This window comes from Nerophis lumbriciformis, linkage group LG07 (assembly GCF_033978685.3).
Source record: "Nerophis lumbriciformis linkage group LG07, RoL_Nlum_v2.1, whole genome shotgun sequence".
Lineage (NCBI taxonomy): Eukaryota > Metazoa > Chordata > Actinopteri > Syngnathiformes > Syngnathidae > Nerophis > Nerophis lumbriciformis.
This window is the reverse complement of record NC_084554.2, coordinates 37074322-37146410: the sequence shown is the minus strand read 5'-3', so window position 1 is coordinate 37146410 and position 72089 is coordinate 37074322. Positions and strand designations below refer to the sequence as shown.

The window sequence follows — 72089 nt, the reverse complement described above, 5'->3', positions numbered from 1 at the left end:
AGGTTAGCAACAGTTAGCAGGCGCATTTTTAAACATCGAAATCTTTTTACAAAATATTCACGTTTAAACTTGTTCTTGTTGAAATATGCCTTATAGCGCTTACAAATTTTGCTGTGTTTTTTTGTTTTAACTGTATTTTTGACATAAGGTGTGGGCTGTACTTTGGACACCCCTGCTGTTGGGTAACTTTTGATCAGTCTATAACTTTGTAGCAGTCACAAAAAATACACAAAATAGATGTAAAAATTTGCATTAATGCGTACGAAACAGATTTTTCTGTGAATTATAATTGATTTAATGATGTTTAAGAATTAACAAGTAACTGTTGCAATTGTTCATAGCGTATTGCGGTTAAATCATAAAAAAATAAAAAAAATAAAAACTGTCGTAAAAATTGCTCCTCGTGTTTTTAATGTTTGCAAGTAGAAAAAATAAAACAATCTATTCCCTCTGCCTATTTTCCCTGATGAACCAAACTTGATTTAATGAAGTTATCTTGCATGTTTACATGCGCTCTCTGCGCTCTGTATAAGTGTATTTGACAAGACCTCACTAATAAAATTCAATTTCCATTTATTATTCCCATTCCGTCTTGAATCAATTATGAATGACAGCTAATTAGCGGCACGGCGGCCATCGCTCGCCGCTGTGTCAAAGTCGACTACGTCTACCGGATGTCACCGAATGTGGACACGGACAGAAGGAAAAAATGACTTTTTCTGTTCTGCAGATTGGAGTAACAGAACTTCACTAATCATCTGTGAAAGTGTGTGTGTGTGTGTGTGTGTGTGTGTGTGTGTGTGTGTGTGTGTGCAGTAATAAAGCAAGAGAAAATGAAGAGGGGCTAAACTGTGCAAGTCATTTCTCATTTTGGCGGCGCAGCGCCTGTCGCAGCAGGAGGAAGTTGTCGAGTTTTTGAAGGATGGAGAACACAACAAAGAATGAGCGACAAAGACTCATTGCTGAGGACGAAAAAAAACAGGAAAAATTCCACTATTGTTAGAACAAGAAAGTCAAAACACAAAGATTAATACTAATGCTAGTTATACACCTAAGTCCCAAACTTAACTTTATTCCCAACACTTAGTGGCCGCATATTTATTGATTCATTATGTTAGGTAAAACAGTGTTTCCTAAAGGTCGGCAATCTACTCGCACTGGTCGTGTGAAGGTGATGTCATGTCATGTGTAATAAAACTAATAAAAAGGCTAGACAAACATTATACATTATATTTAAAGACAATTTCATTTCAGCCATTTCTCATTACTTTTTTGCCTTTAGCCATACTTGCCAACCCTCCCGGATTTTCCGGGAGACTCCCGAAATTCAGCGCCTCTCCCGAAAACCTCCCGGGACAAATTTTCACCCGAAAATCTCCCGAAATTCATGCGGAGCTGAGTGACGTGTCGACAGCCTGTTTTCACGTCCGCTTTCCCACAATATAAACAGCGTGCCTGCCCAATCACGTTATAACTGTAGAATGATCGAGGGCGATTTATTGGTTTCTTATGTGGGTTTATTGTTAGGCAGTTTCATTAACGTCCTCCCAGCGCGGCAACAACAGCAGTCACGTTTTCGTCTACCGTAAAGCAGTTCGTCTGCCGTAAACAGCAATGTTGTGACACTCTTAAACAGGACAATACTGCCATCTACTGTACATGCATATGTGGCAATAACATCTACGGCTTTTAGAGAGTGCAGTGCACAACTGCGCACACAACAAGGAGACGAAGCAGAATGCAACATCAGAGAGGGTGTTCAGCATGGTTAGAAAAATAGTGACAGAGAATAGAACAAGGATGGACAATTCCACCCTTAACTCAACAATGAGTAGATGAGTGTTATGTGATATGTGTAAATAAATGAACACTGAAATTATTATTTCTCTTATATATATATATATATATATATATATATATATATATATATTGTTGTGCTCGTGGCGTGAAAGCAAGACAACTTTAAGTATAGTTGACACACAAAAACGTGTGCGTCGTTTATTCTTCCAAGCACAAGCAAGAATGAATGATATCACAACAAAAAACTCAAATCTCGCGGGAACAACAAACCCCCACCTTTGCGAGAATCTACTGACGGCCACTTAAAGGGGCTGCGCCGAATTACTCGCTCTTAACTGCACACAAAGAACAACATTGTCATATGCACAATAGAACAGTACAGTGAATGATGACAAACTCAAATAACAGGTGTGGTGAATTATGTCCTTAAATCAACCGCTACACACGTCCCCCCAGAATTCGCCACCACAAAGAAAACAAACCGTCAATGGACAGGGGCACGGACGGGCCGACCAGACCGGGTGCGCCGGACCGGTACCAACGCCGGGGAGTCAGCAGGGGGGACCGGAAGGGCACCTGCACGGTCCAAGGTCCCGGGGGCCTGCGTAGAAGGATGCATAACATTATCATGGGGCCTAGGTAGAACGGGCGGACGACCCCGGCGCGGGGGTACGGCCGTGGTAACCGGCTGACTAAGATCCAAGTGGGCCGCTTTCAGCCGGTCCACCGTGATCTTTTCAGACCGACCCCCGATGTCCAACAGAAAATGCTTGTCACCGCTCTCTAGGACGCGAAATGGCCCATCGTATGGAGGCTGAAGGGGGCCGCGGTGGGCGTCGTGTCGGACAAAAACAAACGCTGCTCCCTTTAAGGAAGCGGGAACATGAGGCGGCGTAAGGCCGTGTTGAGAAGTGGGGATGGGGGCAAAACTCTTGGCGGCATCGAGGAGAGCAGCTCGCTGCTTACCGGCGGACCAAGGTGTCGTCGTGCTAGGAATAAAGTCGCCTGGCACTCGCAGGGGCTGGCCATACACCAACTCTGCCGAGGAAGATTGCAAGTCTTCCTTGGGGGCAGTCCGAAGCCCCAGCATCACCCAAGGGAGCTTGTCTACCCAAGCGCTGTCCTTCAGGGACGCCCTAAGTGCTGCCTTCATGGACCTGTGAAATCGCTCACACATACCATTGGCCTGCGGGTGATACGCCGTCGTGTGGTGGAGTTTCACACCCAAGCTCTCGGCCACAGCGGCCCAGAGCTCAGAAGTGAACTGAGAGCCCCGGTCGGATGATAGGTCCGATGGGGTACCGAAACGGGCAACCCACGTACCAATGAACGCGCGCGCCACCTCCGCGGAGGTGGCGGACGTCAGAGGTACTGCCTCCGGCCAGCGGGTGGTCCTGTCGACCATCGTGAGGAGGTATGTGCAGCCGCGTGAGGATGGGAGAGGTCCGACCAGGTCCACATTGACATGGTCAAAACGGCGCTCCGGAACCGTAAACGGTGCCAGTGGGGCCCGCGTGTGGCAGTGCACTTTTGAGCGCTGGCATGCCACACATGTGGAAGCCCAGTCCCTAACGTCTTTTTTCAGTCCACGCCAGACAAATTTTGCAGCAACCAGCCGCTGGGAAGGTTTCCTCCCAGGGTGGGAAAGGCCGTGGATGGAGTCGAACACGCGCCGCCTCCAAATGGCGGGCACGAGGGGCCGTGGCCGACCGGTAGCGACGTCACAAAGGAGTGTAACCCCGGTGTCCTCAAATGGGACCTCAGACAACCGAAGCCCTGTGGCTGCAGCCTTCAGAGCTTGGATGTCTGGGTCGTCGGCCTGGTCAACTGCCATTTGGGCAAAATCGAGTCCCACATGGACAGCGCTCGCGACGGCTCGGGAAAGGCAATCAGCCACGACATTGCTCTTACCAGCAAGGTGCTGGATGTCCGTCGTGAACTCTGAGACGTAGGAGAGGTGCCTCTGTTGCCGAGCTGACCACGGTTCAGCCATCTTGGCCATCGCGAAAGTGAGGGGTTTGTGGTCCACAAAAGCCGTGAAAGGCCGGCCTTCAAGCAACGAACGGAAATGGCGTATGGCCAGATAGAGGCCAAGGAGCTCACGGTCAAATGTGCTATATTTCCGCTCGCAGGGACGCAACTGCCTGCTAAAGAAAGCCAAAGGCTGCCAAGTGCCACCCGCCCACTGCTCATGCACTGCACCTACAGCATAGTCTGACGCGTCCGTGGTGATTGCAATAGGAGCATCAGGTAATGGGTGTGCCAGCAGGGTAGCGTTAGCGAGAGCAGACTTGACCCCCAAAAAAGCAGTGTGCCGTGCGTCAGACCAGTCCACCATGTGCGTGGGAGCAGCTCCTTTAAGAGCATCATACAGCGGCCGCATGAGGTCAGCTGCTCGGGGAATGAAACGATGGTAAAAATTTACCATGCCAAGGAACTCCTGAAGAGCCTTAACCGTGAGTGGGCGGGGGAAGTTTGCGATGGCAGCAACCTTCGCTGGGAGGGGAACTGCCCCGCACTCAGTGACACGATGTCCGAGGAAGTCGATTACAGACAACCCGCACTGGCACTTAGCTGGGTTAACAATGAGCCCGTGTTGGCTAAGGCGCTGAAAAAGGGACCTGAGGTGGGTCACATGCTCGGCCTGAGAGGTGCTTGCGACCAGGATATCATCCAAATAGACAAATAGAAACGGCAAGTCACGTAAAACAGAGTCCATTAACCGCTGGAAAGTCTGTGCGGCACTCCTAAGGCCAAAAGGCATACGTAAAAATTCAAACAGTCCAAATGGGGTGATGACCGCTGTCTTCGGGATATCAGAGGGGTGGACCGGCACCTGATGATAGCCCCGGACGAGATCTACCTTAGAAAACAGATTTTCCAGCGAGGTTGGCGGAAAAATCTTGTATGTGGGGGACCGGATAACGGTCCGGGGTAGTTGCCTCGTTGAGTCTGCGGTAATCACCGCATGGCCGCCAACCACCCCCGGGCTTCTCCACCATGTGGAGGGGCGACGACCACGGGCTGTCTGAGCGGCGAATGATCCCGAGGCGTTCCATGGTCTCGAATTCAGCTCTAACGATGGAGAGCTTAGCAGGGTCCAAGCGCCGGGCTCGTGCATGCACAGGGGGGCCCGCGGTGGCAATGTGGTGTTCCACACCATGCTTGGCGGTAGATGATGAGAACGTGGGCTGCGCCAGGGTGGGGAACTCGGCGAGGAGGCGCAGAAAAACGTCTGCGATGGGTAGCATGCTGGAAAGCCTGATGGAGTCTGTCGCGCTGAGACTGCACTTGTACGAGCAGAACGTAATCGCATCCACCAAACGCCTGTTTTTAACATCCACAAGGAGGCCGAAAGCACAGAGAAAATCTGCACCGATGAGCGGCACCGTCACTTTAGCAGTCACAAAGTCCCAACTGAAACGCTGTCCACCAAAACACAGTTCCACATACCGTATTCCGTAAGTGCGGATAGGGCTGCCATTGGCCGCTTCCATGGGGGGGCCATGCGACTCAGACAGCATGTCCAACCTTGATGCTGGTAGGACGCTCCTCTGCGCGCCGGTGTCACACAGGAACCGTCGCCCAGAGAGGGAGTCCTGGATAAAGAGCAGCCTGCCCGCACTGCAGACGCTCATGGCCACTGCTGAACGCCGGCCCCGGCGTTTCCCGGCGGCGGTCCAGGAAAACTGCACGGGGGACGGCACCGCCTAGCTTTGGTCCCAAACTTTGCGTGGAAAAAACATAGTCCAGAATCCGGTTGCCGCCTGGGGGGCGCAGCAGCAGCAGCGAGAGTGGGAGAATCTGCCATGGGTCTTTCTGTCTCAGCCGGAAGGAAAGCAGCCACAAAGCTAGGTTGGGAAGCTAAAAAGAACTTATCAGCTTTAGCAGCTAGTTCGCGGCAGTCCAAAATGGCGGTGTTGGCTAAAGAAGCCCGCACCTGAGAAGGCAGGAGCCTCAGGAAAAACTGCACGAAGAGGAATCCTGGTCTGTGCTCACCTAAGAGACCCAGCATTTTGTCCATTAGTTCAGAGGGCTTGTAATCGCCAAGCCCCTGCAACGAAAAAAGGCGGCTAGCTCGCTCCGCGTCAGAAAGTTGAAATGTCTGTAAGAGGTGAGCCTTCAACGTGAGGTACTTGTTCCTCTCCGGTGGGTGCGTGAGGATGCCAACCACTCTGTCCGCCGTCGCGCTCCCAAGGGAGGACACGACATAATAAAACTTAGTGTCGTCCTCGGTGATACCACGCAGGGCGAACTGTGCCTCGGCCTGGGCAAACCATGTGGTCGCGGAAGTTTCCCAGAACTCGGGCAGCTTAAGAGAAACCGCATTCGCCGTCATGGTCGCTAATATTCACCGAATCCGTTCAGTGAAGCGTCGGGGTCACCAGTGTTGTGCTCGTGGCGTGAAAGCAAGACAACTTTAAGTATAGTTGACACACAAAAACGTGTGCGTCGTTTATTCTTCCAAGCACAAGCAAGAATGAATGATATCACAACAAAAAACTCAAATCTCCCGGGAACAACAAACCCCCACCTTTGCGAGAATCTACTGACGGCCACTTAAAGGGGCCGCGCCGAATTACTCGCTCTTAACTGCACACAAAGAACAACATTGTCATATGCACAATAGAACAGTACAGTGAATGATGACAAACTCAAATAACAGGTGTGGTGAATTATGTCCTTAAATCAACCGCTACAATATATATATATATATATATATATATATATATATATATATATACACACACATATACATATATATATATATATATATATATATATATATATATATATATATATATATATATAATAAAATAAATATATGTCTTAATAAGATTATCCAAAAAATAGTGCTCGATACCGTGGTAGAGCGCAATATATGTATGTGTGGGAAAAAAATCACAAGACTACTTCATCTCTACAGGCCTGTTTCATGAGGGGTTCCCTCAATCTCCTGATGATTGAGGGAACCCCTCATGAAACAGGCCTGTAGAGATGAAGTAGTCTTGTGATTTTTTCCCACACATACATATAATAAAATAAAAATATATATATAGCTAGAATTCACTGAAAGTCAAGTATTTCTTATTATATATATATATATATATATATAAAATACTTGACTTGGTGAATTCTAGCTGTAAATATACTCCTCCCCTCTTAACCACGCCCCCCCCACACCCCCGACCACGCCCCCCCACCTCGGAGGTCTCAAGGTTGGCAAGTATGCCTTTAGCTCTATTTAACCATTTTTGCAGGTGTTTTTTTAAGACCATAAATACATTTTAAAAATGCCACATTCGTCAATTAAGACACCCTCGCTTGGATTTGTTCACCGGACCACACGGCCCAAAAGAGTCTCCAGCACATATGGCAACCGGAAGTAATATAGCTTTGTGCGACATACTGTCATTTACTTGAAGCAGCTAGAGATCCACTCTGTCCCGCCTCTGGTTTTAGCTGTGTCTTTGCGTCTATCAGAGCCGATATGTTGGAAAAGATCATTACACCCACCGCGTTTACAGCGATTGAAACATCAACGCTGAAAATTGAGAAGAATACGAGATATTCTGCTTGTATAGCTTTCAGCCGAGGAAGCCTGGGAAAAATAATTTAATGCCAGCGAGGTGGTTGGCATGGTCATGCAGCTGTGCCCAGACACGATGGCAAATTTAAGACCATAATGAAACGACTTTAAAGAGGAACTGCACTTTATTGGAACTTTGCTTATCATTCATAATCCCTATGTGAGACAGGAATACATATGTTTTCATTTTTTTAGGCATTCTAAGTCGTAAAATACAGCAAGTAAGAGGTGGCTAACAATGCAGCTAATGGGAATACACTATATAGCCCTCAAAAAAAAAAAAAATCAAAAAACTGATATACTCTATTGACATCTTGTGGCCTAAGTATTAACCAAGTATTAGCAATATTGTTATTATAAGCGCTATATAAGACTATATTTTAGTGGGGCCTTGATCACAGAGCGCTGCTATATTGACATATTGAGCCGATGAGCTCCAGCACCCCCGCAACCCCAAGAGGGACAAGCGGTAGAAAATGTATGGATGCAATGGCTCTGAGTAGGTGGAACCTAATTCTAGATTATAAATCATGCCTATCACCTGGATAATAGAAAGTTGTGGACATAAACTGAGAAGTTGGTCAACTTTGACATTCAACTTAATGGCGAGAAAGATATGAAAAGACGCTTGTTTGTGGCACTTTGTTTTTTAACCCTTTATGTGGAATATAATTAGTTCATCTAAACGGGAATATATGAACATCCCATCAGTTAGCATTCCAGTGAGAGCAGACATTGTACAGTAAGGGATTATTCTATACAATTTAAAGTTCAAATATCTTGTTTAGCACTTAGCAATACTGCTACTTGATGCTTAAGCCTGGGCTAGTCTCGCATCACGTAGCTTGCATCCCCTCTGACGGCGTCTTGTTTGATTTATAGTTCTTCTGTTGGGGGGCGGGGGGGGGGGGGGGGGGGGGGGTGACGCCAGACTTGTAATTCTCTTCCAAAACACTAAGGGGCAGTGTCTCCGGAAAGAACAACTGCAGCTGCCGCTGACTAGAAACTGTATTCTTGTGAGGAGTGACGATAGACAACAGCCACAACATCAACATATTTGTCTACACTGGAACTAATCATTCAGAACCATCAGTTTACCTTTAATGGACATTTTACTTATAAACAGGAGCAAAATACTTGTGCAACTTCTCAAGGAGTCACGGCATAGGATGCCATTATTATTTCCAACGCATTGTGGCCGTTTGGGATATGAAACATGTGAGAGCCATAAATTTGTTAAATAACTACTGTAAATTAAAACATGCTGGTATTAATCCGTATGGTCATGTTCAGAGTTCACACGTTTGTAAATATACCGTGCCTGAAAGATTATTAATGGAGAATAAAAAGTGTTGTGCGTGAGAGAAAAAGACGTATGTGCACGAGAGAGAATATGTGATGGAATTGAACCTTTTAGCAAAAGATTGGCAATAAAAGTTAAAATAAGTGTCATACTTTGTGACTTCTTCTGGACGCAACAACACAATAAGCTGAAAAACACATTTAGTATATATTTTTAGAGCGCACTGAGATATTAAGTACACAATATCAGTTTTCATGCAAATGTTTAATTACGGTTTTATTCATACAATCATTGTGCCTGAGTTCAGGGACCCTTTTTGGCAAAAACTGACCAATCACAGCTCTGCGCTGCCAGGACCTAGGCTTTTTGTGAGTATAATCCAGACTTTAGGGTTTGTTGTTGAAGGGAAAGCAAAATTAATTTGCTGCCGTATGCTTAAAATAAGCAAAATACATAAATGTTACAGGTTATTATAATTATGCCTGTTACTACATTACATATATACTTAAAAGTGTGTACAGTATATAAAACAATGGAGGCTTTTGGATGATTTTTAAAGCGCTTTACAGGCGGAATAGAGCAACTGCCATTGGCACCATTTTTTGCCGACTTTTGCCAGCATTTATTTACAAATTATAATGCATAAAAAAAGAAAAACGTGTTCTTGTCTTACATAGAGATAGTGAATTATTGACAAAATTCCCCAAAAAGTGCAGTTTCTATAAAGACCAATTTTTACATCCATACTGACCAAAAAAGTAGAATTCAATGTCTGAACATCTGTGCAGGTTTTGGTGACATTTTGGCATCTTTTGATTTTAGACTTTTTCCATTATTGTTCCATTCATTTTTACCACTTCACGACGAGGCTCTTTTGCTATCACGCCACCATGGGTGCTTAACTTGATATGTAGCAGAGCCTGCTTTCAAAATGTTAATATCACAGACGATTATCTTAATTAAATTGTGGAAGCCATAATTGTAATCGTGATAAAAAATGTTTTATTGTGCAACCCTAACTTTAAACCAAACCCCTAAATCAAACCCCAGCTCTAAACCAAAGCTCAACCCTAACTTACCTCTAACCCAAAACTCAACCTCAATTCCATAAACCTAACACTAATAGTAACCCTAATTTGAAGCCATGCTCTTCTTTGTGGAGGGAATACACATTCCAGTGTGTCTCCATGGATGTCATTAGTACAAAATCCAGTAAACTCAAAATAGAACTTTATCATTGATTATTGTGCAGGCGTCCCGCTTCTGGTCAAAACTTAAAGGATCAATACGTGATAAAAGTCCACCAAGCACCCCCACTCAAGCTGACACTGAAACTGATTTTTCTCCTCAAATAACACTGTAGTGGTAATATAGAAGGATATTTTTATCAGCTGTAAATTATGTGTTAGCTACACGCTGCTCCTTTTTAGCCATCTAAAAGTCAACCTTTAGCGCCATATTGGATGTCATTCTGTAACACAGCTGCAAAAAATATTGTTTATTGATACAATAAGGTTCAATGTTATTATACCGAACAAAAATATAAATGCAACACTTTTGTTTTTCCTCCCATTTTTCACGAGTTGAACTCAAAGATCTAAAACGTTTACTATACACACAAAAGACCTATTCCTCTCAAATATTGTTCACAAATCTGTCTAAATCTGTGTTAGTTAGCACTTCTTCGCCAAGATAGTGCAACCCACCTCACAGGTGTGCCATATCAAGATGCTGATTAAACAGCATGATTACTGCACAGGTGTGCCTTAGGCTGCCAATCTGATATGTGCACAAATTTGCTTTATTGGGGATCTGTGGGGGGTGGGGGAGTCAGCAGTCAGTATCTGGTCAGGTTGTTAATTGTGGCCTGTGGAATGTTGGCCGACTCCTCTTCAATGGCTGTGCAAAGTTGCTGGATATTGGTTAGAACTGTAACACGCTGTCGTATACGCCGATCCACAGCATCCCAAACACGCGCAATGGGTGACATGTCGGTGAGTATGCTGGCCATGCAAGAACTGGGACGTTTTCAGCTTCCAGGAATTGCGTACAGATCCTTGCAACGTGGGGCCATGCATTGTCATGCTGCAACATGAAGTGATGGTCTCGGGTGAATGGCACCGCGATGGTCCTCAGGATCTCGTCACGGTATCTCTGTGCATTCAAAATCTCATTAATAAAATGCACTTGCGTTCGTTGTCCATAAAATACGCCTGCCCATACCATAACCCCACCCCCACCATGGGCCACTCCATTCACAATGTTGATATCAGCAAACCACTCTCACAAACGGTATCTGCCATCTGCCCTGAACAGTAAAAACCGAGATTCATCTGTGAAGAGAACACCTCTCCAACGTCCCAGACGCCATTGAATGTGAGCATTTGCTTACTCCAGTTGGTTACGAAGACGAACTGCAGTCAGGTCAAGAACCCAATGAGGAGATCGAGCAAGCAGATGAGCTTCCCTGAGACGGTTTCTCACAATTTGTGCATAAATTAGTTGGTTATGCAAACCAATTGTTGCAGCAGCTGTCTGGGTGGCTGGTCTCAGACGATCATGGAGGTGCACCTGCTGAATGTGGACGTCATGGGCTGGTGTGGTTACACGTGGTCTGTGGTTGTAAGGCCGGTTAGATGTACTGCTAAATTCTCTGAAACGACTTTGGAGACGGCTTATGGTAGAGAATTGAACATTCAATTCACAGGCAACAGCTCTGGTGGACATTCCTGCAGTCATCATGCCAAAGGCACGCTCTCTTAAAACTTGCGACATCTGTGGCATTGTGCTGTGATAAAACTGCACATTTCAGGGTGGCCTTTTATTGTGGCCAGCCAAAGGCAAACCTCAGTAATCATGCGGTTTAATCAGCATCTTGATATGCCACACCTGTGAGGTGGGATTGATTATATTGGCGGAGAGGAAATGCTCACTAACACAGATTTAGACAGATTTGTTAACAATATATGAGAAGAGTACCGTATTTTTCGGACTATAAGTCGCAGTTTTTTTCATAGTTTGGCCGGGGGTGCGACTTATACTCAGGAGCGACTTATGTGTGAAATTATTAACACATTACCGTAAAATATCAAATAATATTATTTAGCTCATTCACGTAAGAGACTAGACGTATAAGATTTCATGGGATTTAGCGATTAGGAGTGACAGATTGTTTGGTAAACGTATAGCATGTTCTATATGTTATAGTTATTTGAATGACTCTTACCATAATATGTTACGTTAACATACCAGGCACGTTCTCAGTTGGTTATTTATGCCTCATATAACGTACACTTATTCAACCTGTTGTTCACTATTCTTTATTTATTTTAAATTGCCTTTCAAATGTCTATTTTTGGTGTTGGGTTTTATCAAATAAATGTCCCCCAAAAATGCAACTTATACTCCAGTGCGACTTATATATGTTTTTTTCCTTCTTTATTATGCATTTTCGGCAGGTGCGACTTATACTCCGGTGCGACTTATACTCCGAAAAATACGGTAGGTATTTTGTGTGTATACTAAAACATTTAAATCTTTTGAGTTCAACTCATGAAAAATGGGAGCAAAAACAAAAGTGTTGCATTTATATTTTTGTTTAGTGTATAATAATCCATCATTGTAACGGCTGTAATTTAGCCCACTAATTAATATATATTTTGTGTGCAATTAGCCTGAGGAATAAGATGACATTCACTGTTTGGTAGTTTTACGACAGTCGAAGGTGGTTTATGATAATCCAGGCTCAGAGCGTGAGGCCTGTCCATGCTTTGTACAAAATAGAAAACAAATACAAAAAATATCACCAATGAGTATTGCAAATGCTGGTCAGTAGAGGTGTGGGAAAAAAATCGATTCGAATTGAAATCGCGATTCTCACATTGTACGATTCAGCATCGATTCTCATTTTTCAAAAATCGATTTTTTTTTTTTAATTTATTTAATTTATTTATTTTTATTAATCAATCCAACAAAACAATACACAGCAATACCATAACAATGCAATCCAATTCCAAAACCAAACCCGACCCAGCAACACTCCGAACAGCAATAAACAGAGCAATTGAGAGGAGACACAAACATGACACAGAACAATCCAAAAGTAGTGAAACAAAAATTAGTATTATCAACAACAGTATCAATATTAGTAACAATTTCAACATAGCAGTGATTAAAAATCCCTCATTGACATTATCATTAGACATTCATTTAAAAAAATTTAAAAAAAAAAAAAAAAAAAAAAAGAACAATAGTGTCACAGTGGCTTACACTTGCATCGCATCTCATAAGCTTGACAACACATTGTGTCTAATATTTTCACAAAGATAAAATAAGTCATATTTTTGGTTCACTTAATAGTTAAAACAAATTTACATTATTGCAATCAGTTGATAAAACATTGTCCTTTACAATTATAAAAGCTTTTTACAAAAATCTACTACTCTGCTAGCATGTCAGCAGACTGGGGTAGATCCTGCTGAAATCCTATGTATTGAATGAATAGAGAATCGCGTTGAATCGAAAAAAAATCGATGTATAATCGAATCGTGACCCCAAGAATCGATATTGAATCGAATCGTGGGACACCCAAAGATTCGCAGCCCTACTGGTCAGCCAAAGAAAAATCAAGATTATCTGTAGGGCGCTACATAGGGCTGTATGATTAGTCGACATCGACATCGAGGTTTCAATTAGTGCGATAAATTACCTCAAGAGACCATAGTCACCGGCATTTGAGTGACAGACATGTTCGCCAATCAAAATTATTGAGCCACCCATTTATTGGTCTCTTGCTTCAAACAGAGAGAAGGGCATTTTACTCTATGCATCACTCTCAGCACCTGAGTGCATTTGACAGTTTAATTAACTGAAGAGAGTGAGCTCTCTTTTCAGTCATTCACAATCTTTGTCTAGGTGGGCAGAGAGACTCAGCAAGACCGCACACACAGGAAACACACAGACAGCCTCGCGACTCGCCAGTGAAGTGCCGCAAAGTAACAAAAGTTAGGAGGAAAAAAATATCATTACAGAGCCAAATTCCCGCTGTGGGAATATTTCATCTTCAAATTGGATGGGCAATAAGAGCTCATAAAAACGGACGAACAAGAGAGAATGCCGTGATAATGTGACAGCAACAAACAAAAAGACAACCCAACCTTGTTTTTCCAACTGGGAATAAAATGCACTTGAAAATGTTCAATATTTATTTAAGTTAAACTTTTGCTTACAGAAATAAGTCAATTTTTTTGTTTGCTTATTTAGTTAGGATAAAGTTATTTGCCTTCTAATTACAGTACAATGGTAAACAATTACACAGTAATGAGGAATAAAAGTTTATATTCTTTTAAACAGTTACTTGCATTTTAATTATATATTATTATTACATTACAATATAAACCATGTATAGTTTTTATCGATTATTTCTTCAGTTTAGGATTATGATGTAGACAAAATCTCTAAATCTGCATAAAGCCACTTTTTTTTTTTGAAGTAAATTATTGTATTTTGTTCCAATGTGTGGCACGTTAAGACAAAAATATATTTATTGACTGTCTAAAAGTAACAGGTCTTCCTTCACTCAATATTTTTGCAGTGTATGCATTTCTATGTATAAAATGAAAAATTGCGAATCGAAATTTGAGAGAAAAATCGCAATCAGGTTATTTTTCAAATTCGTGCAGCCCTATGTAAACTTACTAGACTACCGTATTTCCTTGAATTGCCACCGGGTATATAGTATGCGCCTGCCTAGAATTACTGCCGGGTCAAACTCGTTTCGCAAAATAATTAGCGCATGCTTAGCATTAACGCCGGTTCAGGATTAACGCCGGGTCAAACTCGTTTCGCAAAATATTATTTTTATTAGCGCATGTCTAGAATTTCCGCCGAGTCAAACTCGTTTCGCAAAATAATTAGCATATGCCTAGAATTTCCGCCGGGTCAAACTTGTCACGTCACGAGTGACACTTCACCTGTCATCATTTTCAAAATGGAGGAGGCTGATTTCAATCATTTGAAATCGCATAAAGGGAAGAAGATTAAGAGCTATTAAGTAGGATTTAAGGTCCAAGCTATTGAATATGCTAAAAAGAACAGTAAGCAGCTATGTTTTATTAATACACCGTAGCTGCGTGTGTCAAATATGAGTCATTAAATGACTCCCGCCTCCTGGTGGTAGAGAGCGCTAGTGATCCTTCTTGCGACTACTCGGCTGCAGAAGAAGTGACAACAAGCAGCAACAGTTAGCAGCGATCGTTTATTTTTTCCTCTCGCTTGCACTTTTAACATGGAGGATTACATATCTAAAATAAAACAGTTTTCTAAACTGGACTTTCAATCGAAGCAGGAGGTACTAATTAAAGGAATATCTTCATCGAGACAGAGAGACTTTTCAAACTGAAGAAAGATAAGGAAGACTTCTATAAACAAGTTATCGATGCTTTTGGTCAGAAGGAGCTGCGCATGGACTTCATTTATAAGTAAAGGTAAGACCATAATAACGTTTTTTTAATTAAATGTGCTTTTCATACCATACCATACCAACTTTATTTATAAAGCCCTTTAAAAACAAGCACAGTTGAAAAACAAAGGGCTGTACACCACAAAGAAATAGAGGCAAAGGACAGACTAAAAAATAACATTTAAAATAGAAATAAAAATACACAATTAAAAAGCAAATATAAATTACCCTAAGAACAGTTTGTTAGATAAAAACAGTTTAAAAGTTAAAAACAGTTCAAAAAGTTAAAAGCTAAAAACAGTTCAAAGTCTCATGCTGGGTTAAAAGCCAGTGAATAAAAATGGGTTTTAAGAAGGGTCTTGAAAATAGCCAAAGAAGGGGCCTGTCTCACATGGAGAGGGAGATCGTTCCAGAGTTTGGGACCCGCAACAGAGAAAGCTCTGTCCCCTCTGAGCTTGCGCTTTGTTTTGGGTACCTCCAGGATCAGCTGATCAGCTGACCTGAGGGACCGGGTGGGGGCATAGAGATGGAGCAGCTCAGAGAGGTAAGGTGGGGCAAGACCACGTAAGGATTTAAAAACGAGTAAGATAATTTTAAAATGGACTCTAAAAGACACAGGCAGCCAGTGGAGGGAGGCTAAAACAGGAGTAATGTGCTCTCTTTTTCTTGTGTTAGTTAAAAGTCGGGCAGCTGCATTTTGGACCAGCTGCAGACGTGAGAGGGAGGACTGACTAATTCCAAAATATAAAGAGTTACAGTAATCCAGCAGAGATGTAGTAAAGGCATGGATTACTGTCTCTAACTGTTACCTAGAAAGAAGGTTTTTAACCTTGGCCAGCTGACGTAAATAAAAAAAGCTGGCTTTCACCACTGTGCCAATCTGACGGTCCAATTTAAAATCACAGTCAATACGAAAGCCCATGATGGTATCCTTACATCACACTCAAATTTATAAGCGCAGGCCTAAATTTACCGCATGCCTTTGGTAAGTGCCGGAGTGAGAAGAGGTTTTAAAATAATTAGCGCATGCTTGCCTTTACCGCATGCCTTTGGTAAGCGCCGGAGTGAGAAGAGGTTTTAAATTCATTACCGCCTGGGCGCCAATTTAAGGAAATACGGTGGAAGAGGGGTTAGTGCGTCTGCCTCACAATACGAAGGTCCTGAGTAGTCGTGAGTTCAATCCCGGCCTCGGGATCTTTCTGTGTGGAGTTTGCATGTTCTCCCCGTGACTGCGTGGGTTCCCTCCGGGTACTCCGGCTTCCTCCCACCTCCAAAAACATGCACCTGGGGATAGGTTGATTGGCAACACTAAATGGTCCCTAGTGTGTGAATGTGAGTGTGAATGTTGTCTGTCTATCTGTGTTGGCCCTGCGATGAGCTGGCGACTTGTCCAGAGTGTACGCCGCCTTCCGCCCGATTGTAGCTGAGATAGGCTCCAGCGCCCCCCGCGACCCCGAAGGGAATAAGCGGTAGAAAATGGATGGATGAAAATGGACGGTATATGAAGGTGTGTGTGTGTGTGTGTGTGTGTGTGTGTGTGTGTGTGTGTGTGTGTGGGGTTGCCTGCAATGATCCAGAAAAGGCTGATGGTCAGGTTTCCTCCATCGTGGTCCTGGAAAATGGTAGGTCCAAAGCGCTAGCAAGGAAACATCAAGTAGTCATGCAAGCGACGTACAAAGTAGACACTGTGGACACTCCTAGCAGCTTTGACAATAAACTTGTACCTCGGCTGAGGAGTACCCCAGCTCACCAGTTTCTCACCTAACAAAGTGTCTCGAGCCTCTCCACCGCTAATTGGTGCAGCGATAATCACAGTGAACCCCCGTAAGATCCGACCAAAACATTCAGTGTCTCACTCGCTAGTATAAGCTAATAGCTAAAAATAAGTAACTTGTTTTTCTCAACCATAGGAATGAAGACATGATGTGATGGACAGTGCTGAGAAACAATAAAGAAAAAATTAATCATGGAAAACACGACCGAGGTCTGCGTCTAGCCGACTTATCTAAGCATTACGAGCACTGATATTCTGTACTACTGATATAAATCGTAATATAAAAATGTCTATCGGACAATATTATTATCTATTTAGACTAGAATTTTATATCTGAACTGCAGCAACAACGCTACTTTGTGGTAACATTTTTTACGTCAGCTGATGTAAACGATGAATTGATTAAATCAATTAATTTGATTAGAAAAATGCTTCAACGTATATCATGGTGCTTCGATTAATCGTTTTAATTTTAAAATCCAAGCTGCACGGAGTGCCCGGAACTTTAAATAAACGGAGATAGCAATGTTGAAAAAGTGCTATTTCTAAGTCGATGACAAAATAAGAACCACGGCGATGGCAAGCAGAAAAAATATTTAAACTATTTTCCCTAAAATACGCATTGAGGCTATAAGGTGTGTTTTATCTGATTACTTGATACTAGGGCTGGGCGATATATCGATATACTCGATATATCGCGGGTTTGTCTCTGTGCGATATAGAAAATGACTATATCGTGATATTCGAGTATACGTTCTCACGCAGTTGCTTTTAGCTGCAGGCATTAAACTACAGGCTCTTCTCACTCTTTCTTGTCTCTCCTTCTCACAGAGACATAAACAAGCGCACCTTCTTACATACGTCACATACGTATACGCCCTCACGGAGCAGAGAGGTAGCAGCATGGGTAACGTTAGCTGTGGTGCGAGTGGTAATACGAGAGAAAAAAGGTGTGAATCTGGTAACAAATGAAGGAAGAATTAATTCCCAAGAAAAACAGCACGGGGTCCATCGTCTGGCGGTGGTTTGGCGTCAAGTGGGAATATGTCGAACAGACAACCGTCATTTGTCAAGTGTGGAGCAAAAGCGTTGCTACAAAAAGTAGCATTACTGCTAATTTGTAGCATCATTTGAAAAGTCACATGCTAGAGAATGAAGAGTGCTTACTCCACATGTCAACATCTCCGTTCGGTGCCACACCAACAAAATGCCGAGGCACCCATTTCCACAACAACACCGTATGAAAAAAAAAAACGACATAAGGAGATAACGTCCGCCGGAAGCTACCACATAGCGAAGGACGTACACTATTTGATTTGCTATTATGCAGCTCATTTTTATTTAACAGTTATTGAAATATCTTGTGTGACATCATGCACAAAAGTGCACTTTATTTGTTTTAAACTATTGTAGTGGCGTTCTGTACAAAAAGTGCACTTTAATTTAGTGTTGTTTTGATATGTCATCTTAGTGACATCATGCACAAAAGTGCACTAATAGCTTGTTTTAAAATTTCTGTGACAATCTTGCACTTTCTGTTTTGAAATTACATGCATGAATGTTTGTGCCACTGCTTAATAACTGTTTAATTAATAAATACAGTTTTGGTCAATTGACTTAGTTGTGATTTCCCTCTCTGCATGAAAGTTTAAAATGAGCATATATTAATGCAGTATGAAGAAGAATGTTTTAATGTAGACACATAGAACTATCATACTGCTATGATTATATGCATCAAGTATTCATTCAAGACTAAGGCAAAATATCGAGATATATATCGTGTATCGCGATATGGCCTAAAAATATCGAGATATTAAAAAAAGGCCATATCGCCCAGCCCTACTTGATACTCAAACGGATTATGAGTCCTTCTTCATCCAAACAGGAATATAACAAGATTCTATGAGTCAGCATCCTAATGGCGGCAGACCTTGTACAGTAAGTGATGTTATATTATGTTTGTTGTCTCTCATGAAGTCTCCAGTGAGCAGTAATCAGTGATGTTGGGGGGGAAAAAGCAAACATAATGCGTTCTTGAAAACTAATGCGCCGCATATGCCTAAAATGATCAAAATATGTAAATATGACATCTTATTATACATGTGCCTGTTACTACATTACTTATATAACTTACATCATGTATATAAAACCTTAATGGAGGTGTTTAGATGTTTTTGAAGGGTTTTATAGGCAGAATAGTGTGGCTCCCTTAGGCTCTATTGTAAGCATACTTTTGATTGCATTTATTTAATATTTTGAATACATTGAAAAAATTAATCCATCGTCATGTCTTTCATAATGATTGTGAATAATGGGCAAAAAAAAAACTGCACTTCCCTTTTAACAAACTCCATCTTTACATGAACGGAAATCATTAAAACTGAACATGTTTAAAGTAAACATATTTTCCTGACTGTGGAAAACAGTCAAACAAAATGAAATTCCTCTCCAATGTCTACATTTTAAGTTCTTATATAGGTAATAATGTTAATGTAACTGAGAGTGTACTAGAGATGCGCGGTTTGCGGGCACAACCCGCGGATCGGGCGGATGAAATTTAAAAAAATTAGATTTTATCCGCGGGTCGGGTCGGGTCGGGTCGGGCGATTGAAATAAAAAAAAATTAGATTTTAAATAGATTCAGGCGGGTGGCAGTTAAACCAATTCGGAAATATATATACATAGTTAAATGTTGTTACCCACATACGAAAAACGAGCAGGCACCTGCTGCATATGCCACAACAGAAGAAAAGAAAAGAAAAGAGATGGACACTTTTACGGAGCGGAGAAGGGACGCCTCGAGAGGGCCCCACCGGGAGCCGTAGCTGAGGCGATCCGCGAGAAGGGCCCGACGCACGTTCAGGGTCACTACCGCGCCCACCGCACCGACGCCCCGCCTCGTCCGCCTTCGCCGCGGCCGGCGTCACGCGTAGCAGGTAAGCAGCTTACCTGCTCGCCACCCCCGTGGCCGGGGGCTCGTAACATGGGTCACTCCGCGCGCTCCGCCCGCGCAGCTTACCTGCCCGCCACCCCTGTTGCCGGGGGCGCGTAACAGGGGTCACTCCGCGCGCAGTGCGCTCATGAAAGGGGTGGGGCTCACCCTGGTTGATATAGAGAGCAGGACGGTGGCCATGGAAGTCGGAACCCGCTAAGGAGTGTGTAACAACCCACCTGCCGAATCAACTAGCCCTGAAAATGGATGGCGCTGGAGCGTCGGGCCCATACCTGGCCGTCGCCGGCAGCGAGACGCGCTTGGAGGTGCGCTCAGCGCGGCTCCCATATGATTGCGCACTGGTGTGCGTCTGGGTCGTGACAGCGTGGCACGCGAAAGTCTGTGCTGCATTGGATCAGTCTCCTTTCTTTAACAGGCAAAAGCTTTATAACCTCACCATACCTGCCAACTTTTGAAATCAGAAAAACCTAGTAGCCAGGGTCCAAGGGCCGCAGGCCCCGGTAGGTCCAGGACAAAGTCCTGGTGGAGGGTTCAGGGCTTCGCCCCCCGACGCAAAATGATTATTAGCATTCAGACAGGTTAAAATGTTACTAAAACCATCACTTTTCTATCAGTCACAGTGACTTTTCAAAACAAAAATATTACAGCAAAAATCATATGGGTTGATTGGCATGTTTATTCTGTAAGCTAACTTCAATAGTTTGAAATTATTTTGACAGTTAATGCCAGTTATCCTGTCAACCTTTCACAAGACTTCAATTTGTTAATTGAAAGTATAAACAGTATAAACACTTTTTACAGTAAACAAATGGTAAAACAGTACTAAACAATTCCATTAAAAAAAAAATTGGTGTCATTATTAACTTTCTGTCCAAGCTTGTATAATCTACTGCCTTGTTCAATTGTAAAAAATATTCTGTGCCTAAAATTCACATTTCTATCACAATTATCATACTGTAAACATGGTAAGCTAACTTCATTCAAATTAATAGTCCTGTCAATAGCATGGAATTACAATTCAAATGTAGTTTTTTTGTAAGCCTTTCAAAAGAATTCAAAATATGAAAAATGAATGAAAATTAATTTAAGCCATCAGACACTTGAAAAGTGGCACATCACATCTCTAATGTAATCATTTGAACTTTTCAACAGAAATAGCACTGCAAAAATATTAAGGACATACTTCTGTATTTTGGTAGTTATGCTGTCAACATTTAACAAGATTTCTTCAACTTGGACTTGAAAGCATAAATAGTATAAACACTTTTAACAGTATGTCGTGCTGTGAAATACAGCCGACAGGATTGCGCACCAAACACGAAGCAAGGCCAAAGCGCATGCGGTGCAGGAGAACAAAGGACTTCTTTCATTTAAGGTTTGTGATAAACCATCAAACTCATTCGTTAAAAGGACTCTATAGTAATATAAAGCGAATTTTTCTGGACATTATCATGCAAGAAAAGTTTATTTTTGGGACCGCGATCACCGCGTAATGATTTTTAAAGGTTGCATTACAAACATTTAACTGTCCCATGTGATCAGCCAGTGCGATTGGAAATCCATGCTCAATTATTGCCTCCGTAAATAAAACTTCGGCATTTATCACATCCAAAGAATCTGTTTGGGCGACGAAAAACGTTGAAAGTTTTCCACTTGTATCGCTAGCAACGGCATTAGACTTGTGTTTTTTTGTCCCAACGTGGTCTTTTACATCGCTAATTCCTCCGTATCGAAAAATCTTGTCTGCACAAGGTGCAATTCGCGTAGTTTTCACCCTTTTTTTTTTTTTTAATTAATGAAAAAACGTATTTTTTATCACTGCAACCATAACCCGGAATAGGTTGATGAAAACCGTACGAATTACGGGAAAACCGGAGTAGTTGGCAGGTATGCCTCACTAATGCCTTGCATCGTCTATATTAGATATATAACAACGGGCGGGTGCGGGCGGATGGCGGGCGGGTGCAGTTCTGATCAAACGTTACATCGGGTGGATGGCGGATGGTTGACGACTTTCTGACGCGGTTGCGGATAAAATAAATTGCCTATCCGCGCATCTCTAGAGTGTACACATGGAACCAAAGGGCCCCAATAGGGGTCCATTACTACACTGCAAAAAGTCAGTGTTCAAAAACAAGAAAAAAAAAGTTTTATTTGAACTGAGCAAAATTATCTGCCAATATAACAAGAACATTTGGCTTGTCAAGACTCTCCAAAACAAGTAAAATTAGCTAACCTCAATGAACCCACAAATACCTTAAAATAAGTATATTTTCACTAATAACAAGTGCACTTTTCTTGGTAGAAAAGAAAAATTTACCTTTTTGCTCAATATGTTGAAAAATATTCTTAAATTAAGCAAATGCTTGTGCTCTTATCTTGACATAATGATATGCGCTCGGCATCATGATTTAACAAATTATTACTTTAAAAAAGTAGTTTTATACTTCTGAGTGTTAATGACACAGCTTTGCATCAGTTGATATTCTAGTTTCAAGCATGTTAATATAGGTCATAACATCTCAGCAACAAGCTGTAATATCTTACTGAGATCATTTAGGATCAAAACCCTTAAAACAAGTAAAACACTAACATAAAATCTGCTTAGTTAGAAGAATTATCTTATCAGACAGAAAATAAGCAAATATCACCCTTATTTGAGATATTTAATCTTACTTAGATTTCAGTTTTCGCAGTGTATTAACTGTTATTTAGCAGGGGACACCATACAACTCCCTCTGGGGTCCCCACACATCACTGTGTGTATTTATTTTAGTGTGCCTTTTCTTTGGCCCAACCCTATAATGCTATACATTTTCTTTGCCTACAGTAATAAAAACAGCATCTATCTACAATCTTGACATAAAAACACTGACTTGGGAACAGTTGATAAGTTATGTGCAGTAAAACTAGGAACTCAACTTACCTTAATGTGTGTTCTTAAATGTGTGTTCCACGTCTTCCACGTCGAGAGCAGGTTTGATTGGGCTACAAGATAAACAACTGAAATGAATGTTTTGGGCATTGTTTTATCCAAACGCATACAATTTGTCCACATGTGGCCAAGTAGATGCATTGTGAGTTTCCTGGACGTGGTCTACATCGCTAAAAGAAAAATCTAAGGAAGAGAATCCCTCTGCCACTATTTTTTTTTTTTTTAATATTACCTTTTTTTTTTTTTTTTTTTTTTTTTTTTTTTTTTTTAATATTACCTCTTTTCTTCTCAGACTCCCTCGTCGTCATTTGGGATGAGCCTGTCTGTTGGGATTTCCCTTCCTGGTTCGATGACCCGTCCTATATTGCCTCTGATTGGCCTGTCCGTAATGTTTTGCCCTAATCTTAACCAATCGTGACTCATCATAGTAAACCAACCAATTATCATGGATTGTTCCCGTATATCTTTGACCCTGCCTATGGAGTTGCACTAATCCATGTCTCTTTGTTTTCTCTTCTCCCTCGCTCTTCTTCTTCTACCCTCTACATAGGTCTAAAAATAGCTAATCTACGGAAATCGCTACTCCTTTAAAAAGTAGCGAAGCTACTGGGAAATGTAGTTAAGCTACGTAACTTTGCTACATGTAACAAACTACTGCCAAACACTGTATTTGTGTTGTATCATACAGCACTAATGCATACAGTACTGAAGCGGAGTGAGCCGGTAATGCGAGCAGAGAATGTTAATTATTTCTAAAACATGGAGAAGCTGATGATGGAGTGTTTGATGGAGGAGGTACAGTAGAGGTCCACTCTACAAGGTAAATGCTGTAAATTACCATTTTATTGTTTTTGATACAATTTTTATCTGGAAGTTAGTTTTTGTTTTGAAAAACATTTTAAATAATACAATTATGGTGTTTATCTTTTTTCCTTCCTTTTTTGGGGGGTGGGGGGGTTGCCCAGACTCACCCTCGAAGATTGACTTTTTTTAATCTTACAGTGTTTTGGCCATCACCTTTGTTGTGTTACTTCATTCTGTGAATGCTCCAAAACATTCACACATACGGTTTTCTACACCAAAATTCATCTATTTATTGTTAGTCCTCTACTTCTTCTTCTTCAGATTTTGGCGCGTTCTACCTTCCACATTTTTCACCAGATTCAAACCGTTCCAACTTCAAACGGTTCCGCCTATTCGGGAATCGCAGGCTTTGCCTTGACAAATTCCAAACTTTTTTTAAACTTCCACCATTTCCACATTTTTCAACCGATTCAAACAATTCCATCTTCAAAACATTCCACCATTCTGGAAATTTAAACCACCTTTTTTTCCTAGTTCAAAAAAATTCCAGGAGTTTCCAGAATTCCTGGTTTTCCAAAGCCCTATTCCCACCCTTTTTTCTGGCGACTACTCCTTCTACATTGTTCAACTCATTTCAACCGTTCCACCGTCAAAACATTCCTCTTAATCAGGACAAAAAAACAAGTTGTTTCTTGAACTGGAAAAATTCCCGGTTTTCCCGAAATTCCAGGAATTCCGTATTACCATTTCTCAGTTCAACATGTTACTACTTCAACATTTCTCGACCGATTTTAAAATTGTCAACACCCACCATTTCAAATCATTCAGACCATTCAAGCTTTTTACCATTTTCAATAAAATTCCCTCTTTTCCAGAAAGTCCCACATTTTTAGAAAATTCCCATTGAAATCAATGGCACATTCATCAAAGATCCACAATTCCCACATTTTTCATCTGATTCAAACCGTTCCAACTTCAAAATATTCAGCCTGTTCAGGAATTCTAAAAAATATTCCCGGATTTCCCATAATTCCTTTTTTTTTTTCATTTTATCCATTCAAAATGAATTGGCCATTTTTCAAACTTCCACAATTCCCGCATTTTCAACCCATTCAAACCATTCTACCTTCAACACATTCCACCATTCTGGAAATTCAAACTACCATTTGTCCACATTCAACAATTTTTCAGGAATTCCTGTTTTTTGGTAACCTATTTCCACCCTTCTTAAGTTCGACTAACTCAATCCACTTTTGTCAACCTATTTCAACCGTTCCACCGTCAAAACACTCATAATCAGAACAAAAACCAAGTCGGTTAAGGAACTAGAAACATTCCCGGTTTTCCTGAAAATCCAGGAATTTCTCAATTAAAAACTGTTACTACTTCAACATTTCTTGACCAATTTAAACAATCCCAACACCAACCAATTCAGCTCATTCAGGACATTCATGCTCCTTATCATTTTCAAAAAAATCCCGCTTTTCTTGAAATTCCCAAATGTCCAGGAAGTTCCAATTGAAATGAATGGGACATTTGTACAAGTTGCACAATTCCCACAATTTTCAACCTATTCAAACCATTACAACATCAACACATTCCACTCATCCTGGACATTCAAACTAACACTTTCCCAAGTTCCAAACCAAATTCCGGTTTCCCTGAAAATTCTAACTCTTCAACATTCAAACCATTCCAACATTCAGACTATTCTTACATTCATACTACATTCTGTCAGAATTTCAGTTCAACTTCAGCATTGGAGCATTCACACACAATTCCTTCAGGAATTCCCTCTTCTAGTTATACATGGTTTTTCAAAAAGGGTTTTTTCCATGTTATTTTTAATTTTTATTTTAATGTCCAATTCTTTCACAGCTGTACTTTATTTTTAAAAGGGCATGAAACATTTTGGATTATTTTTTTTTTTTTGCTAAAATTTCTCAATCAACTTCAGTCCTCAACAAAAATATCAAACACCCTTTGAAGGCTTTTTAATCAAATGTCACAGTAATTTAGTATAAATTTGCATAATGAGTTATTTTACTCATTAAAACGTGTGACATTAACTAATCCAAATGTCTCCAAAAGGGTCAAAAAAACAAAAAAACAAAAAAAACATGTTAGATAATTTATTTACGACTTCGGTTTATTGAGAAAGTTGAGGAAAAAAAAGTTAAAAGGTATAACTGATTTCATTTCCATGAAGAAAACTGATTTGATATACGAGTGTTTCTAAGTTACTAGCTACGTCACGGAACAAAACGACGCTTAGCATGGTGGCTAACTAGCAGTGTTGGGACTAACGCGTTACAAAGTAACGTGTTACTGTAACGCCGTTACTATCGGCGGTAACTAGTAATCTAACGCGTTATTTTTTTATATTCAGTAACTCCGTTACCGTTACTACATGATGCGTTACTGCGTTATTTTGCGTTATTTTTTATGTAGTATCGGCTAGAAACTGAGAAGATCTGAGTGTTGCAGCGCTGCTGAAGAGGCGACAAAAAAGAGGCGCGCTGTCTGTGTGTACGTGTGTGTGTGTGTGTGTGAGTGTGTGTGTGTGTGGGAGGGGGCGTGTCTGTGTCTACTATCAAGACGTCATGGCGAACCCCGAAGCCGAGTTTCTTAAAATGGAGATATTTTCAGTACGTTTCTTTTATCGACCACAAAGAAAAGAACATTTTAGTTGAATGTAAGTTTCAAATATGCTGAAACAGCGACAAAAACAACATGCTTCGACGAAGCTAGTAAAGAGACACACACTTCACCTCCACGTCCAACAGCGGCTGGATTTTAATGAGGCACTGCACACTGAAGGTACACACACTCTGTCAATTCTCTTATATACTCTTTCATTTTAAACTTTTAGAGTGTTTGATTATCACATCACTCTAAATGTTTAGACTATAAAGTTCACAAACCTAAAGAGGGATACTAGTGGGCCAGGCTAATATTTCCTTTTCTCTAAACTAAGTGGGGAAATGTGTAGAGTGTTCTGGGCTTCAGACATGATTTTATTTCAGAATTCCTTGAGAAAACGCCTGGTTAGGCTTTATGTATGTAGTGTGTGCCTTTCTTGTTTTACAGCTATGTTGTTATAATGCTGTTTGTTACTTATGTATGTTAAGTTGCAGCTATTTAAAATAGTTTTGTCAATTTGTTCTGGTCTGAAACAAATTGGCCCTTTAAAACATATCTTTGTCTTTGTGTGTTGTATGTAGAGCACATTGCTTAGCAGAGTTCAGTGATGCAAATGCATGTCAACTTGATCAACGGATTGTATTATTCTCCAGTGCAATAACAGTACTAAAATGAAGGCTAAAAGGGCATTAAATGGGGCCTTAAAAAAATAAAAAATAAATATATAAGTAACTAAATAGTTACTTTTCACAGTAACGCATTACTTTTTGGTTTAAGTAACTGAGTTAGTAACTGAGTTACTTTTGAAATAAAGTAACTAGTAACTGTAACTAGTTACTGGTTTTCAGTAACTAACCCAACACTGCTAACTAGCGGTTTACATGCTAACACAATACATTGTACAATATACATACAATCTTTACACCTTTAAAATGAATTCTCACCTTTCAAATAGTCATGAAAGCGATTGAACAAAGCATGGATTAAACTCACAAACACGGTGGCCGCTATGAGTTTAGTACCGTAGCTTCCTGGTCAGTGCGAGCCTGCACACTCTCACATAATCAGCACCAGTCTGTGATTTATGTGACGTTCAGAAAGAAGTGACATTTTTGAAACGGCTCTTTTTTAAGCGAACGTGACAACCGGCTCGTAGTTGCCCAGGTACGTGCGCGCCACCCGACCGGACTTGAAAGTAAGTCGGGAGTAAAAATAAACAGTTCAATTTTCTGGATAATTGTTGTATCCAATATTAGCGTGATATATTACCATACAGCGATTATGGAGTGTTTTGGGTGGTTAAAAAATGACATCATATGACTATATCTAAGCAAAGAGTAGAATATGTCGCAGTAAAAGTTGGTGAAAAAGAATCCTTCCCCATGAGAAAACCTACACATTAAAATGAAAATAAATAGGTACATACACCTTTGTAGTTTGATGAGAAGCCGATTTGTCCTATTGGTGTTTTTATGACATTAAAACATATAATTTGTATGTTTTTGTGTATTTTTTAAAATAATTAAAACATCTATTAATAAATGTCAAAATAGATATTGTTAAAATGGGAAATAAACACGTACTAATGTATATATGGATATTTAATCAATACAAGTTTTAAAATGTATGCTATTATAGTGTTTTTAGGGCAAGAAATATATGAAATTTTTATTTTTTGCGAATATTTTTAGAAACATTCAAAAATGTACAAATAGTTATATTCATTAATATTTAAACAAATATTTTTAAAATAAGAAATTAATACATAGTACTATTTATATATTGATATTTAATATATATATATGTTGGCCCTGCGATGAGGTGGCGACTTGTCCAGGGTGTACGCCGCCTTCCGCCCGAATGCATCAGAGATAGGCTCCAGCACCCCCGCGACCCCTATAAGGATAAGCGGTAGAAAATGGATGGATATATATATATATATATATATATATATATATACATACATACATACATACATACATACATACATATATATACATACATACATACATACATACATACATATATATATATATATGTATATATATATAAATATATATATACATCCATCCATTTTCTACCACTTGTCCCTATAGGGGTCGCGGGGGAACTGGAGCCTATCCCAGAGCTGCACTCGGGCGGAAGGCTGGATACATCCTGGAAAAGTCGTCACCTCATCGCAGGGCCAACCATAGAAAGACAACATTCACACCGTATATGCATATATACATAAATATACATACACATACAGTATAAAACTGCTCAATTACGTTCAATTACAAACAAGTATTTAAGAAAAACATCAATAGTGCAAAATAACAAAAATGCAACAAAATGTAAATAGAACAAATGTGAACAAAACAACAAAACAAGCAATTTTAGTGACGTCCTTGCCAGTTCCAGGTCCTATATAACTGTCAAAGTGTCCCAACTTGTTGGAATACCTACTCAGACTTTTGTCTGTCCAGGTGAGATGCATGATTTATGATCTAGAATAAACTTACAGGGAGCAAGGAAGTGAGGAAGCTGCTGCTCAGTCGATGATGTAAACATAGGGACACCCGGAAGTGATCACGGCGCTGCTATAAATAGCTCGTCTGTGTTAGCGTTTATAATTATAATATCACTAAATACTTGGTTAATATTCAAAGTCAAAAGTTGTAAATGGAGTATTGTTGGCGCTTTTTGAATGGGTTTTTTTAATCAAATTTTATGGGCAGAATAGTGAAGCTCCCTTTTATTTACGTTTATTTAATATTTAGAATTTAGAATCCATCTATCGTCATGTCTTTCATAAAGATTGTGAACGATCGGCAAAAAAAAAAAAAAAAAGTGCCGTTCCCCTTTTGGAATTGCATCTAAAATTTACAATTCTCATGTAAACAAGTGCAATGTTGTTTTTTTTTATGCATTCTCAGAGGCAACGCAGCAGCTCAGTGCGTCAAAATAGCAGAATAAGCTAGTTAGCTATCTGTGATCACGGCGTCGCTAAAATAGTTCGTCTGTGTTAGCGCTTTTAATAAGAATATCACTAATACTTGGTTAATATTCGGCTCACGATATGTAAATGGAGTATTTTTGGCGCTTTTTGGATGTTTTCGTCACAGCGCGGGCTCGAACCCGCTTTTCATCGGCAACAAGTTCTATCAGCACCGCAGTTGGCAGCACGCCAGAACACGCCCCTGCTCGTACTGAGCGCTTCACGCCCACGCAACGGCAAAGCTGCAGGCAATCAGCAATCTTCGCACCTGGGACTAATCAAGACAAGCAGCATAAAGACCAGCGTACCCATGAAGCATCTGGCTTCCCTCCCGCGTACTTGCTCTCTCTTCTAGTCTTCCGTGTTTCCCGCGTCTCATGTCCTTTGTGCTTCCCGCAGTGTTCTTCCTGTTCCCCGTGATCGAGTTGTGGATCTCAACTCGCCTCTGGATTTTGGACTGCCTCCCTCGGTCCTCGAACCCTGCTTGGACACGGACCTAGTGGCTTCTCTCCAGTCCCTGACCGCTTGCCTGCCCACGGACTACCTCTTTGCCTCGCCCCTCTGGACTGACGAATGATTCATCCAACACGCACTTACAACAAACCCTGGTAACATTTACATTATTAATTCTACACACCATCTTGTACCAAACACTTAGAGTAGCATACCCCTCCCACACACTCATCAAAGATGCAATAAATCTGTTAACCTGATCCTCCTCGTGGTGTTGTTTCCTTCCCCTGCTGTACGTAACAGTTTTTTTGGAGGGCTTTATGGGCACAATAGTGTGCTTAACTGCATTGTTAGCCACCTGGTACTTGCCATATTTTACGACTTAGAATGCATAAAAAAAGAAAAACATATGTTGCAAAGGGATTGTGAATGATAGGCAAAATTCCAAAAAAGTGCAGTTCCTTTAACATTTGGGTTATAAGTCCACATACATGTAAGGTCTTCAAGCTGTGCTATTTGCTAAAATCACCAAAACGACAACAGCAGCATGAAGGACGTTTGACGTGATCGAAAGACGGCTAGAAGCGGACCAAATCAATAACAGCCTTTGAGGTGGACACTCGCCGTCTTGAATGGTGCTCTTCAGGTGTGTGTCTTTAATAAGGGGCCATGTGAGAGCATTTCTGTGGCCTAAAAGGCTGCATAGATTGTACTGTAGAAAAAACCCTGGAAAAAAATTACCTGGAACATTCCATGCTGAGTGGAGCACTTAGTACACAAAGATCTTTGTCGGTGCGTCACCTGCAGCCTTTCACTCCACCTCTGCACTTGTTTCTCCACCGAGTACCAGATCGCTTTTGACCTTCGGCCCAATTAGTGCAGGAGAAGGGGGCGGGGCACCATGGCCGCCCAATTACCCCCGCCAGCTGACACCCACGCTTGCTCGCATTATGCATTTTAAATGAGGAACTTTTGCCCCGGCAAAATGTGCTGCTGATTAGATGTCACCGCCCAGCGCTGTATAATATAATCGCCTCCTCTCTGTGTAGACATGCGGAAAATAATATTTTTATTGTAGAAAAATACACGAGTAATACCATCTTTCGGAGTAAATTGCATTAAATAATGACTTACAGGTCAGTAATACTGTGTGGAAAGTCTTATAAGAATTATAATATCCAACATATTAAAGCATATAGATCAAAAACCACAGCAGTGAAGCAATACATGACTGTTCATTTAAAAAAAAAAGACTATCTTCAGTGCAATATTATTATTTGTCTTGCCTTTTATGCTAGGATGCAAGAATCCTACTGGTTTTGAATGCACAAGGGAGCCGGAGTCAAAGGCTGTGTGCAAAGTACATTTGGTTTTCCTACCTTGAGCTGCAGTTTCCATGGTAACAAGGTGTATTGATTTTAAAAAAAGGTGTCCTCGTCCCCCCCGCCATACCAGGGGGACAGTCTCGCCCGGTAAGGTCTCGGACTGGAGGCAGGCTCCTCCTGGGTCCAAGACTCCAGTGAGCTGAGGGAACCAGCAGAAGACCCTGAGCCCTCGTACATGTAAGTCCTCAGGCAGTCAAAGGGGGGCGCGTAAGGGTCCTCGTCGGCCTCTTCCAGGCGGTCCAGGATGAACTGCCTGAAGACCTCGTCCTCGGGCCCGATGAGGTGAGACTGCCTGAGGGACATCCGGATGCTGGCCCGCATCTCTTCCATGACCAGCCTCCTGTCCCTCTTCCTGGGGTGTGGACGCAGCGGGACGGCGGCGCGCTGCTGGCACGGGGGCACGGGCACGCGGCCCCTGGCCTCCCCGTAGTAGAGCACCTTCTGGGACACGGTGTCGGGCAGCTCCAGCTCGCTCGCGTCCTTGTGGCCGGCCTTGTGTTTGCGCCTGTGCCGTCTCAGAAGCAGCATCAGGAGCGTCAGGGCTGCAGACGGTGGGACAGCAGGACAGTGAGACACCGACTGCAGACTGGAGGAACATGCCGGAAAAAATGAAGTACCGCCAGCAGCAATAATTTGGGCTGTTGGACACACTCAAGTAAAAGTAGTAAGCCGGTGTATTATACTAACTTCATATTTTGTATGATACAGCCATCATGGGATATTTACTTTGGGTGAAGAAAATGACGATACATGATGATATCAATGCAAGTAGTTAAAATTGTCGCTATAAAAGTTATTTCAAAAGAATCCTGCCCGGTTAAAACCTGCCCATTAAATTTAAAATATATAAATACAGTACACATGTGTACTTCAATGAGAAGCCGATTTGTCCTGTTAGTGTTTTTTAGGATACAAAAATACAGCATCATTTGTATTTTTGGGGGGATTTTTTTCAAAATCTTTAAAATGTACCAAATTAATATGTATTAATATATAAGTTATTACATAGTAATAGTGATATAGGTATACAGTAAATATATCAATATTTGTCCTTTGTGTTTTTATTGGACAAAAAAAAATTGTGTATTTAAATTAATTTCTTACCGATAATTATATTTATAAATATATACAGTCATGGTCAAAAGTTTACATACACTTGTGAAGAACATAATGTCATGGCTGTCTTGAGTTTCCAATAATTTATCCAACTCTTATCTTTTTGTGATAGAGTGATTGGAGCACATACTTGTTGGTCACAAAAAAACATTCATGAAGTTTGGTTCTTTTATGAATTTATTATGGGTCTACTGAAAATGTGACCAAATCTGCTAGGTCAAAAGTATACATACAGCAAACATATTGCTGGGTATTGTGGCCAAACATTTTTGTTTCATCTGATATCACATGGACAAAGATAACACCTTCTGGAGGAAAGTTCTGTGGTCAGATGAAACAAAAATTTAGCTTTTTGGCCACAATGCCCAGCAATATGTTTGGAGGAGAAAAGGTGAGGCCTTTAATCCCATGAACACCATTCCTACCATCAAGCGTGGTGGTGGTAGTAATATGATCTGGGCCTGTTTTACTGCCAATGGAACTGATGCTTTACAGAGAGTAAATGGGACAATGAAAAAGGAGGATTACCTCCAAATTATTCAGGACAACCTAAAATCATCAGCCCGTAGGTTGGGTCTTGGGCGCAGTTGGGTGTTCCAACAGGACAATTACCCCAAACACACGTCAAAAGTGGTAAAGGAATGGCTAAATCAGGCTAGAATTCAGGATTTAGAATGGCCTTCCCAAAGTCCTAACTTAAACGTATGGACAATGCTGAAGAAACAAGTTCATGTCAGAAAACCAACACATTTAGCTGAACTGCACCAATTTTGTCAAGAGGAGTGGTCCAAAAATTCAACCAGAAGCTTGTGGATGGCTACCAAAAGCGCCTTATTGCAGTGAAACTTGCCAAGGGACCCAGCAGATTTGCTCACATTTTCAGTAGACCCATAATACATTCAAAAAAGAACCAAACTTCATGAATGTTTTTTGTGACCAACAAGTATGTGCTCCAATCACTCTATCACAAAAAAATAAGAATTGTAGAAATTATTGGAAACTCAAGACAGCCATGACATTATGTTCTATACAAGTGTATGTAAACTTTTGACCACGACTGTAAATAGATATTAGTAAAAAAAAAAAAGAAGTTGATACATAGCAGTATTTATATTGATATGTAATACGGTAAATATATCAAGATTTGTCTTATTAGTGGTTGGATAAATTTATAATTTGTATTTTTTGTGTCATTTTTAAGAAATACATTATTTCAAACTCTACCAATAGTTATATGTACAAATATATCGATACTGTTAAAAAATAAAATTAATACATAGTTTTATTTAATACAGTAGAATATATCAAGTTTGTCCTATTAGTGTTTTTGGACAAAACATTGAATTTAAATTTTTTTGGCATATATTTTAAGAAATATTTAGAATGTACTATATCTATAAATATATAGATTGTGTTAAATAAGGAGTTATTGTAATATGTATATATTTGTATACACATATACATATATTTACATGTACATGTATGAATATGTATATAATATCTGTCATGTCTGTGTGATCATGTTTTTGTTTTGGTCATGTTCGGTTTTGTTTTTGGACTGTTTGTGCACTTTTGTTTTGTCACCATAGCAACCATTAGTTTTCACCTGTCACGTCACGCACCTGTTTCACGTTTTGAGTCACGCACCTGTTTTCGTTAATCATGTCTATAGTATTTAAGTTCATTGTTTTCAGTTTGTCATTCTGACGACATCCCGCATTTATGCTTCTGCACACTCTCCACACCCTTATGACCCTTGCTGCTCGTTTTTCATGCCGGTTCCATGCCAAGTAAGTTTTTGTTTATTAAGCCACAGTTAGTGTTTTTTGTTGTTCATAGTTTCTGCCTTTGTGCAAGTATTTGTTTTCATAGCCAAGTCGTTTCTCCACCACTGTGCCCGCTTTTCGTTCGTACTTTTTTGTAGTTATAGTGTTTAAATAAATCATGTATTCACCTTCACGCCACATCTGGTCCAATTCACTTGCACCTCGGGAGAACAAACCAAGCCATGGTCCCAGTCGTGACAAATCTGTCACGACTGAAAACAATGAACTTAAATACTATAGACATGATTAACGAAAACAGGTGCGTGACTCAAAACGAGAAACAGGTGCGTGACGTGACAGGTGAAAACTAATGGTTGCTATGGTGACAAAACAAAAGTGCACAAAAAGTCCAAAAACAAAACCGAACATGACCAAAACAAAAACATGATCACACAGACATGACAATATCATATATGTTTTATAAAATGCATATTTCATTTAATCTATGTCCCTCATGGAACCAATTAATGGACCCCAAGGTGTTTGAACCCAAATAAAAAGGTACATATGGACAAAAGTATTGGGACACATGACAGTGGAAGCAGGCCTTAATGGATTTGCTTTGTGCTTTTTCCACATACTTGAAAGAAGTACACTTGTCCAAATGTTTTGCTGAACTGAAAAATATAGAAGAGGCCTTGGTCCTAATGCTAAATGAAGAATTGATTGATAAACAGGTGAATACTTTTGTCCATATATGGTGTGTCTTAGTGGTGTAAAAAGCAGCAGGATCAAACTTCAAGAGCTTCAGTGTTCTACCTGTTTCTTTCCCTGGGATGTTAAAATGTGTTGCGGTTTGTTTGCTGCCACCTTCTCATCTGTCAGGGTGTTAGCATAGCAGGTACGGTCATTAATCTTTCATAGCGTGGGCGAGGGGACACCACCGAGCAGCCGAGGTCATAATGAAGCTCTTCACTATGCCGCAGACGTCGGCGTCCCGGGACGGCGGCGTGACGCCCGTCACACGGCTGCCAGCTCTCAGCATTGTGCGAGAGCATGTTAAAGTCTGTAAGGGGGGGACTTTCAGTAAAGGGGGTGTTTGTTAGTGAAAATCCCCGCTGTTAGCACATATGTTTGCGTACTTGCCACATTGTCGGGGAGGCGGGGCCGCTCTAGCTCAGCGGATCTGCTGGGAGAAAATACTTCCTTTACCAAACATCCTGCCAAGTTTGATCCTGGAGATATAGCTCAGTGGGTAAAATTAGTAATCAAGACACCGTGGTCCTCTTGCCGCCTCCGCCGTTGTTGTTTCTCTGAACATTCTCACTTCTCATTAGCGGAATCCTTTTCGGCTGCAAAAACAATCAATTCCGGGTTCACCTAGCTGGCTCTGCCGGCGTAAACAAAACATCGGCGACGACATTGTTCAGAAGAGATGAGGATGCAAGTCATGAAACATCACCTGGGGATGCTTTTCTATCAGCGCTTTGTCAAAGGCAGCTCACATCACAGATGGAGGGGAGTCGCGCCGGTGAGGTGGATGCAGAATCCTATTGTTTTCAGATCCATCTTTTACTTTTTGTCTGCAGCCTTGAATGTTTGCATTTTCTGTGTTTGTAGCAATATTGAAACTCATAATTGTATCCCTTCTGTAGTTTTTGAAAAATTTTCTTGTGTAAACACTGGTATAATGTATCAGTAGAGCCACTATTGGTTGTCGTTTTGACCGATTTTCGGACTATAAGGCGCACCTAAATAAAAGCTGCACCCACCTTTTGTACATTTATTGGCTGCACAAGTCTGTAAGCCTCAGGTGTACCCATTGAAACATGAAATATTTACACAGTCCTCATTCACAAATTTAACGAAGCCTGCCGGGCTCTTCATCCTTTGGCCTTTCGGAGGCCCGTTAGTTGTGTTGGATTTCCGTTTGGTGTGGCGGCTTTTTTCTATTTTGAAAAACCGTGTCGACCTTGTCCGGCATAGTGTGCATTTTGTCGTTTCTTCTCCTCGGCGAGGGTGAGTCCATAACTCGCTAAATGCAACTCCAAAAAGCGCAGAGTATAAAGCATGGGGGAAAAGTCGTAGCTTGTAATCCGTTTTTTTCACTACGGTAATAAATCACGGCAATCATTTGTTTTGTTAGCAGGATCACGCGATAAAACGGCACAATCGATATTTACAAAACTTTGTGGACAGTTAGCGTACATACCGAGATAACGCCTACTACATTTTGGTCAAAATTTAACCTTAAGTTTAACACAGGAATTTATTTGCACTATTTTGAGTGACTATACGAGATCAAAAGCGATGACGACTTGAAGATATACATCTAAACAGTTTTTCAGAAGATAAATTATGATTCTTTTGGAGAGATTGGGGCGTGGTTTCATTTGCAATTTTGTAAAAGTGACTGTACAGCAAAATTTACACCAAAGCATATCCAATACCTATTCCCTTGACCGCAGGGAAAACGACACAATCAATATGGTAAATGGGTTATACTTGTACAGCGCTTTTTTACCTTCAAGGTACTCAAAGCGCTTTGACACTATTTCCAAAGTCACACATTCACAGCAGGAGCTAACCAGCAAGAATGAAGTGTCTTGCCCAAGGACACAACGGACATGACTAGGATGGATGAAGCAGGGGATCGAACCAGGAACCCTCAGGTTGCTGGCACAGCCGCTCTACTAACCGAGCCAAGCCGTCTGATATTAATGAGACTCTGTGGAGAGTTAGCGAACATACTGAGACAATGCTACTACAGTTTGGGCAAAATCGGCCTTAAAATGGAGATACAGGATTGTATTCTCACTTTTTTTGAGGTCACTATAGGACAGGGGTCCCCAAACTACGGCCCGCGGGCCGGATCCGGCCCCCCAGCATCCAAAATCCTGCCCACAGGAAGTCCCAAGTAAATTTTTATTTATTTTTTTTTTTTTGTATTTATTTATTTTTTTTAATCTTTCCTTTCTAATCCATTTTTTACCGCTTGTTACTCTTGGTGTCTCCTAGCCGCTCAGGCAAATCATATTGTCTAAAAATGAATTTTCCCATCGATAACGTGACAATGTTAAATGTTGATGAACATCAATGTTAATTGACGTTAAATGACTAAACGGATTATAAAGACAATGTATATATATATATATATATATATATATATATATATATATATATATATATATACATACATATATACACATACATATATATATATATATATATATATATATATATATATATATATATATATATATATATTTAACCCATATATATATATATTTAACCCAATGCGGCCCCCGAGTCAAAAAGTTTGGGGACCCCTGCTATAGGAGATCACACTGCTACTCAAAAAATGCAAATAAACAAGAGTTGTCCTTCTTTTAAAAGAATAATCAGAAAAGTAAAAAAAAAAAAGGTTACTATATTGTTTTTTTGATGGAACCTATGAGGAATTTTGCCTTTTCTGACTTTTTATTGTTGGATGCAATGTTGGATACTTGTGTTACAACAATGCTAAAGCGTCAAATCAAGTACACAATGTTGTGACCGGGTGAATCTAATCTAATGTTTAAGAAGTTAATTTTTGGCTATAGTAAAAACAGAGCGGTGAAAACTTCAAGATATATATCTAAACAATGTGCTATTTCAAACGATAAATTATACTTTTGTCATTTGCAATCTGGGAACGCCTCCAAAAAAGGAATACCTTGCATACAGACTCAAAAAGTGGATTGTAAAAGTGACTTTGGAGCAAAATTTGCACCAAATAATAACCAATACATATAATCTAGACCACAAGAACTGTTTTAAATGTCGATGTTGACTGTTTTCAAACTACTTTTTAACTTCCATCATTTCCCAATCTTTGAACCCAGAGCTTTATGCAATGCTTCGGCTAATTTATGGATTTTTTTCTGGTTCACGAGCTTCACATGCTGCAAATAAATTTAGCTTTGTCACATCAGACCAGAGAAATTGCAGGAGGGGTCACAGTGGACCAATGAAATGCATCCATACATCCATTTTCTACTGCTTGTCCCTTTCGGGGTGGCGGGGGGTGCCGGAGCCTATCTCAGCTGCATTCTGGCGGAAGGCGGGTTACACCCTGGACAAGTCGCCACCTCGTCGCAGGGCCAACACAGATAGACAGACAACATTCACACTCACATTCACACACTAGGGCCAATTTAGTGTTGCCAATCAACCTATCCCCAGGTGCATGTTTTTGGAGGTGGGAGGAAGCCGGAGGGAACCCAAGCAGTCACGGGGAGAACATGCAAACTCCACACAGAAAGAATCGTTCACATTAAATCCAACTCACTCACATACCATGAATTGATTTACGTGGACCCCGACTTAAACAAGTTGAAAAACTTATTCGGGTGTTACCATTTAGTGGTCAATTGTACGGAATATGTACTGTACTGTGCAATCTACTAATAAAAGTTTGTTTCAATCAATCAATCAATCAATCAATCACACAATCATTCAGTTAGCCATTAAGCGCATGAGGGACTTACACTCCTCATTGGAGAAGAAACGACAAAATGCACAAGACGCAGCTCCAAAGCCGAAGCCCAGCCATCGAAAAAAGAAAAACCAACTCAGAGGGACTAAGCCTGACGTTTGTTAACACTGTGTAAATATTTAATGTTTCTATGTGAACACCAGTGTTGGGACTAACGCGTTACAAAGTAATGCGTTACTGTAACGCCGTTAGTTTCGGCGGTAACTAGTAATCTAACGCGTTATCTTTTATATTCAGTAACTCAGTTACCGTTACTACATGATGCGTTACTGCGTTATTTTACGTTATTTTTTATGTAGTATCGGCTAGAAACAGAAGATCGGAGTGTGTTTTATTGGAGCGCTGCGGTGGAAAAGAAGAGGCGTGCTTTGTGTGGGTGGGGGCGGGGGAGCTCCCAGACCGTAGTCGAGGAGCGCAGGGGAGACGTTCCTACAGGGCCTATGTACTTCGGGGCTAATAACCTTCACTTGTGGGTCTTTACAGCTGAGGGTGAATGACGATCCCGGCGGTTTGTTGCAACTTTGTGACTTTATTGGACGCAGCCATCCACCAAGCTAGAGCACCTGCACGCAGTCCCTCACCTCTCTCGCCCACTCACTCACTGACGTCACTCACCTCACATGCTGTCATATCTTAAAGGGCCACACACAAACACACACACATACGCTACTCTCATAACAACTAACATGACATCATGGTGAAGTCAGAAGTCGACTGTCTTAACATTCTCACTACTTTTCTTTTGTCGAGCACAAAGAAAATAACATTTTAGTTCAATGTAAGTTGTGTTCTGGATTAAAGATCCTATCGACTTAAAGTTAAAGTTAAAGTGTCATTATGTTGCAGCTATTTAAAATAGTTTTGTCAATTTGTTCTGGCCTGAAATAAATTGGCCCTTGGAAGCATATCTTTGTCTTTGTGTGTTGTATGTAGAGCACATTGCTTAGCAGAGTTCAGTGATGCAAATGAATGTCAAGTTGATAAACACATTGTATTATTCTCCAGTGCAATAAGAGTACTGAAATGAAGGCTAAAAGGGCATTAATGGGAGCCTTAAAAAAAAAGGGAAAAAAACCAAGTAACTAAATAGTTACTTTTCACAGTAACGCATTACTTTTTTGTGTAAGTAACTGAGTTACTTTTGAAATAACGTAACTAGTAACTGTAACTAATTACTGGTTTTCAGTAACTAACCCAACATTTGTGAACACCTGCAGCTTATAGGCTTGTGCGACCAATTTATGTACAAAATGAACTTTAGATGGGTGTGGCTTATATATTTAGGTATATTTAGCCCAAAATTTAGATAATCAAGGGTTGTCCTTCCAGCAGAAAATTATTCAACAAATGTAGAGAAAATATAATTTTTTTTTATCTTTAGCTGTATTCAAACAACTTTTTAACAATGTTATTTCAAGTTTTTTTAAATGAATTGTCTGTCTTTGCTCCATCCTTGTCTCTCACCCTCAAACTATTTTTAAAAAATGGTACGATCCAGTTGTTCTGTTATGCTAAGATAAACACAAATTGCACATTTTGACGCACTCACATAATTGAGAAACGTGGGACAAAAAATCCCCAGATGCCCTGTGGGCTACCTAGTGGTAATTTACCACTTTGCCAAATCATCAGAAACACCTGTACACTGTTACAGGCGCAGTAATAATGGACACATTGTTAAATGGTCATCTTTTGAGAGGCAGAATTGTATTGGAACCCCATTAGTGTGTGTACCTAATGAAGGGGCCAGTAAGTGCTCACCTGTGATAAGGACCAAGCACACCAGAAGCCCCACAAAGGTCTGCAGGCTGACTCCCATAGACAGGGCGAGGGCCTCCACACCCCCGGAGGGGCAGTGCCCGCCGGGCTGGCAGCTGCACACGCTGATTGTCAGCGTGGCGGTGCTGGACAGCGAAGGCGAGCCGCCGTCCGACACCACCACGGGGAGGAGGTAGCGGCTGCGGTCCTTGCGGGTGAACGTGCTCCTGCGTGCCACGATGCCGGCCGTGTTGTCTGGTGGCGAGAAGGGGGTAAGGGGGTCGAGCACTTCTCAGTCAGAGCGCTTAATAAAACATGTGCATGAGTGCTGATATTTTTAGTGGGGGTAAAAAATAAGCTTGAAGAAGTGAATAAACAGAACGTATTTGGAAAAAGCTCGGTGAAAGAAATGAAATATTCAGCGTGTGGAATATCGGTTTCGATACTTGGAATGAAAGCACACGGATGAAAGATTAGAGCTCCGACATTCCTTTCATGCACAACTTTGACTTCACAGCAAAATTGACTTTTTTTGTATGTGTGCAGCGTTTGTTGCGCTCGACGTTCATCTGATGACTTCGAGTGAAGCTTTCACACTCATTAGCACCAGTAAAGATGTGCACCAGTACTTGCAGCCCAGCTAAATTAATGGTTGTTTCATGCTTATGTGCAACAAAATGCTTCTATAACTCCAAAACCAAGAAAACTTTATACTGTAACTTATTTAATAAATGTCTCTATTAAATTAACCGCAGATTAGTCAACAACAAAATGATCTCCACAAGATGCCAGATGGACCCAATTTATTTTTAAATGCATTATATCCCGCCTTCTTACAGCCATTAGTACGTAATGATGTAAACTCTGCGCATACTGTACGCGCATCAGAGTGGGTGTCAGGTCTGAACGGCAGACTCATTTTATTTGGGCCAAAGAGCAATTTTTATTGATTTTTATTTAATATAATTAGAGGTTGTGCAAACATTTTAAACAGCTAATGGTAACATAAGCTAGTCGCTGTCAAACAGCCCTTTTAAAGGAGAGCGATACATTTTTTTTAAATTTTGCCAATCAAACACAATCCCTATGTAAGCAACAAAGCATATGTTTTTCTTATTTTTATGCATCATAATTCGTAAAAACAGCAAGTACAAGGTGGCCAACAATGCAGCTTAAAATGAGAAAAAATAGGTAAATATCACATGTTATTATTATAGTTCCTGTTACTACATTACATATATACTAGTGTTGTCCCGATACCAATATTTTGGTACTGGTACCAAAATGTATTTCGGTACTTTTCGATACTTTTCTAAATAAAGGGGACCACAAAAAATTGCAGTATTGGCTTTATTTTTTTTTTTAAATCTTACGGTACATTAAATATATGTTTCTTTTTACAAGTTTGTCCTTAAATAAAATAGTGAACATAGGCTCCTACTTTAGCTGCCTACATATGCAGTAACATATTGTGTCATTTATCAATCTATTATTTTGTCAAAATGATTAAGGACAAGTGGTAGAAAATGTATTATTAATCTACTTGTTTATTTACTGTTAATATCTGCTTACTTTCTCTTTTAACATTTTCTATCTACACTTCTGTTAAAATGTGATAATCATGTATTCTTCTGTTGTTTGATACTTTACATTAGTTTTGGGTCATACCACAAATTTAGGTATCAATCCGATACCAAGTCGTTACAGGATCATACATTGGTCATATTCAAAGTCCTCATGTGTCCAGGGACGTATTTCCTGAGTTTATAAACATAATATAAATTTAAAAAATGGAAAAAAGATTTTGTGACGATAAAAAAATTAGATGTAATTATAGTAGTATCAACTAGATACGCTCCTGTACTTGGTATCATTACAGTGGATGTCAGGTGTAGATCCACCAATGGTGTTTGTTTACATTTTGACGCCGATGAGCTACGGTGTGTAGTGAAGCATGTTTAGCTTTTCCTCGTCCTGCAGGGATGATACTTGTAAAAAACGTACTTTGTCGCCATGGAGGCGAGGATTAGTGATTTAGAAATCGCTAAAACACTGCAGACTGCGGATGGACTTTAGCTAGGCATGTCTTAAAGCACCTCTTCCTGAGGGCATTTCAGTGTTATAGTTTCACCTTTATCGTTAATTTTTAAGTCAAAATGCATCCGTTCTTCCTTTTCTGTCTACACACTGTGTCTGCTTGTAAGTACTCTGTGATTGTGTGCTGTCGAACATGCTCGTCTGCTCGTAAAACCAACAATGACACGACGTGACGACGACAGGGGGGCGGGGGGTGGTGTACCGGTACTTTTTAGAGGCGGTATAGTACCGAATATGATTAATTAGTATCGCGGTACTATACTAATACCGGTATACCGTACAACCCTAATATATACTTACTTATATACTTACTAATTTATTAAAAGTATACTTACAGTGTGTATAAAAAATTACGATGGAGGTTTTCGGATGTTTTCTAGAGCACTTTACAGGCGGAATAGAGCGACTTCAGTTGGCTCCATTGTTAGCTGACTTTTGCTGGCGTTTATCTGGGAGTTAGAATGCATAAAAAAAGGGAAAAAAAGTACTTGTGTCACATAAGGATTGTGAATGATAGGCAAAATTCCACAACATTGTTACAACATTGTTGCTGCATGTGGTCAAAGAGAGCTATGTTTTACTTTCCGCTTTCTCATGCATGTACATTTATTACATTGTCCTCTTTTCTATCTTATAAATGTCGTTACAATGTTGGATACTCAGGTTAAACAATGCCACAGCGTCAAATCATAAGATTCATGCATTTGAGTATTTAGCCGTGGATGCTTCTGAACGCTGTATGTTGGAGTCTGTTTTCTAACAGTGGGCAATTTGTGACATCACAGATTGACAGATGCACTAGAGAGGGCATTTCCAGGCCACCTCTCTCTGCTCTGCTCTCAAATGCCAATGCCTGGGGCCCCCAGTGTTATTCCTTCTTGTTCCATGCTGTCCCACCTGCTATGATATATATAAAATAAATATTTAAATTAAATATTTTATTCGTCTACAACATTTTACACGGGTCTGTTTTGTCAATATTAACCAGTAAGTACAAAATTGTTTTTTGGAGTATAAATATTTGGGATTTTGACACCAACCGCTAGGACTAGATCTGACCAATCTAAGTCTATGAGCACGAACTGATGAAGCCTACTCAAGACAAACCAAGCAGTCCAGTTGCGAATGATTGAACGCCCTGAGATGACAACGACCTGAATGAATGACAACCTTCATACACTATATTGCGAAAAGTATTTGGCCACCTGCCTTGACTCACATATAAACTTGAAGTGCCATCCCATTCCTAACCCATAGGGTTCAATATGATGTCGGTCCACATTTTGCAGCTATTACAGCTTCAATTTATCTGGGAAAGCTGTCCACAAGGTTGCGGAGTGTGTTTATAGGAATTTTCCACCATTCTTCCAAAAGCACATTGGTGAGGTCACACAGTGATGTTGGTCGCGAAGGCCTGGCTCTCAGTCTCCGTTCTAATTCATCCCAAAGTTGTTCTATCGCGTTCAGGTCAGGACTATGTGCAGGCCAGTCAAGTTCATCCACACCAGACTCTGTCATCCATGTCTTTATGGACCTTGCTTTGTGCACTGGTGCAGCTGCTCGGCCATGGAAACCCATTCCATGAAGCTCTCTGCGTACTGTACGTGGGCTAATTGGAAGGTCACATGAAGTTTGGAGCTCTGTAGAAACTGACTGTGCAGAAAGTCTGCGACTTCTTTGCACTATGCGCTTCAGCATCCGCTGACCCCTCTCTGTCAGTTTACGTGGCCTACCACTTCGCGGCTGAGTTGCTGTTGTTCCTAAACTCTTCCATTTTCTTATAATAAAGCCGACAGTTGACTTTGGAATATTTAGGAGTGAGGAAATTTCACGACTGGATTTGTTGCACAGGTGGCATCCTATGACAGTTCCACGCTGGAAATCACTGAGCTCCTGAGAGCGGCCCATTCTTTCACAAATGTTTGTAGAAACAGTCCCCATGCCTAAGTGCTTGATTTTATACACCTGTGGCCGGGCCAAGTGATTAGGACACCAGATTCTCATCATTTGGATGGGAGGCCAAATACTTTTGGCAATATAGTGTAGGTAAGACGAGAAAAGACAAAAAATTACAATTTGGTTTGAGGAAACACAAGATAAGGTAGGGTAAAGTATTGGTAGTGATCCAAAAATGGGCAGGTGCACCTAATGTTGTGACCAGTGAATCTATATTTTATTTACAAGGTTATTTAAAAAACATATATATAACAGTGATGTTCATCATCAAGATAAATATTTAACAGTGTACATTTTCAAAAGATACATTCTGATACTTTTGGAGAAAGTGGAGTGTGGTTTAATTTGCAATCTGGGAACGCGACCACACACGAACCGACTCAAAAAACGGGTTATAAATGTGAATGCTGAGCAAAATGTATGTGAAATTTTCACCAAAGCATATGCGATACATGTTATGTAGACCAGTGTTTTTCAACCAGTGCCGCGGCACACTAGTGTGCAGTGAGATATTGTCTGGTGTGCCGTGGGAAATTATGCAACTTCACCTAATTGGTGCAAAAAATATTATTTGCAAATCGATAATTATAATCTGCCGTTGTCTAGTGTCTGTGCTGTATAGAGATTGACAGGGTAACCATGTAATACTCCATGTCAGTAGGTGGCAGCAGGTAGTTTGTTGCTTTGTAGAAGTCGGAACGCGTCGAGGACGGTTTGTCGTGATCCCAATATGTAGAGCACAGCGGGAGACAGTGTGCAGGTAAAAAGTGCAGGTAAAAAGCGATGTTATGCTTAAACCTAAAATTAACAAACGGCAAGTCCCGCTAGGAAAAGGCACTGAAGCATACGGATGGCTAGGCAAAACGAAAGTAAAACTGAACTGGCTACAAAGTAAACAAAAACAGAATGCTGGACGACAGCAAAGACTTACAGTGTGTGTCCGTACATGACATGACAATCAACAATGTTCCCACAAAGAATGATAGCGCCCGCACAACTGAAATAGTCTTGTTTGCCAATACAAAGCAGGCAATAGCACTCAAAAGGAAGGCGTAAAGCTGCTGCAGGAAAACACCAACAAAACAGGAAGAGCCACCAAAATAACAGCGTAAGACAGGAACTAAAGCACTTAACACAGGAAAACAACAGCAAACTAAAAAAAAAAGACAACCTGGTTGAGTTTCATTTTTTAACGTTTCTGCGAGTGGTGTACCTCCGTATTTTTTCAATGAAAAAAATGTGCCTTGGCTCAAAAAGATGGTTGAAAAACACTGATGTAGACCACCAGGAAGTGTTTTAAATGTCGATTAAAATCATCATACGTTCCCTTTAAAATAAACTGTTTGTCATAAATCCTGCTATTGTTATGTGTACTGTACTGTTTGCAGTGACGTGCAGTCACTAGAGGCAGGTGAGGCAGGGCCTCACCTGCCATCATGGAATGAAAAAAAAAGTAAAAAGAAAAAAAAAAATTAAATTGTTATATGTATCCAGTGATTATACTATAAAGTTATTTTCCATTTAACTTCACCAGTTTTAGATTATTTTTATTCAAAATCGCTGAATTTTCACATTTGCCGTTCAAATACTGAGAAGAGACGGTGCGGTGAACAGCAGCCAGTTGAGGCACGTCACTCAGTGTATCTAATTCACAACTCCTCCAACACGAACATTATTGTTTTTGCACTTTTTGGCTTCTTATTAAATAACTTTTGTAACCTATTTTCATGGGCTTTCCTCTTTGTGATGTTAAGTTCCTGTTATGCGCTGTTATACAGTATATGCCTTGAGCTCTTATTTTGAAGGCGCTAAGAGCGGAAGTGATGTCACGTTGCGGAGGTTTTTGAAAGAAAGTAAATAAAGTGGTCCTCGTGTAAACTGGAGCCTCCGTGTTTGTTATTTTGTAGTTTCATACAGTATAGGCGACATTTATAAACCCTCGGTTACACTTTTTTAAATAGATTCAATCTTGCACGTGGAAAGTTTAAGTGAGGGCTTTAGTTGCGGCGCATGGACTTAATTTCTAAGTAAATGTAAGACCATAATAACGTCTTTTTTATTAAATGTGCTTTTTTGTGTGCTACAGTTTGTATGTGTAAAGTTAAAGTTAAGTTAAAGTACCAATGATTGTCACACACACACTAAGTGTAATGAAATTTGTCGTCTGCATTTGACCCATCCCCTTGATCACCCTCTGGGAGGTGAGGGGAGCAGTGGGCAGCAGCGGCGCCGCGCCTGGGAATCATTTTTGGTGATTTAACCCCCAATTCCAACCCTTGATGCTGAGTGCCAAGCAGGGAAGAATGCTGGTATGAGCTTTTAAACATAACCCGTTAACTGCTGCCAATCAAATGGTGAATAAGATACTCTTTAGGGTTCATATGTTTGTAAATCTGACTGTGATGAAATCAGTGCCTCACCAGCCATGAACCTCACCGCACGTCACTGACTGTTTGTAATGTAACGTGTAGATATGGGTCAAAGGTACCTTGGTTATCACGAATGGTAAAGTTGGGATTGATGTGTATGTCTGGAACCATGGAGAAGTAGAAGTGGTGACCCTCAGGGGGCTCGTCCGGGTCCACGGCGCTGAGCAGCTGGATGAGCTGGGAGGCACAAAGACATGTGGATCCTTACGATTCCCCTCCAATGTAGCGAGGGAAGCCACGGCGCAGTAAATCCCGGGCGTATCACCACATCATACGCATAGAGTACACACCTCCCCCGCCTGCGTCCCCTCACAGATATAGGGCTGGTAGAGGCCGGCCAGCCGCGGCGGATTGTCGTTGACGTCCAGCACCTTGATGGACGCCACAACCGTGGAGGACAAACGATGGTGCTCTGTGAGAGGAGTGAGTTATCGTAAAGTAAGACTTGACTAAGAGTAAAAAAGACTTACTGGCTTCCTTGGCGATGACGGTCAGATTGTGCCAGGTTGCCGTCTCGCGGTCCAAAGTCTTGGCGATGGTGATGGTTCCATTGAGAGGGTCCATTCGGAATGTCTTTGTGACGTCGCTACTTTTGTCTATGGAATATCTAGCAGGGAAATGACAATAATATTGAAATTATGACCCTGGAGAGGTGCAGTATTATCTCAAGGGACGATACTGCAGAAAGTACAGCTTGTAATGCAATACAGATTTACTATCCACTAGGGATGATGTTTGATAAGAAATTATCGAGTTCGAGCCTATTATCGAATCCTCTAATCGAACCGATTCCTTATCGATTCTCTTATCGAGTCCAGATAGGTTGTTGTATATGGAAAAAAAACACACATTATTTGGTTGAACAAAAGCTCACTTTTATTATATAAGAAAATATTTAATCTAATAAATGAATAATTATTGACTGTTACCCCCCTAAAAAAAATAAAATAAAATAAATAAATATTGACTGTCGTTACCCAAAGTATATTAACTGGGATTTTTCAGAAAAACAAATATATACAGTAACACAAAAACAACCTGTCTCTGTGATCACTATAGGTGTATAAATAATAATATAGTGTTAAATAAAATCAGTCCTTTGGGCACAAAACTGAAAATAATAAAACTGTCCAAATAGTGCACTTCTGCTGCTATTTGACATAACTGTTTGTTATGATGCTTTGACATTTTTGCACTTTATTTCTTTATTGAAAGAAAATTCTATGAAGAGAAAAGTTGTTTGCAAATGTGGTTACAATGCTAAAAAATGAAAAGTTAAAGCACAAAAAAAGAAATACACTTTGTTGAGTTAACATTATTTCTTTATAGGGGGAAATATGTTATGAGCTAGGGCAGTGTTTTTCAACCACTGTGCCGCGGCACACTAGTGTGCCGTGAGATACAGTCTGGTGTGCCGTGGGAGATGATCTAATTTGACATATTTGGGTTAAAACATTTTTTTGCAAAATGTAATTATAGTCTGCAAATGATGTGTTGTTGTTGAGTGTCTAGAGCACGGCAGTGTAACCGTGTAATACTCTTCCATATCGGTAGGTGGCAGCCGGTAGCTAATTGCTTTGTAAATGCAGGTTAAAAGGTGTCTTATGCTTAAACCAAAAATAAACAAAAGGTGAGTGCCTCTAAGAAAAGGCATTGAAGCTTAGGGAAGGCTATGCAGAACGAAAGTAAAACTGAACTGGCTACAAAGTAAACAAAAACAGAATGCTGGACGACAGCAAAGACTTACTGTGGAGCAAAGATGGCGTCCACAAAGTACATCCGAACATGACATGACAATCAACAATGTCCCCACAAAGAAGGATAAAAACAACTGAAATATTCTTGATTGCTAAAACAAAGTAGATGCGGGAAATATAAGATATGAAACTGCTACAGGAAAATACCAACAAAAGAGAAAAAGCCACCAAAATAGGAGCGCAAGACAAGAACTAAAACACTACACACAAGAAAACAGCAACAAACTCAATAAGTCAGGGTGTGATGTGACAGTACACCTACTTTGAGATAAGAACTATAGTGATGCATGCTTGGTTATGCTTTAAAGTCATATCCAACAATTGCGACAATGACTTTTTACTGTCAACTGAGTTTATGATTTCTGCTGGTGGTGTGCCTCCGGATTTTTTCAACGCAAAAAATGTGCCTTGGCTCAAAAAAGGTTGAAAAACACTGAGCTAGGGAATATAACAACTACACTACCCAGCATGCAACGGGAGTGACGAGCATGCGCGGTAGCCCCGAAAAGTGTTGTTGCATGTCGTCACCCGGTAGTTAAGAATGACGTTATGAGCACGCTGTGAAAGTAAACGTCAAGAACTCAGCCAACACGCCTCGTCTGCATTATTTATAATTAGACAGACAACACATATACAGTGTGATTTTGTTTTGTTTACAAGGAAAGAAAAACAAAAGTTAAAAAAGGGAGATCATGTCATATATATGTTGTATATATATGTATGTGCTGCGGTTGCTTTAAGAACGTTGCGACAGCTGCCGTAAAGGAGGTGCGTTGCTAGCCTGGTTGCTATGTTTCCGGTTGGTCGTAAAAGTTTTCGTCATGTGTTTGTACCCTGCTCAAATCTCTCAGTAAAGTTATTCATTGGATTATACTTTTTGTTTTGAACTTTATTACACCTTGGAGCGCTTTTTCCGGTCCATTGTTTTCCTGCTTTCGCTATCTGCGCCTAATGACTGAGCTACGTGACGTCATTTCTTGTGATGTCACACGGAGCATTTCTCGTTCCGAGGGATTCGAATAAAGAACCAACTCTTATTCTTTACTATAGTGGTCTCGATAACGTGTACCGGTTCTCAGAAAGGGATTCGAATCCTAGGACTCGGTTCTTTTCTTATCGAACAACCGGGAAAATCGGTTTCGAGTATCATCCCTACTATCCACTGAAAATGACGTAACATACAGCCATTATTCTCTAAAAAACTGGCAACACACGTGACTCAGTACTTTTATAGGCACCGCCCCAATTCCGTCGGTCGTACCGAGGAAGTACCGACGGAGGTAATGAAAACTGTAAAATCCAACGGTGCCATGTTTTGATACCTTTATTGCCCCTGCATCACATCAGGTTGCAGAATAAACACCGGCCCAATTACTTGGCGAGAAAACAAGTACTCAAGCAGCACCCTGAGTGGATTCAGTCAAACTGCTTCTAGGTAATGTTGCAATTTTCCATGCCAACAAAGCAAGTATGCCTCATAGAAAGCACTCAAACGTAAAGTAAGTCGCCACTTTTCCAAAATGTGCTAGCTTGTTGCTAATTTACATTGGCGTTTCCATATACTAACATGTACAACCACTAGCATTAGAGATTTTACATGGCGATTTCAAGACTTTCAAATTTGATAATGAAAACTACAACTAAGATGCACATTACCATGAAACAGCTGGTGTGTGATGAATACAATACTTACAGTATAACTGCTTTGTTGGGCACAAGATAAGACTACACTGGCACAATCAGCTTCATGGCGAAGACTCTTTCCTAGCTAGGCGACACAACTGCCATCTAACATCTTGCAATTGCAGCTGCACGCAAAAATATAAGGTTCTGGATCATTATTTGTCTCAAATTAATCGTTGTTGTCTCTCATGAAGTCTGCCATGATTAGTAGTGTTGTTGTTATTTGAGGAAATAGCAAACATTGCGTTGCATCTGTGAAATGTACAGTATACGCCATACGTTTTGTCCTACTAATTTCAGCGATTCTTGAACTCATTGTAGTTTGTTTACACGTGCAACTTTCTCCGATGCTGCCACAGAAACACGTGTTTTATGCCACTCATTCTTTGTCTCATTTGGTCCACCAAACGTTTAATGCTGTGCGTGAATGCACAAAGGGGAGCTTTGTTGATGTTATTGATTTGCTGGAGTGCTTATCAGGCATATTTGGTCAATGTATGGCTAATCAATGCTAACATGCTATTTAGGCTGGCTGTATGTACATATTCCGTCATTATGCTTCATTTGGAGGTACATTTGAGCTCATTTAATAGCCTTTACTTATGTCCTCTTTGTATTTAATTTATATTTGCATGTCTCATGACACATTATCTGTATGTTATATTGGCTGCATTTCTCATAGTTGTTTGTGTGCCATGTTGTTCCAGACCACAGCAAACGTTACCCAGCTTGCAAAGATTCTAATAAATCCATTAGAAGAAGACAGCCTGCAGTTTCCTTCAACTCGGACACACACATCTATACCTTTGGCCATTCCGAGCCAGTAATTTCCAGAAGTTAACTCATCCTTTGATAAGCCTCCATTTAACTAACCATTTCCAATGTTGCAAAAATGTGTAGAATAAAAGTTAAAATACAACATTTCTGTCAACGAAGATTCGCGCCAGCCTTTGATAGTAGGCTAATATAGCTAATATAGACACTTACATCATGTGTTGCCTTCATTATAACACTTATATAAGACTTTTAAAGTCATTTTGATAGTAGGCTAATATAGACACTTACATCATGTGTTGCCTTCATTATAACACTTATATAAGGCTTCTAATTTTTTGCGGCTCCAGACAGATTTTTTAAATTTATTTTTGGTTCAATAGGGCAGTGTTTTTCAACCTTTTTTGAGCCAAGGCACATTTTTCGCGTTAGAAAAATCCGGAGGCACACCACCAGCAGAAATCATTAAAAAACGAAACTCAGTTGAAAGTAAAAAGTCGTTGTCGCAATTGTTGGATATGACTTTAAACCATAACCAACCATGGATCAATATAGCTCTTGTCTCAAAGTAGGTGTACTGTCACCACCTGTCACATCACGCCGTGACTTATTTGGAGCTTTTTGCTGTTTTCCTGTGTGTAGTGTTTTAGTTCTTGTGTGGCACTCCTATTTTGGTGGCTTTTTCTCCTTTTTTGGTGTTTTCCTGTAGCAGTTTCATGTCTTCCTTTGAGCGATATTTCCCGCATCTACTTTGTTTTAGCAATCAAGAATATTTCAGTTGTTTTTATTCTTCTTTGTGGGGACATTGTTGATTGTCATGTCATGTTCGGATGTTCATTGTGGACGCCATCTTTGCTCCACAGTAAGTCTTTGCTGTCGTCCAGCATTCTGTTTTTGTTTACTTTGTAGCCAGTTCAGTTTTAGTTTTGTTCTGCATAGCCTTCCCTAAGCTTCAATGCCTTTTTTTAGGGGCACTCAACTTTTGTTTATTTTTGGTTTAAGCATTAGACACATTTATACCTGCACGCTGCCTCCCGCTGTTTCCGACATCTACAAAGCAATTAGCTACCGGCTGCCACCTACTGATATGGAAGAGTATTACACGATTACTCTGCCGAGCTCGAGACAGCCCCGACACTCAACAACAACACATAATTTGCAGACTATAATTACTGGTTTGCAAACAATATTTTTAACCCAAATAGGTGAAATTAGATCATCTCCCACGGCACACCAGACTGCATCTCGCGGCACAGTGGTTGAAAAACACTGCAATAGGGCTCTTTCAACATTTTGGGTTGCCGACCCCTGGCTTAGGGAGATGCTGCATGATTATTCCGTATTTAGTTTTTTTGTTACTTAACACTCACACATGAGTTTGTCACTCTGTCTCTAACAAATATGTCCACAAAATGTCCCCCTCGATGACGAGATTGGTGACAGCAGTGCAAACTAGCAGCATGATCACAGCATTAGTGAAATCATAACACATCGATAATGTGTTTTTACTGAGAATAAAAGTACACAAAGTAGTAAATCACATCAGCTCACTTTGCCGCAGAAAACAAGCCGAGCTGACAAGAGCAAACTGAATCATTTTTAGTGTAACTTCGGAAAGCATGCACGTATTAATCAAGGCGACAGCGTCACCAAAGGGACACTAATAGACGCCGGGCGCAGGATGATGTGCGGCGCCTGCCATCGGCAAGCTCGCCTCAGATGGACTCCAGGCGCCTCCCGCGCAAAAAACGTGCCTCCCTTGCAAATGACATCAAATCTCAATTCCGGGCGCCGCCTCGCCTCGCACGGCGCTTTATTACATTCCGGCGTCCAGGCCACGTCGCTTTGTGATAATACCACAACAGATAGAAAAGCCTGTGAGGTGTGAAGAAAAAAAAAATCATGATGATTTATTCAGCGGTCCTCATTTCCGACTAAACTAATGCGTGATAAATATGAGCGCGTACGGCGGATCCAGACATCAATGGTAAAAATGGATGCGGCGAGCCAGTGACACTATTTGGAATTGAACAATTTTTCACCGAGTGACATGACAGTTGGAGGAGATGGCCCAACCTGATGGGATCGTCGGCGGTGTCGGTGTCCCGGGCGCTGACGACTCCCACGGCGCTCCCCACGGCGGCGTTCTCGGTCACCTTCCACTCGTACGACGACGAGAGGAAGACGGGCGGCTCATTGACGTCATTCACCACGACCTTCAGCGTGGTCCTGTCCGTGAACTCGTCCAAGGGCAGGAAGGCGGTGTCCACCTGCTCATTGACGACCTCTGCTGCCATCACGTAGCGCCTCTTGGACTCGTAGTCCAACGGCTACGGCGAGAATTGAGGGAAAAACATCAATATCTGACATATTGATAATTAACCATATCAATATTTTGACCCGTTTTTCTAATATTTCATCATTGAATTGACGTTGAATAAAATATCAATATTGTAATTTACCGCATCATTACTTCTTGCAAATTACTGTATTTTTCGGAGTATAAGTCACCCCGGAGTATAAGTCGCACCGGCCAAAAATGCATAATAAAGAAGGAAAAAAACATATAAGTCGCACTGGAGTATAAGTCACATTATTTGGGGAAATTTATTTGATAAAACCCAACACCAAGAATAGACATTTGAAAGGCAATTTAAAATAAATAAAGAATAGTGAACAACAGGCTGAATAAGTGTACGTTATATGACGCATAAATAACCAACTGAGAACGTGCCTGGTATGTTAACGTGACATATTATGGTAAGAGTCATTCAAATAACTATAACATATAGATCATGCTATATGTTTACCAAACAATCTGTCACTCCTAATCGCTAAATCCCATGAAATCTTATACGTCTAGTATCTTACGTGAATGAGCTAAATAATATTATTTGATATTTTTTAAGGTAATGTGTTAATAATTTCACACAATAAGTCGCTCCTGAGTATAAGTCGCACCGGCCGAAAATGCATAACAAAGAAGGAAAAAAACATACATAAGTCGCACTGGAGTATAAGTCTCATTTTTTGGGGAAATTTATTTGATAAAACCCAACACCAAAAATAGACATTTGAAAGGCAATTTAAAATAAATAAAGAATAGTGAACAACAGGCTGAATAAGTGTACGTTATATGACGTAACGTAACATATTATGGTAAGAGTCATTCAAATAACTATAACATATATAACATGCTATACGTTTACCAAACAATCTGTCACTCCTAATCGCTAAATCCCATGAAATCTTATACGTCTAGTCTCTTACGTGAATGAGCTAAATAATATTATTTGATATTTTACGGTAATGTGTTAATATTTTCACACATAAGTCGCTCCTGAGTATAAGTCGCAACCCCGGCCAAACTATGAAAAAAAACTGCGACTTATAGTCCGAAAAATACGGTGATGTAACATTAATACATGACTGTGAAACATAATTTATTAACATAATCAAAGTCTTCATTGGTCTTTTCAATGTGCACAGTAAAAACACATTTTTAACAGCACTATTAGTGAAAAGATGCACGGTGGCTATATCGGATTCTGATATTGGAATATTGATACTTAACCATGTGATACTGTATATTACAATTTAACCATGTTTGCATGGAGTATTTTGAATATTTGGACCAAAAATATTAATAATAGAATCCAAAAACGTAAAAATCATAATGAAAATTGAAGTGATGTGAAATATTGATACCGCAAATAATAGTTTTGCTATCTCTTGTGATACACCATTAATACACAACTGTAAAATATAACCTATTAACGTACTTAAATGTTTTTACTCAGCTGATACAAGACGACAGTGTCAATATCCAACATTGGTCTATTCATACTTAACCATGTGATACTGTTGATCAAAATATCACCACACTTTGTTCCGCCCATGAAGCAGAACTCTGCTATTTTGAATATTTGGACACAAAATATTATAAATAAAATACAAAAAATAAGTAAAAATCATAATAAATTGCGATATTGTGATACGCCATTATTATCGAACTGTAAAATATAATTTATTCAAGTCATCAATTTTTTTACTCAGATGGTGCATGACCATAGTATCAACATCTGACATTAATGTCTTGATACTTAAGTATGTGATACTGTATATCACAAGATTGATAACTTGTATATTTAAATGTGCCATACATCTATTTTGTCAATGCACTACTTTAAAATTCACATTTTTAACACAATTGAAAGTCTTCATTTGTCATTTGCGCACAATATATATATATATATATATATATATATATATATATATATATATATATATATATATATATATATATATATATATATTTAAGTGTACTGATACTGAGACGATGTATACATGGTGACAGTAATGCAATCCAACATTGGTGTATAGATACTTATGTATGTGATACTGTATATTACAATACAACCATATTTTGTACGGAGTAGAACTCTCCTATTTATGTACCCCACCTTCCGCCCGAATGTAGCTGAGATAGGCTCCAGCACCCCCGCGATCCCGAAAGGGACAAGCGGTAGGAAATGGATGGCATGGACCTAAAATGTTAATAATAAAATATAATAAAAGATGTAAAAATCACAATACAAATTTAAGTGGCACAAAATATTGATATGGCAACTTGCCATATTGTTATATAATACACAACTGCAAAATATCATTATTAGCGTAAACATACCTGTATTCTCAACAGTGCGCCTTATAAGCCGGTGCGCCTAATGTAAGGAATCATTTTGGTTGCGCATAACCACCTCAAAGCTATCTTATTCGGTACATGTTGTAATGATAAGTGTGACCAGTAGATGGCAGTCAAACATAAGAGATATGTGTAGACTGCACTATGATGGGTCTCAAGTAAACAACATAAACATGTTAAATATTCCATTGAAAATACATAACATTACACACGGCGCTCAAAAATCTATCAAAATGTTTAAGTACGACTTTGGTAAGCTATGAAGCCGCACTGCTTGATGGATTGTCGGCGCATTAAACATACAAGTATTATTATGGCGTGTGTATAAGGTAAGACATTATCTGGCGTTTTGTTTCGCAATATTATGCAAAAGCAACTTTTCCTACCTTCTGGTACCTGCTGATCTGCATTTGGGATCTGCATAAATCCTGAAAAATTGAGCGTATCTTCGCCGTCGCCGTAGTCGATAATCTTTTTATTTTTCTCTATCTTCTTGTTATGGGACATTCATCCTCCGCTGTTGCCATTTCTAATAAAAAAGTAGTGTAAAGTTCTTACTTATATCTGTCAGTAAACTCGCCATGAAAGCGCTAAAACATACCGGTGTAGTGAGTTTTAAATTATTCACCCAAGGAACTTTAGTTATTAGAGTTCCGGTCGAACGGCTTTTCACGGGACACATTTCCGGTGTGGTTGTTTCCGGATGAGGAGATGCTGCTCTGTTATTGATATAAGTAAAGTCTATATGTCATTAAAACAGTTAGCGCCATCTTTTGACACTTCTTCCACTCCCATCTTTGCACGCTACACCGCTACAACAAAGATGACGGGGAGAAGACGCTGCTGAAGGTGAGCCACGTAAATAAGACCGCCCACAAAACGGCACATCCTGAAGCGACTGTCAGAAAGCGGCTTGAAGATGGTCTGTAAAACATAATCTATGCAACATTTTGACCAAAGAACCACCATTACATGTTATGTAGACCACAAGGAAGTGTTTTACATTTACAAAAAAATATTAATAATATGACTCCTTTAATGCGCTCTATAATCTGGTGCGCCTTATATATGAAAAAAGATCAAAAATAGACCATTCATCGGCAGTGCGCCTTAAAATCCGGTGCGCCCTATGGTCCGTAAAATACAGTATGTTCAGATGATGCCTAACAACATTATCAATATCTGACATTGGTGTAAAAATACTTCTCTTGTGATACAAAAATATCATGTTTCGCCTATCAATGCTTTGGTTTTGTAATAGTGTCATGGACACTCAATAGTAGTACTTTTTTGTATAAGTATTTAACACTTTTTAGCAAGTAGAGTAGGGACTATTTTATCACCTTGGCTAGCACCACCACTCCCGCCTGGGTGGCCGGGTCGGTTTTGATGGTGAAGGTGGCGCTCTCCTCCAGGTCGTCCAGCAGGCTGTAGGTCATTCTGGCGTTGGCGCCGACGTCAGCGTCCTCCGCCGTCACTCTGCCCACCGTTGTGCCCACTGTGGCGTCTTCGGGAATGGCGAAGGTGTACAAATCTGAAAAGAGAGAAGATTCCGATTCAGCGAGCATGGCAAAGAGGTTCCCCGCTGGTAGTAATGTGCAGTCATGTGACCCAACAGACAGGCTGAAGTGTGGTCATACAACATTTATAAGGCCAGGACACGTCCATGTCTCCATCTAAAATTGATTTCTTTCCCACAGCATCCACTTGGTGAGCTTTATCACCAGGAAAGTATTTTTTTTTCTCCCTCCAAAAGGTCATGACAATGTGTGAATGATTACATCCATCTACAGGGCGACATGCAAATAAGGCAGACAGGACCGCCCACTTTAACTTCTCTCGCTCTACATTCCGAGGCGGTCTTTCAGCCTAAACGTCTACTGGGTGTGACCAGAAAGACAAGTCCAAAATATTGTGGAAACTACAAAGTGGAACACAGTAAATGCAGCACAATGTGGATTTATGTCGTCAACTTAAGGAAAAGTACAGTCCTGACTGAATGTTGTTGTTGTTGTTAAGTTAATTTTAATCATGCATGCAATTACAATATAATACATGACATATTTTTCTTCCAAAGTTTTTTCTTGCCCTGAAGTGGGATCTGAGCTGAGGTTGTCGTTCTGGCTTGATCAGCCCTTTGAGACATTTGTTAACTTATACAGCTTATTTAATCCTACCCCTTATCCACTTCATAACAATTACTAACACATGTATTTACTTCCTGTTCTTAATTTGTAAGATTAAATCAATTAATGATAAATAAAACAGTTCTCATAAATAAAGAGTTCATATAAAAAACAAAAAATGTACAAAAAGGGCAAAAAATAAAAACAAAACAAAAAATGTATGCCTATTTTTTACACTTTTACGAGTGAGTCCTTTATGATTTTCAAGAGTATCAGTGGGATTTTCCTTTCTGTCATTGCTCAAAAAATATAAAATGAATTAAAATCAAAAGACTCCAACGACTTCACAAAGAATATTTCACTTTGAAATATTGCAATCGCTCTACAATCAACACACCTGACGCTGATGAGACCTTCCCTGCCGTCTCAAGCCAGCTTGTCCTGTGTTCCAGTGCCAGAACGTAGCTACTTGTACATGTAGAGTAAGCCTTACACGTCACTAGATTCCTTGCCTATATGCTTCCTAGCTCCTTATGTTTCCCCTCCGTTGTGCTCATTGTGTCTTGTCCTGTGTCGCCATCCAGCAGCCCTTCGTCATCCCCTGGTTTCGAGGTGTGTGTCTCGTCTCCCTGGATCCCCTCTGCACTTCCTGCTGCCTGTTCCTGGACCTCCGAGCCTGCCTTGCCCTTTCTGGACTTCCACACCTGTCTCAACACGCACCTCCAACACCTCCCGGTAACACTCAACATATAATCGCTTCACATAGTCTCACCACACCTATTTGGATTAGTCACACACCTCATTCCTTTGTTATAATAAACACGCTGCAAGCTAACGACGTCCCTGCCTCCGCGCCGTCTCTTTCTCCCACTGAACCGTTAAACTTTTTGCCATAAAAACACGGTTTTCTTTCACAAAAAGGGCATGAAACGTTATTACTGTTAATATATATTTTTTTACTTCATATGGACAGATAGACCTGAAGTAACTCTAGAGATTTAAGCGTTGAATAACAAAAAATATACAATAATACATGACCCTTTTTTTTTTTTTTTATGACTAAGACCCTTTTGGGTCCCCAGGACCAAAGTGTGGGGTAGGGTTGTATGGTATACCGGTATTAGTATAGTACCGCGATACTAATGAATCATAATCGGTACTATACCGCCTCTAAAAAGTACCGACCGTTCCACCAGTGTTTTATCTACTTCTAAATCACTAATCCTCACCTCCATGGTGACAAATAAAGTATGTTTCTTACAAGTTTCATCCCTGCAGGACGAGGAATAGCTAAACATGCTTCACTACACACCGTAGCTCACTGGCGTCAAAATGTAAACAAACGCCATTGGTGGATCTACACCTAACATCCACTGTAATGATACCAAGGTCAGGAGCGTATCTAGTCGATATTACTATGATTAAATCGATATTTTTTGGCATCACAACATCTTCTTTCGTTTTGTTTTTTTTTATATTATGTTTATAAACTCAGGAAATATGTCCCTGGACACACGAAGACTTTGAATATGATCATTGTATGATCCTGTAACTACTTGGTATCGGAGTGATACCCAAATTTGTGGTATCATACAAAACTAATGTAAAGTGATTATTAAGTGATTATTACATTTTAACAGAAGTGTAGATAGAACATGTTAGAAGAGAAAGTAAGCAGATATTAACAGTAAATGAACAAGTAGATTAATAATTCATTTTCTACTGCTTGTCCTTAAAGGGGAACATTATCACAATTTCAGAAGGGTTAAAACAATTAAAAATCAGTTCCCAATGGCTTATTTTATTTTTCGAAGTTTTTTTTTAAATTTTACCCTTCACGCAATATCCCTAAAAAAAACTTCAAAGTGCCTGATTTTAACCATCGTTATATACACCCGTCCATTTTCCTGTGACGTCACACAGTGATGCCAATACAAACAAACATGGCGGAAAGAACAGCAAGATATAGCGACATTAGCTCGGATTCAGACTCGGATTTCAGCGGCTTAAGCGATTCAACAGATTAAGCATGTATTGAAACGGATGGTTGTAGTGTGGAGGCAGGTAGCGAAAACGAAATTGAAGAAGAAACTGAAGCTATTGAGCCATATCGGTTTGAACCGTATGCAAGCGAAACCGACAAAAACGACACGACAGCCATCGACACGGGAGAAAGCGAGGACGAATTCGGCGATCGCCTTCTAACCAACGATTGGTATGTGTTTGTTTGGCATTAAAGGAAACTAACAACTATGAACTAGGTTTACAGCATAAGAAATACATTTGGCAACAACATGCACTTTGAGAGTGCAGACAGCCCAGTTTTCATCAATTAATATATTCTGTAGACATACCCTCATCCGCTCTCTTTTCCTGAAAGCTGATCTGTCCAGTCCAGTTGGAATTGCATCTGCTTTGAGTGTCGCAGGATATCCACACATTCTTGCCATCTCTGTCGTAGCATAGCTTTCGTCGGTAAAGTGTGCGGAACAAACGTCCAATTTCTTGCCATCTTTGAGCCACTGATGCAACTTGAATCCGTCGCTGTTCGTGTTGTTACACCCTCCGACAACACACCGACGAGGCATGATGTCTCCAAGGTACGGAAAACAGTCGAAACAACGGAAAATAACAGAGCTGATTTGACTCGGTGTTTGTAATGTGTTTGAGAAAATGGCGGTGTTTAAATGTGCTATATAAATAAAGTGGATTGGATTGGATTGGATTGCTTCCCGGTGTGACGTCATCGCCCCGAGAGCGAATAATAGAAATGCGTTTAATTCGCCAAAATTCACCCATTTAGAGTTCGGAAATCGGTTAAAAAAATATATGGTCTTTTTTTTGCAACATCAAGGTATATATTGACGCTTACATAGGTCTGGTGATAATGTTCCCCTTTAATAATGTTGACAAAATAATAGAATGGAAAATGACACAATATGTTACTGCATACGTCAGTTTGATTACTTACTACTAAAAGACAAGTTGTCTTGTATGTTCACTATTTTATTTTAGGACAAACTTGCAATAAGAAACATATGTTTAATGTACCCTAAGATTTTTTTGTTAAATAAAACCAATAATGCAATTTTTTGTGGTCCCCTTTATTTAGAAAAGTACCGAAAAGTATCGAAATAATTTTGGTACCGGTACCAAAATATTGGTATCGAGACAACACTAGTGTGTGGAGCACTAACGGTTAAAAATGTATATATTGTAGGGATTTTGAAAATTCAAATGTTCAAAATTGCCCCCGTAAGCTTTAATTTTTCAGTGCGCGGCCCTCTGTGGAAAAAGTTTGGACACCCCTGCTGTCATGCCTTTCATTGATTTTTCAGCGCACAGATTACTGTACTCACGGTGCTGGAACATCGGCCCGTTGTCGTTGACGTCGCTCAGGCTGACCGTGACGGTAGTGGATGACGAGAAGCCGCCGCTGAGGCCCAGCATGTCCTTCACCTGGACCACCACCAGGTACTGCTCCTTGGCCTCGCGGTCCATGTTGGGCCAGGAGGTCATGATGATCCCTGCCAGATGGAAATTTGTGCAGTAAATGAAAAAATAAAAAGGCTGGCGTTGTACGAAATGTTCGGTACGACGATATAAGCGGCTGAGTGCGCGCTGCAGGTTAAACGAAGCCGCGGGCGAAACAACGATTTGAAGCAGTGAGCAGTCGACGCATTCGACTTCAGGTCAGATGCGTGCGTGGGAAGAGCTGCGATGCATAATGTGAGACGTAAATAAATAAAAGTTTACAGTGAAAGAATGTCAGGACCGTTTCCAGTATGGTACCTGTCTTTGGCTCCACAGAGAAGTAGGGCTCCCCCTGCAGGATGGAGTATATGAGCTTGGCATTGTTGCCAAACATGGGGTCATCAGCATCCGTGGCGCTCACCTGGACCACCATGGTGCCTGCCAACACAAAATACTTTTCAGAGAGAGGAGGAGGACGTGGGCCTTTCCCTGTTTAGTATCTCCCAGTATCGTCATTACCACCTCTTTATCGGTAAAGAATCTGACATTTTCTCCCAGGACCTCACCTGCACCTCTTTCCGTCCCCCCTGCCGCGTTTTTCGCCTTCACTCCCTTCTTCATTCCGAGCCAAATACATTAGGATTTATCAGGAGGGAAGATATTATACTGCAAAAGCAGATTACACATAAATTGAAATGCTAATGTTTGTGGTATGAAAAGGGCACCGGCTGTAATAACATTATTTAAGGGGAATAAAAACATGCAGAAAGCAATACGTTTAACTTCCTGTGTGTGGACAGATGACAGACGCTCATATAACCTTCCTTTTTTATCTTCAGTCGGGATATTTAAGTTAGAATTGAAAAGTGTTTTTTGTGAAAATGGTAAAGTTATTTAGGGAACAGAGCAGGCTGTGCAGGCTTTTGAGGTAAAAGCTATAACATAATTATAATAGTTTTAGTTTAGTTGATTATTTTTTCGGTCAATGGTCAACAAAACAAACAAACAGTTTTACATAAACAAACACATGTACATTCATAAACAAACAGTTGTACATTCATAAATTAAAAAAAAAAATGTTGCAGACCGAAAGGGTTTAGGCTGAAGTTGAACGCTTATTGCGCCTAACCCTATAAACAAAGTCAAGTACGAGATGAGCTTCCAAAAAAAATATGAAATTTCCTTTTCACAACATATTATAAATACACATTGTACACAACATAAATTCTGTTCAATTATATACACAGTAAAGGCATATCCTTGTACACATGTTAAACCTTTGCACCAATTATATACTATATACAAACAATTATACTTCCATTATATTTATATCCCACATAGTGGAAAGCTAGTGTCGCTACGCAAACGTAGCTATGATATTACAAAACTAATGTTTATATAATCCAATGATAATGTTGAAACATTAATCGAGCTACGGTATTGCAAGGCCAATGTTGCTATGCTAACATACTAATAGCTTTCCAAAGCTAATGCTGCTAGGCTAACATACAAAAGGCTGTGAAATTCTATTGTTGGTATGTTAACATAACATCCGCCTGTCGATCTCACGATCCACTCTTCCCTCACTCGTGAACAAGACTCCGAGGTACTTGAACTCCTCCACTTGGGGCAAGATCTCCTCCCCAACCCGGAGATGGCACTCCACCCTTTTCCGGGCGAGAACCATGGACTCGGCTTGGAGGTGCTGATTTTCATCCCAGTCGTTTCACACTCGGCTGCGAACCGATCCAGCGAGAGCTGAAGATCCTGGCCAGATGAAGCCATCAGGACCACATCATCTGCAAAAAGCAGAGACCTAATCCTGCAGCCACCAAACCAGATCCCCTCAACGCCTGGACTGCGCCTACAAATTCTGTCCACAAAAGTTATGAACAGAATCGGTGACAAAGGGCAGCCTTGGCGGAGTCCAACCCTCACTGGAAACGTGTCCGACTTACTGCCGGCAATGCGGACCAAGCTCTGGCACTGAGCATACAGGGAGCGGACTGCCACAATCAGACAGTCCGATACCCCATACTCTCTGAGCACTCCCCACAGGACTTCCCGAGGGACACGGTCGAATGCCTTCTCCAAGTCCACAAAACACATGTAGACTGGTTGGGCAAACTCCCATGCACCCTCAAGGACCCTGCCGAGAGTATAGAGCTGGTCCACAGTTCCACGACCGGGACGAAAACCACACTGTTCCTCCTGAATCCGAGGTTCGACTATCCGGCGTAGCCTCCTCTCCAGTACACCCGAATAGACCTTACCGGGAAGGCTGAGGAGTGTGATCCCACAATAGTTAGAACACACCCTCCGGTTCCCCTTCTTAAAGAGAGGAACCACCACCCCGGTCTGCCAATCCAGAGGTGCCGCCCCCGATGTCCACGCGATGCTGCAGAGTCTTGTCACCAAGTGCGGCGTCTTCAGTAATGCTGACGCTGTATCGATCCATTGTGGGGAAGAAGAAGCTGAGCCGGAAGGCAAAGCTCTCAATTTACCGGTCGATCTACGTTCCCATCCTCACCTATGGTCATGAGCTTTGGGTTATGACCGAAAGGACAAGATCACGGGTGCAAGCGGCCGAAATGAGTTTCCTCCGCCGGGTGGCGGGGCTCTCCCTTAGAGATAGGGTGAGAAGCTCTGCCATCCGGGGGGAGCTCAAAGTAAAGCCGCTGCTCCTCCACATCGAGAGGAGCCAGATGAGGTGGTTCGGGCATCTGGTCAGGATGCCACCCGAACGCCTCCCTAGGGAGGTGTTTAGGGCACGTCCGACCGGTAGGAGGCCACGGGGAAGACCCAGGACACGTTGGGAAGACTATGTCTCCCGGCTGGCCTGGGAACGCCTCTGGGTCCCACAGGAAGAGCTGGACGAAGTGGCTGGGGAGAGGGAAGTCTGGGCTTCCCTGCTTAGGCTGCTGCCCCCGCGACCCGACCTCGGATAAGCGGAAGAAGATGGATGGATGGATGGATGGTATGTTAACATACTCATACTAGAGTGCAGCCTCTGCGCATGCGCATAGCATAGATCCAACAAATCGATGACTAAATTAATCGCCAACTATTTTTATAATCGATTTTAATCGATTAGTTGTTGCAGCCCTAATATATATATATATATATATATATATATATATATATATATATATATATATATATATATATATATATATATATAGACACACACATGACCGCATGATATGCATTAAGCTAAAGACCCTATATATATATATATTAGAGATGCGCGGATAGGCAATTATTTCATCCGCAACCGCATCAGAAAGTCGTCAACCATCCGCCATCCACCCGATGTAACATTTGATCAGAACCGCACCCGCCCGCCATCCGCCCGCACCCGCCCGTTGTTATATATCTAATATAGACGATGCAAGGCATTAGTGAGGTTATAAAGCTTTTGCCTGTTAAAGAAAGGAGACTGATCCAATGCAGCACAGACATTCGCGTGCCACGCTGTCACGACCCAGACGCACACCAGTGCGCAATCACATGGGAGCCGCGCTGAGCGCACCTCCAAGCGCGTCTCGCTGCCGGCGACGGCCGGGTATGGGCCCAACGCTCCAGCGCCATCCATTTTCAGGGCTAGTTGATTCGGCAGGTGGGTTGTTACACACTCCTTAGCGGGTTCCGACGTCCATGGCCACCGTCCTGCTGTCTATATCAACCAGGGTGAGCCCCACCCCTTTCGTGAGCGCACTGCGCGCGGAGTGACCCCTGTTACGCGCCCCCGGCAACAGGGGTGGCGGGCAGGTAAGCTGCGCGGGCGGAGCGCGCGGAGTGACCCCTGTTACGAGCCCCCGGCCACGGGGGTGGCGGGCAGGTAAGCTGCTTACCTGCTGCGCGTGACGCCGGCCTCGGCGAAGGCGGACGAGGCGGGGTGTCGGTGCGGTGGGCGCGGTGGTGACCCTGGACGTGCGTCGGGCCCTTCTCGCGGATCGCCTCAGCTACGGCTCCCGGTGGGGCCCTCTCGGGGGAAGGGGCCTCGGTCCCGGACCCCGGCGAGGCGTCGGGGGCCTTCTCCGCTCCGTAAAAGTGTCCATCTCTTTTTTTTTTTTCTTCTGTTGTGGCATATGCAGCAGGTGCCTGCTCGTTTTTCGTATGTGGGTAACAACATTTAACTATGTATATATATTTCCGAATTGGTTTAACTGCCACCCACCTGAATCTATTTAAAATCTAATTTTTTTTTATTTCAACCGCCCGACCTGACCCGACCCGCGGATAAAATCAATTTTTTTTAAATTTCATCCGCCCGATCCGCGGATAATCCGCGGACTCCGCGGTTGTGCCCGCAAACCGCGCATCTCTAATATATATATATATATATATATATATATATATATATATATATATAAATTATATATATATATATATATTAAAAAAATATATATATATATACATATATATATATATATATATATATATATATATATATATATATATATATATATGTATGTGTGGGAAAAAAATCACAAGACTATTTCATCTCTACAGGCCTGTTTCATGAGGGGTTCCCTCAATCATCAGGAGATTTTAATGGAAGCATTCACATACCATGGTTTATATAGGGCACAGAGTGGGTGGGTACAGGCTGGCGTAGGGGCGTGGTGATTGGCTCATGTGTTACCTAGGAGCTGTTTCCGTCTGTGGCGGCATGCTGATACAATTTCGCTGCGCTTGTTGAGGGATGACAGGTCTGGACGGTATATAATAAACAGTTTCTCTTTCAAGCATAGGTTGCATCTTTTATTACCACTATTGTAAGGTGTGCTGGATGCAAGAATTTGCCATGTTATTGAATATTCAACATTATTGTCTTTGAGGTCCCAAATGTGTTTGCTGAGTTCTGTGGTATTCCGCAGGTTTTGGTTCCTGAAAGAAGCATTGTGATTGTTCCATCTGGTTTTAAACTCTCCCTCGGTTAATCCTACATATGTGTCGGATGTGTTAATGTCCTTGCGTGTTACCTTAGATTGGTAAACAACTGATGTTTGTAAGCACCCCCCGTTGAGAGGGCAATCAGGTTTCTTGCGGCAGTTGCAGCCGTTGTTGGTTTTGGAGTCGCTCTGTCCGGGGGCCGACGGCTCATTTGCAATTGTTTTGTTGTGGTTTGAGATAATTTGTCGTATATTGTTCATACAGCTGTAGCTCAATTTAATGTTGTTCTTGTTGAACACTTTTCTTAGGGTGTTGCCTTTGGGGAAGTGTTTGTCAATCAGAGTGAGGAATTTGTGGCCAATGTTAGTTGAGACGTTTTTGCTGTATGGGTGGTTGTACCAGATGATGTTGTTTCGTTTTCTGTTCTTTTTTGGTTGGTTTCCTGGCGTGGGTTCATAGGTGAGGGTGAAATTGTATCCGCTTTCATCAAGTGCTTTTTGGTACGGGGGGGGGTTGCTTGGTCAAATTCAGCTTTGATTGATGATTGAGGGAACCCCTCATGAAACAACATGGCAATATTGAATATTCAATAATGTTGAATATTCAATAACATGGCAAATTCTTGCATCCAGCACACCTTACAATAGTGGTAATAAAAGATGCAACCTATGCTTGAAAGAGAAACTGTTTATTATTTACCGTCCAGACCTGTCATCCCTCAACAAGCGCAGCGAAATTGTAACAGCATGCCGCCACAGACGGAAACACCTCCTAGGTAACACATGAGCCAATCACCACGCCCCTACACCAGCCTGTACCCACCCACTCTGTGCCCTATATAATCCATGGTATGTGAATGCTCCCATTAAAATCTCCTGATGATTGAGGGAACCCCCCCTCATGAAACGGGCCTGTAGAGATGAAATAGTCTTGTGATTTTTTTCCCACACATACATATATTGCGCTCTACTACGGTATCGAGCACTATTTTTTGGATAACCTTATTAAGACATATATATATATATATATATATATATATGTATGTGTGGGGGGAAAAAAATCACGGGACTACTTCATCTCTACAGGCCTGTTTCATAAGGGGTTCCCTCAATCATCAATCAAAGCTGAATTTGACCAAGCAACCCCCCCCCGTACCAAAAAGCACTTGATGAAAGCGGATACAATTTCACCCTCACCTATGAACCCACGCCAGGAAACCAACCAAAAAAGAACAGAAAACGAAACAACATCATCTGGTACAACCCCCCATACAGCAAAAACGTCTCAACTAACATTGGCCACAAATTCCTCACTCTGATTGACAAACACTTCCCCAAAGGCAACACCCTAAGAAAAGTATTCAACAAGAACAACATTAAATTGAGCTACAGCTGTATGAACAATATACGACAAATTATCTCAAACCACAACAAAACAATTGCAAATGAGCCGTCGGCCCCCGGACAGAGCGACTCCAAAACCAACAAAGGCTGCAACTGCCGCAAAAAACCTGATTGCCCTCTCAACGGGGGGTGCTTACAAACATCAGTTGTTTACCAATTTAAGGTAACACGCAAGGACATTAACACATCCGACACATATGTAGGATTAACCGAGGGAGAGTTTAAAACCAGATGGAACAATCACAAGGCTTCTTTCAGGAACCAAAACCTGCGGAATACCACAGAACTCAGCAAACACATTTGGGACCTCAAAGACAATAATGTTGAATATTCAATAACATGGCAAATTCTTGCATCCAGCACACCTTACAATAGTGGTAATAAAAGATGCAACCTATGCTTGAAAGAGAAACTGTTTATTATATACCGTCCAGACCTGTCATCCCTCAACAAGCGCAGCGAAATTGTATCAGCATGCCGCCACAGACGGAAACACCTCCGAGGTAACACATGAGCCAATCACCACGCCCCTACGCCAGCCTGTACCCACCCACTCTGTGCCCTATATAAACCATGGTATGTGAATGCTTCCATTAAAATCTCCTGATGATTGAGGGAACCCCTCATGAAACAGGCCTGTAGAGATGAAATAGTCTTGTGATTTTTTTCCCACACATACATATATTGCGCTCTACTACGGTATCGAGCACTATTTTTTGGATAACCTTATTAAGACATATACATATATATATATATATATATATATATATATATATATATATATAAATATATATATATACATACATACATACATACATACATAAATATATATATATACATACATATATACATATATATGTAGCTTTGATGTAGCAAGCTACTTTTTCTGTGTAGCTTACTTCAATTCTCTGGGGATAGCTTTCTCTGTAGCTTAGCTACATTTAATCGAGAGTAACTCGTAGCTTAGCTTACTACATTTTTCCAAGTAGCTTGCCCATCACTGGCAAAAACACTTGTTGTGAAATGTTATATGCAATACCATATAAAAGAATGGTATTGCCAAGCTCATGTTGCTATGCTAAAATACTGTACATATAGTACTGCAATGCTAATGTCGTTATATCAACATGAAGTTGCTCGCATACTGTTTTAAATGAATATCAAAAGTGTGTCAAACGTACCAGTGGGACACATCTCAGGGATGCTGGACACATAGGGCTCGTTCTGGAACCGCGGGGCATTGTCATTGATGTCCTGCACCTTGATGATGAACTCCGATTGGGGCTCCTCAGGTTCTTTGGAGCGCCTGTTGATGGCCTGCGCCTGGAGGACGTAGAAGGCCTTTTCCTCGCGGTCCAGCTTCTTCAGCGTTCGAATCTCCCCGGAGTACTCGTCGATCGCAAACGCATCTCCCGCGCCCTCCCCTGACAGGATGTACTGGATGGCGGACTCCCCGCGGTCGTAGTCGGATTTGAGCTGCGTGAGAAGAAAGGCGGTGAGCTGGGATGGGCGGCGTGAAGGACATGGCAGGCGTTCATACCTGGCCGATGACACGAAGAGTGGGATCTTCCTCCGGGACGAACAACTGTTTCCAGATCCAACCTCTCTTCAGGCGATGGTGCTGGTGTGAGGATCCCGAGGTCAGCCGAGGGGCTTCTCGGTCTTTGGCAGCGCTCGTGTGGCTCAACGCTGCAAACAGCATCACCGCGACTAAAACGCTCCATCCTCGCGTGTCCTCTGCAGCCTCCATGTTTGGCTTGAATCTTCAAAAAGTGCCAGCCTTTTCCATCCCGCTGCCAGGATGCATATTCAAGTCTCTGCAATTACCATTTGCATTAATTACACCATGTTCCCTACTGTTCACAGAGATTGCGGAATGAGCATATTAATGCTCCGATCTAGAAACCCAAACATTAATTAGGTTACAAATGTGTTTGTAATCAGCGTTCGCTCGTATTATAAATCTACGGTAACATTTCTTGTGGTTTGTTGAAGTGGCGCCACGGTTTCATTAAGCACTGATTTACAATTAAGGAGGCATGATAAATGGTTAGCAAGAGATGTACAGTCGTGGTCAAAAGTTTACATACACTTGTGAACAGGGGCGCCGCTAGGGATTTTGGGCCCCATGAAAGGAATCTTTACAGGGCCCCCAACACAGCGGCAACATTTTTTGATGCTATTTTACATACAATTATGCATTTTAATGGTATTTTTGACTATCATTACCATATTTTTTAAAGAAGAACAGCATCACAGTTGACATGTACAGTAGGGGAAGAACTGAGCACTCTGAATACAATGGAATTCATTTTGAGTCATTTATTTGCTGCACCACTGATTCTTAAATTGGAAATAAACTCTTATTGAATAAGAACAGCTTGATAAATGTTTGACTGGATTGATTATTTAACTAATATAGCAGTAAAATGTAAAAATACAGAGTTTTCTTGAGCTAACATGGTGACAAAAGTGAGCTAGCTTATTACCACAGACAGGGACAAAGTTAATATGCATAACTTTCCACCACAACTAACAAACCCACCTTTTTTTTGGAAATATTGGGTGACATATTGTCGACCCTTCAACTCCTTCCTCTCTCTTATTTTCTTTTCCTTTCTTTTTTGGCTGCCTGATTTTTGAGGCATACTGCTGTCTCCTCCGCTTTGCCCGCTGTGGCGCTGTCTGTGACAAATCGCCGGTCCGCTACCTGCAGCTTATCCAGTCGGACTGAACCATTTTACGTAAATAGAGGGGGGGAAGGGAGGGCCCTGCAGTAGTTGATGCTTCCAAAACAAATAAAGGTATTGTTACGAGGACATGGAAAATAAAACATGTGTGATTACATGTTAATTAATAACTTAGTGTCATTATTTTTTCTGTATTATAATTCCATCATCATTAGGGGCCTCTCTGGGCCCCCCTCCATCATGGGCCCCTAGAATCCCTCTCCTTTACCCCCCCTTTTCGGCGCCCCTGCTCGTGAAGGACATAATGTCATGGCTGTCTTGAGTTTCCAATCATTTCTACGACTCTTATTGTTTTGTGATAGAGTGATTGGAGCACATACTTGTTGGTCACAAAAAAACATTCATGAAGTTTGCTTCTTTTTGCTGCTGTGCAAATGTGTCACACTCAAACTAACCAGTAAACATGTTTTATGGAGAGAAAAAAAAAGCTTAACAATCACTTAGGCATCTTCAGAATGGATCTGACTATTATTTAAAAAGGTTTCCCTTTAGGGCAGTGGTCCCCAACCACCGGTCCGTGGATCGATTGGTACCGGGCCGCACAAGAAAAATAAATAAATAAAGAAAACATTATTATTTATTTTTTATTTTTTTAATTAAATCAACATAAAAAAACACAAGACGCACTTACAATTAGTGCACCTATCAATATAAATCAATACAGTCTGCAGGGATACAGTCCGTAAGCACACATGATTGTATATTTTTATGACAAACCCCCCGGTCCGTGGGACACATTTTCAAGCTTTGACCGGTCCGCAGTTCCAAAAAGGTCAGGGACCACTGTTTTTCTGTCCCCATAACGTCAAAGGTCCCCTAAAGTGACTTTGTAAACAGAGCGATGTCCCCAATAAGTAAGCATTGCCAGAACACACACACACACACACCGAGTGTTTCAGGCCATAATAAGGCCATGCCGAATAAGGCATTAATAAGTACTTAATAATGACTATTTAAGAGCCAATATGTCACTAATTTGCATGTTAATAAGCAACAAATTAATGGTGAATATGTTCCCCATACTAAAGTGTTACCATGTTTTTTTACTGGTGCACAAAATGAACCGTGCATGAACATCACCTTGTTCAAAGAACAAAACCAACACAGTGCATAAACTCACAACAAATTACACACCTGCAAATCAGTCTGACTTCTGCTGTTGCCGTATCCGTAATACGCCGATAGGGAGAAGTTTTTATTTACACGATGAGTCGGGTGTGTTTTGACCTCCGCCGAACCCCTGAGGCCGACTCACCAAACCCAGGTTAAGAACCACTGATTTAATGTCTTTATCATTACCTTTGATAGGGTGCAGGCTGGACTTTGGAGCCTACGTTAGCTGTCATTTTTCCGTGCGACACTCAGGACAAATCACTGGTTCGTTAAAAAAAGAAATGTCGCCAGGTCAGTGTAGAACAGGGGTGTCAAACGTACGGCCCGTGGGCCAGAACAGGCCTGTGAACAGGTTTTAGCCGGCCGCGGGTTGATTTTGTTAGGTATAAAAATGAGACATTTTTTAATGAAAGAAACTGCTGTTCCAAATGTGTCCACTAGATGTCACACTAGAAATTATTTGTACATTTGTAGATGATGCTACATATGTAAAAAAAAAAAAATAAACCACATGATGTTAGTGCACCAGTCGAGGAAAATGAGCAAACTACATAAATAACATCCTGTAATTTGATTTTGATATTCATTTTTTATCTTAATAAATTGAAAATTAACACCAATGAGTTGACTGATGAACATTATCACATAATTGATTCAGAAAGTATA

The 72089-nt window shown here is 40.9% G+C and overlaps 1 protein-coding gene across 1 annotated transcript; it reads right to left on the bottom strand.

The window, feature by feature from the left end:
- Positions 1-30763: 30763 nt before the first annotated feature.
- On the bottom strand, positions 30764-70233 carry cdh19 (cadherin 19, type 2). Its single transcript, XM_061965240.1, has 12 exons — positions 70106-70233; positions 69101-69377; positions 68742-69036; positions 61577-61696; positions 61144-61311; positions 57002-57192; positions 53030-53283; positions 47210-47346; positions 47030-47151; positions 46799-46916; positions 40261-40512; positions 30764-31622 (listed from the first exon to the last, which is right to left on the bottom strand). Exons 2-12 carry the CDS (start codon positions 69308-69310, stop codon positions 31114-31116), a joined length of 2376 nt encoding a protein of 791 aa, XP_061821224.1. The 5' UTR covers positions 69311-69377; positions 70106-70233; the 3' UTR covers positions 30764-31113.
- Positions 70234-72089: the final 1856 nt, after the last annotated feature.

Bases quoted from the DNA above. Each gene is read 5' to 3' on its own strand.
- cdh19 (XM_061965240.1), bottom strand. From the start codon at position 69,310: ATGGAGGCTGCAGAGGACACGCGAGGATGGAGCGTTTTAGTCGCGGTG. The intron at 61,697-68,741 runs GTACGTTTGACA...TTGTGTTGGCAG, and splicing joins CCCTGAGATGTGTCCCACTG to GCACCATGGTGGTCCAGGTG. The intron at 61,312-61,576 runs GTACCATACTGG...TCCATCTGGCAG, and splicing joins CTCTGTGGAGCCAAAGACAG to GGATCATCATGACCTCCTGG.